Below are 72,089 nucleotides of genomic sequence, written 5' to 3'. Positions count from 1 at the left end.
AGTTTAGCTATAAGGAATAAAGTAGGATAAACTAGGCCTAAGATTGTTGTCAATGGATTTGCTAACAATCTTTTTGAGATCGTAAGGATAAATTTGGTTTGAAGATGGATGTTTTTGAGTGTACACAAAGGGATTTTTGACCAAAGGATGGTGTAACAATGTTTCCTGTGAAATGGGTTAAGTAAAAACTAACTAGGCTAAAGTTGTTGCAAATAGACTTACTAACAACTATTTTGAAACAACAAGAATCATTTATTTTTAAAAAAGGTAAAGTAAAACCAACTAGAATAAAGTTGTTGCGAATAGACTTGCTAACAACTACTTTGAAACAACAAGGATAAGACTCTTTTGGATACAACATATTGTGAGTAAACAGTCTCTCAAAGGGCAAAGCAACTTTGAGAGAGACAAACAAATGACCTCTTTAACAAAAGGATTTGATAGTAACCATAAGAATGTGTATGTTCAACAAATGTTTTACATGGGTCTGTTGCACAATAAGACAATTCAAACACACTTTTTTATCCCTAAGGTCATTTTGGTTTCAATGTATTACTCATTAGGCTTGTTAGGAGGTGCCCATTTGATATTTTTTGGATCTAGTGCGATATCTCCCTCTAATTGAAGAAGTGAGTTGATACAAGAGTCGATTGAAAAACTTACACGTCAGAGATCCTTCAAGGTATGAAAAATAGAAGCCCCCCTTCTAAGGGGACAATGACTCTTGGAAATGAAACCCCAGTAGCCTTATGCCTCTACCAAGGAAAACACATATGTTAGGTAACTTCAAAGAAGCCTTATTTTCTCTTGCACCATGAGTAATACACCAAGGATAAAAGGTTAGCTACTAAATTGTCTCGTAATTAGGTCTATGGAATCAACCACTTGGTTGTTATGTATGTGATCCACTCAAAAATCTATTTTGGATATGTTGCAATCGTGGGAAATTTTTCCCACCTCAGGCTATCCCCAGAAACACACCACCCGAACTTGCCTAATGGAGCGAGAAGGTTTACTCGTCCCCTCATTTATATATCGGTAAGATTATTTACCAGTTTGAGCTTCTCACCAAAGGGGGTGTGCTTCCTAGAGGTGGATGAACTCGCTAGAAGCACTTCTAGGTTGTTGCGAATGATCTTGCTAACAAATTTCGGTACATGGATCATGTATTTAATGGTCCTAATTTGCAAAAATAGAGAAGAAAAAGATGTGCTAAAAGACACAATCTCAAGACACAAAAGGCACTTGATTCATTCTAGTTTAGAAGCTTTAGTGTATCCTATTAATTACTTTGAAAATACGTGTGATTAACATAAAAGGTTCATTTCCAACTTATAATGATGGTCAACATAAGAAATCATGTCAACAAAAGGAAATCAAGCAAGTGAAAACATTGAAAAAGATGGGAATAAGAGAAAATTAGCTTTAATGCATTTGAGATTGAGTTTTGTTCGTTTTAAGCCCAAAAGTTGAAGTGTTCACACATAATGTTCATTTGCACTTAAATGTATATTGCATTTGTTCATTTTTAGTACTCGACATTCAAGATTTGGTTTTTTGATTACCTAGGCATTCATTCCAATAGAAAACATGTTTAACCATTCATTCCATTAAAAATATAAAAAATTTCATCCTCAAGCATTCAAGAGTTGATTTTTAACCACTATACTAAGTAAACTTGCAAAACAAAATTGTTAAAATTTCAGCAAGGTACCTACGAGCTACCCCCTGTAAAACAAATATCAAAATACTAAATTGGTTAAATAAACCAGTGAACTTGCGGGAATCAACTTGCAATCACATGATGCAGGATTACAATCAAACAGCATGAGATTGTGGTTCACAAACTGGTGGAAAAAAAAGAAGGAAAAATAGGCTACAGGAAAAATACTTACAGAGTGATCTCGCGATAGAATGATCCTGCGGGTTTATGGAAGGCATTCCCGTTGACAGCTGTATCCTCAAGTTTGAAGGTGAAAATTAAAACTTGATTTTTGGGCTTGATTGTTTTGGTCAAGCATTCTTGTAGGTTTTTCCAATGATCCTGCTAGTAAAAACGAGTGTTCTTGCATGAGGATTGGTTAGCAAAAATGATGGGGAGGATTTTGACTGCCATGTGGTAGTATGAGTTCATTTTGAATGTGTTTCCTCCTTCATAGGTTCACAATCCCGCAGGTTTGTCGCTCGTGAACTAGCAGCCGTAGGTTCGTAAAGATTTAGTGTTATGAGGTGTGTTTAGCAAAAAATTGGTCAGGTGGTTGGAAGCACAGTGCTTGGACTGAGAGTGATATACCTGCAAACAAAGTTAAAACCCTAACATGCACAACAAAAAGAACACCACATTAGTTTGGTTTGATTAGTAAATATAAGCATAAAAAATGATAAAAATGACCTGAATGTCAAGTCCCACTAGGCGTGCCAAAATGTATCACCTATTTTAGTAATTGCAAATATAATACTAAGATTAACAAAGCACTCACAATACCAAATAAACTAACACTTACGAGAGGAAAAAGGAACACTACAGATGAAAGCCGACTGAGAATGGTAAGCTCCTTGAGTGTAACCTTGATGACTTTGATGTGTTTGGATGTGGATGGATGTATGCTTAAGCATGCTTTAAGCTTCAAGTGGTGAGTTTTGGGATTCAAGCATGGAAATGGATGAATGATTCAACGATGGAGTTGTGTATGGATTTTGACAAGGTGATGATGTAAAATGGTTGTGTTGTATTGGTTAATGGGGGATTATAAGTTTGCATGAAAGTTGATATGAATTGTGAAGGAAGAGGGTTTCATTTATAGGCTAGGGGGTGGTGAGATGGAGGGTCAGGTTGCAAGGATGGAAGAATGGTGAGGGAGGGCTAAGATACAAGGAAGGGGGAGCACATGGATTGTGCTTCTTCAAAGCCCTAGCCTTATATCAAGTGTCACAAGGGGATTAAGTGGTCAAACTGGAGGGTCAAAGGTAATTATGAGGGAGAAAGAGTGTGAAAGAAGGATGTAAGAGGCATTTATGGGTAAGAGCCATTAATGCTCTTAGATAGGAATGGAAGAGGATAGGGGAGACTATTGACTTTGACTTGGGTTAGAAAGTTTTAACCCTTGCTTAAAGTTGTGCACATGTTTAGGAGGGGGATTAGTGTCATTCAACTTAGAAGGGGGGTTAGGAGGTAAGTTGCTTAGCTTTGATGGAAAGGGTGGGTTAATTGGCTAAGTGTGTTTAGTACGAGTGAATGGGTTGGATTAAGGTAATGACAGGGTTTAGAGATGGTTTAGGCTTGGGATGATTTATTACATGGTTTATTTGATAAAAGGGGGATACAAGATTAAATTAAATAGATTTATTTATTTAATTAATTTAATAGAGGAATGGGAGTTAATTGATAAATTGATTTTGGGTTATCATTTGATTTTATCAATTAGATTATAGTTAATTAAATAAATGAACTAGGGGATGCCGATTAATTAATTAAATAATAAATATTTAATCAATAATGTCCTAGGAGATGACTAAATAGGATTACCTAGTGATGTAATCAGATTTAGGTGTCTACACCACGTACATGTTGAAGCGTTGAATTTCACAATTGGAGCAACACTGACACAAACAGGTGATCATGGATTAGACCACTCAATGTACTTTACAAGTAGACTTATTAGAAGTAGAAAAGAACTACAACACGACTGAGAGGTAAGCTCTCAGAATGGTATATGTTGTGCAGAAGTTTAGACACTACCTACTAGGAACCCCGTTCATGTTTTATGTAGACCATTAGACTTTGCTATATTTGGTGAATAAACCAATCATTCAAGGAAAAATAACTAGATGGTTACTTCTTTTGTAGGAATTCACATTTAAGATTGTAGTATAGCTCGGGAAAATCCATGTGAGCACAAACCACCATCTCCAGAATCAAATATTGGGGAACCACTTAAGGGAGTCAATGATGACTTTCTAGATGCATAGTTGTTTCAAATCGTCATATTACCATTGTAGTACGAATGTATTGGAGAGTATCTTTCAACAGGTCAGTTCCCTAGGGAAATGCAACCAAATGAATGATGGAAACTCATTTTGAGAAGCCAAACGTTCCAATTGATCAACAGACTCCTATACAAGATGGGACCTAAGAAAATCCTTTGGCGATGTGTTCTTGAGAGGAAATACCGATAGTATTAAAAGAAGCACATGAAGGGCCCACATGCAAACATATGAGGCCGAACACAACTGCACACAAGATACTTCTTGCAAGATTATGGTGGCCTACCATGCACAACGCTAAGGAGTGGGTCATTGGATGCAACACATGTCAAAGAGCAGGAAAACCATTGAGAAGGGATTTTATGCCCCTAAACCCCTCACATGTGCAGGAACTATTCGAACGGTGGGGAGTGGACTTTGTTGGACCCCTAAAGGTAAGAGAAGTACATAGATGTTCATACATTGTCATAGCAAAAAACTAACTCACAAAGTGGGTAGACGCACATGCTCTACCAGACAACTCTGCACTGAGCATGGCAAGATTTATCTACTAGCAAATAATTACAAGGTACGATATTCCACTTCAGCTGACAAGCAAATGAGGAGGACATTTTGTTAATCATATCATCAGACTACTCACAACGAAATTTAAAATCTACCACTCCCTGTCAAGCCCATACTACCCGAGACTGAATGGGCAAGCAGAATCAACAAACAAAATCTTTGTTTCAGTGATTTACAAATCTTGTGGTGTTGAAGGCGAAGATTGGGAAGAGAAGTTGTCATCAACATTATGGGCTTATCGTACTTCCTACAAAGTCACTACTGGACACACTCCATTTTAGTTAATGTATGGTTAGGAAGCAGTAGTACCAACAGAGTTCATGGTACCTACTTTAAGAATAGCCATCGAAAATAAGTTGGGAGACATGTAGAGTCTCAGAGAGATGTTATATAACCCAAATAAGCTTGACAAATAGAGACTACAAGCACAATGGGCCACTGAGGTTTCACAATGTAGGTGCAAGTTTTCGCACGACAAGCACTTGAAACTGAAAAAATTCTAACCGGGCCAATTAGTATTGAAATATAACAGATGTAATGAGATCAAATTGGGTAAATTCAAAGTGAAGTGGGTCAGGCCATACAAGATCCACAAAGTTGGCAATAACGAAGCGATCAAGCTATGGACGAGAAGGAAGTGGCCGACCCAATAAATTGTTTGAAGTTAAAAATCTACCATGAGAGGAGTGAAGCTTGAGGAGTGTAATGAACTTGGATTAATATGTTCTCTTTTATCAAGAAATATTATGTATTAAAAGTGATATATTCAATATACTTATATGATGGCATTACTTTGAATTGTTTTAACCAAATAGCATATAAGTTGTCATAAATGTTATTAATATTAAAGTCCCACGTAAACATTCACAATTAAAATTATATTATTATTATTAACATTTCCAAGATATATTAAAATACCATCAACTTCCAAATATATTCATTTTTGCTATTCTAAAATCAATGCTCAATAAACCTAATTTGATTATCACAAACATTCGTTTAAAGAAAACCCCTAATCTACTAATTACTATCATTTTAATACTTACATATGATTATAAAGTAGTCACTACATAGATATAATAACTAAGTAAACATAATATAAGCATTTCATTATGCACATAAGAAAGTTAAAACTATAAGTCACGACTTTTCATTCATGATTACCGAATGATATATATATACCCTTATTAGGGTTAGGGAGGAAAAAAAGAAGTAAGTGGTAGAAAATAATATATCAATCCAGCCAAAAAGAAGAGGTGGCATACAACTAAGAAATTTAAGGAAAGAGAAGTGATAATCTACTGCTGCTCAGCTCTCGAATTATCTCTCACGACAACTGATCACGCAATGTGTCAAACAAAATTTGCGTTGTCCGTGGATTGATAGCCTATAAGCACTTCTTACTAGGTACGATGCCGAAATCAATCATAATAACACATTACAAGTTGCAAATACATATCACTAAATGCCATCAGGTACCTCTAATAGTGTCACGTTATTATGCGTTGATATAGTGAAGTTAAATAGAAAGCAAGCGTTGTTAATTTCTTGCATAAGATATCAACATTGAAGTACATATGGAATTCGATTGATAATGATCATTCCGTTATGATATACATATAATTCTTAAGTTGGTTCTATTCTATTCATTCATAGATTATATTTAAATTGATTATCGAAGTTATTATACATAGGTATATTTGATTATATTTAAATACGTTTTAATGGTAATTCTTGAGATTTGTTTTATTTGTAACGATATCTCAATATTGTTGTACACATTATTACAATTTGAAATATTTAACATTGTGTGTGTGTGTGTCTATATATTTATACATAGGTATATATGTATTCTGATGTGGGAAGAAAGGCCGTATCCAAAGAATGGAAGAGGATGATGAGGAAGAAAGGGTGGGCAAAAAGGCAAAATGTGATAAAGACAATGAAGAAGAAGCAGAGGGGGAAGAATACAGAGTAATAGCCACTATGACTCAACCCTCCAAAAATAGGGTCTTAAGAATTCGATGCACCCTTAATGGACAGGAAGTCATTGCACTGGTGGATAGTGGAGCATCACATAACTACATTAATGAAAGACTGGTTAATAGAATGAAATTAAAAACTGAGAAGTTCAAAGGCTTTACTGTTGTTCAAGCCACAGGATCATTGGTACGTTGCACAAAAGTGATTCCACAATAAGAAATCACTTTAGGAAGAAAGCACACCATCAGAGAAGACCTACATGTGGTTCCACTAGACTTAGATATAATTTTGGGCAGTCCATGGATATTTTCTCTAGGATGTTTTAGGTTCGACCTTCCAAACCTAAAAATCCAGTTTGAGCATAATGGGGAAGAAATAACATTGGAAGGAATACCTGATGATTCCGCGAAATTGGTTTCATGCAAAAGAATAGAAAGAATACTACGACATGATCAAGGAGAATGGATTGCACAATGCTTAATATTAAATAAATCAACTCCATAGGAATGCATCATCCATATTGACATTGAGCCTATCATTAAGAAACATCAAAGTGTTTGAAGAGATTCCCCCAGGATTACCCCCCAAAAGAGGATTTGAACATATTATAGAATTGGAAAAGGATGCTAAACTAGTGATCACCACCCCTTACCGACATCCTCAAAAGTATAAGGATGAAATTGAAAAGGCCATTAAAGAACTCTTAGCAATGGGACACATACAACCTAGCTCTAGTCCCTTTGCATCACCAGTAGTACTTGTGAAAAAGAAAGATGGGACAATGAGGATGTGTATAGATTATCGAGCCCTATATACGAAGACTATAAAAAATTGCTACCCCATTCCTAGGGTGGATGAACTCATAGATGAACTTCATGTAGCAGTATATTTTTCTAAAATTGATTTACGTTCAGGATACCATCCAATTAGAATGAGGAAGGAGGATGTTCCCAAGACGACATTTAGATGTCATTACGGGCATTTTGAGTTTCTAGTTCTACCCTTTGGCCTAAGTAATGCTCCAACCACCTTCCAATCATGTATGAATCATATATTCTGAAAACAACTCAAGAAATTCCTTATTTTCTTTGATGATATTCTTATCTATAGAAAATCATGGGCAGAACATCTCCAACACATTGACAAAGTCCTGAGTATATTGGAATCTGAATCCTTATTTGCAAAAGCATCAAAGTGTGAATTTGGATTAGAAGAAATTCTATATCTCGATCATAAGATCAATGCCAAAGGTGTAAGCGTGGATGAGGAAAAGATTAAAGCAATAAGGGAATGGCCAAAACCCAAAACTCTAACTCAACTCAGAGGATTCTTGGGCCTATGCAGCTACTATAGACGGTTTGTGAAGAATTTTTCAAAATTAGCATTTCCTTTGACAGACTTGACAAATAAAGGAAATTTCAGATGGAATGAAGCGGCACAAGAAGATTTTGAAGAATTAAAAGAAAGAATGAGTTCGTGCCCAGTCTTAGATGTCCCAGATTTTACACAACCTTGTCAATTATAATGTGATGCTTCTGGTGAAGGAATTGGGGCTGTGCTTATGCAAAACAAACACCCCATTGCTTTCAAAAGTCGAAAACTTTATAAGACAGAAAGACACTACTCAATTTATGATAAGGAAATGTTAGCTATCATGCATGCATTGGCAAAATTCAGGCAATACCTAGCGTGTGGAAGGTTCAATATTAAAATAGACCACAATAGCCTAAGATTCTTCATGAGTCAAAAAGATCTTAATGATCGCCAACAGAAATGGATAAGTAAAATCCAAGCTTATAACTTTGATATTGAGTATGTCAAAGGAACCCATAACATGGTAGCTGATGCTTTATCCAGGCAAGGACAATTGAATACTATTACTAGTAACTCAGATAATTGGAAAAATGAAATTGTTGCAAAATATGATAAAGATCCAAGAATCAATGAGATCATGGAAGCAAACATAACCAATGATGAAATCAAAATTGTGGAGGAGCTCATACTATACAGAGGAAGAATATTGCTAGCAACAAATTCCAAAGTTAAAAGAAAGATTATGACGGAGTATCATGACAACCCTCTATCTAGTCATACTAGATTTTACAAAACTTACAGAAAGATAAGAGAAAGATACTCTTGGAAATGTCTGAAGAAGGACATCATTAAGCATGTCCAGGAATGTATAACATGTCAGAAAAATAAATTTGAACAGAATTACCCGGCTGGTTTATTACAACCATTACCTATTCCAAATAAAAAATGGAAGAGCATTTCTATGGATTTCATTATAGGCTTACCTAAGGTGCAAGAAAAAGACTCCATCTTGGTAGTGGTGGATAGGCTAACAAAATATGCACATTTATTTCCCATGTCCATACATTATAAAGCACCACAGATAGCAGAATTATTCTTTAAAGAGATTTTCAGGCTTCACGGATTGCCAAGGAATATCATAAGTGATAGGGATAGCAAATTCCTCAACCTATTCTGGAAAGAACTCTTTAGGTTAGCAGGAACTGAATTAACCCCCATCACTAGTTATCATCCCCAAACAGATGGACAAACCGAATTTGTCAATAAGTGGATAGAAGGTTACCTCAGAAGTTATGTGACAGGACAACAAAATACATGGGTCAAATGGTTGTACTTGGGAGAATATTGTTATAATAATACCCATCACATGTCAATAGGGATGAGTCCATTTAAGGCATTATATGGATATGAAGCCACTACATTTGGGGATTTAATCATCTAAGAAAGCAGGATACCAGGAGCCAAGGACTTCATTCAACAAAGCACCAATATTATGGAAGTTCTCAAAGATAATCTTCGCCTTGCTCAAAACCAGCAAAAGATTTATGCTGATTAGAGACGAGTAGAAAGGTCATTCCAAGTTGGAGATCTAGTATTCCTAAGATTGCAACCCTACAAACAAACCTTACTCAAGATCGGTGGAGCAGAGAAATTAAAAACCCGTTTCTATGGGCCATACCAAATCCTAAGACGGATAGGAGAAGTGGCATATGAGATAGAGCTACCTGAAAATAGTAAAATCCACAACATATTCCATGTATCCAGGCTGAAAAGGGTCCTCGGAAAGAACCCCTTGTGGATCTACCACCACTAGACAATGAAGGAAAGCTCGTTCTCGAACCTGAGACTATTCTTGAAAGGCGGGATAGAAGATTAAGGAATAGAACTATTCCAAAATATTTAGTAAAATGGAAAAATCTTCCCAAGGAAGATGCTACCTGGGTTGGAGAGGAAGTCCTTTCTCATTCAACATTGCTTGGGGACAAGCAAAATCAGGAAGGGGGGACTGTAATGAACCTGGATTAATATGTTCTCTTTTATCAAGAAATATTATGTATTAAAAGTGATATATTCAATATCCTTATATGATGGCATTACTTTATATTATTTTAATCAAATAGCATATAAGTTGTCATAAATGTTATTAATATTAAAGTCCCACGTAAACATTCACAATTAAAATTATATTATTATTATTAACATTTCCAAGATATATTAATACCATCAACTTCCAAATATATTCATTTTTGCTATTCTAAAATCAATGCTCAATAAACCTAATTTGATTATCACAAAAATTCATTTAAAGAAAAACCCTAATCTACTAATTACTATCATTTTAATACTTACATATGATTATAAAGTAGTCACTACATAGATATAATAACTAAATAAACATAATATAAGCATTGAATTATGCACATAAGAAAGTTAAAACTATAAGTCACGACTTTTCATTCATGATTACCGAATGATATATATATATATATATATATACCCTTATTAGGGTTAGGGAGGAAAAAAAGAAGTAAGTGGTAGAAAACAATATATCAATCCAGCAAAAAAGAAAGAGGTGGAATACAGCTAAGCAATTTAAGGAAAGAGAAGTGATAATCTACTGTTGCTCAGCTCTTGAATTATCTCTCACAACAACTGATCACGCAACATGTCAAACAAAGTCTGCGCTGTCCATGGATTGACAGCCTGCAAGCACTTCTTACTAGGTACGATGCCGAAACCGATCATAATAACACATTACAAGTTGCAAATACATATCACTGAACGCTGTCAGGTACCTCTAACAACATCACGTTATTATGCATTGATATAATGAAGTTAAATAGAAAGCAAGTGTTGTTAATTTCTTGCATAAGATATCAACATTGAAGTACATATGGAATTCGATTGATAATGATCATTCCGTTATGATATACATATAATTCTTAAGTTGGTTCTATTCAATTCATTCATAGATTATATTTTAATTGATTATTGAAGTTCATAAAAGGAATTCACATGGGTAAGGAATATACATTCATTTGATTTTATATATATATATATATATATATATATATATATATATATATATATATATATATATATAGACACACACACAATATGTTAAATATTTCAAATTGTAATAATGTGTACAACAATATTGAGATATTGTTACAAATAAAACAAATCTCAAAAATTACCATTAAAACGTATTTTCAACTATAGTCTAGGAAGCTTGCTCTCACCTGAGCCATGGTATCTTCATATAGGGAGTGGGTGGAAGAAGAGGCAGCGTAAATTCGAGCACCTGACGGTATCCTCCAGAGAGCCGCTTGTAGCTTGTTTCACGCGCCCTTTGCACCGTCAATCTACCGTCTCCAAATAGTCATGACCAAGAGAGTAGTTCGCTTGGTGCTATAAAGTGAAACTTTATAAATCAATTAAACTAATTAAAACTATAATGCTCAATTCCTCAATTTGAATAATAATAAGGATCCAAGGCATGTTTAACTTGAATGACTTCCTAAACTTATACTGAATTTTGAATATCAGGTTGAAGAATTAAAAAGGGGTCATTACAAGGAGATAATGAGACCCAGACGAACAATTTAGATGGAATATGAGAATTTAATAATAAATAAGTATATAAATAATAATAATAAATATATAAAATAATAATAATTTAATTATTGCAGTTGAGGGATTTATTCAATGCTTCAACCAAGATTATGTAATGAATTGATTTGTTCGAAAGGAGGTCGTACGACATTTGCAAACATAAGTTGAATTAGAGTGAAGAGCATTGTATGACCATAGAGGGAGTAGGAGAGTGTCATACAACTATACAGTTGAAGAAGGACATCCAAACAAAGATATCGTACGAACCTAGCATAGCACGAGCTTGCCAGTAGCAAAAACATTGATTGTACTTACTATTAGAAGCAAAACCACTTCATTAGCTTATATCGTATGGTTTTGGGAGAACAAAGTGTTGCCAAAACAAAGCACCGTACGACCTCTAGAAACACATACCATACAACCATAATGACAATGTGTGAACAAGACTTCTAGCCACCATACAACACGACTGGCATTATAGGGAAAAATGAATAGATAGAGATGAGGAGATGAGCTACGACCAAAACTAGAGGGCGTCAAAAGGTAACACCACATGGGCAAAGGAATTAAGTTATTGTAAGGATAGAGGTACTTGAGAGGTGCAAAGACAACGTAGATTACGACCATTTATAACCGTGTATATCGTACATATCATAGGGATTGGGCAAGAAGAAATCCGAAGCTGCTACATGCCATTAAAAATACATAGTGCGGACTTGATGAAAATGAAGTAAGGAGTATAGAAGGCACACGAAAGAGTGTGGACCTAACTATTTCTTGCACACAAAAAGACAAGCGAGAAGACATTTATGGAGTCAGCCAAGAAGAAAGCCTAGAAGAAAAAGTTGGAAGAAGATTCGACTACCAATAAGAGGATGAATCGAAATGTGAAGCATTGTCTCCAGGCATTTGAGCTACAAGAGGCATAGGCACGAGAAAAAAGAAGGGCAAATAGCCAACACAGGCAACGTCTACAATAGTGCAACTCACACCACAAAACATCTCTTCTAAAGAGCTTAATGGAGTCGAGTGCAATAGATGGTGGTAGGATACTCTTGAGGACCATCTAGTGAAGAATAACATCATAAAGGCGTGAATAAAATGGGCAATCCGAATGTCAGTTTTTGCATTCATGATTATGAGGTCTTTTTGCGCACGTGGCAGACACCTATGACTGATTCTCCAAAACCAGTTCGTTTTCCTACCTAGGGCGAGACTTAATCTCCTTTAGAGCACCAAACTTCATTAGGGTATTTAGCATACTCGAGCATGCACCGAGAGGCATGAAAATTGATAGCAAATCAAAAAAATTAAGTCGACAGGTGAAGGCATGCCTAATAGAGCTTGTGTGCAGTGAACTGTCTCAAGTAGAAAAAGAAGTATTGATGGACATTTCTAAAGGCAAAGGACTGAAAAAGTCTAATATTCAGGAAGGACGATGGTGCTGCCTCATGGACTTAGTTAAGAGTAAGCTCATGGGATCGAGTCACGTGTCTAATATCTCCTTCTCGCAAGTCGCAATGATGAATGGGATCATGATCGGAAGGGTGTATGACTGGGCTGCATCACTGGCAGAACACATATGAGTTCATGATGCTACAACACAGGACATTCTATATGCCCCATTACCCTATTGGATTATTCCTTGATGCGACAACATAGATGATCCCCCTTGACAGGCTAGAGGTCAAGCCTAGCTCACTCGCTCCAAGCAAGCCACCCATCATGTAGTGGAAACATCTAGACACACCAGGTGAACAGAAGGGCACAGTCGGGTAGAAGTGACCCGAGTAGGAGTTGATCGCAAGTTTGGAACATGGGATTACAGATAGTGGCCGACATTAAACATCATCTAACGATAGTAGAACAGATGAAGAGGAAGAAGATATGGAGGATGACGAAGAGATTGAAGTCATTACCATGACACCACTGCTATACCCATGACGTGCCCTCATAGCGACATCTCATTTGGCCCCTGTAGGTACACATATTCCAGATTTTGGACAGTTCAGACAACTCGTAGTTATGACTCCTGTTATAGTAGCAGCTCCACTAGTATCAACAAGTATCCCAACCATTCCAAAGGCAGTACTACATTGCTGACAAAATCTCCCCCATCCCCACCTACAACCATACTAGAGGTGGAATTACTAGCAAAGGAGGTACTTGAGGGTTTGAGGGCACCTCAGGTTTGATTGGAGGTTGTTGGTTCAAATGCTGTGTTCACTAAAGATACTGTGTTATTGACTACCAACAAGGGTATGAGAACAACGCAATACTTGAGTGCGCAAGACTTGAGTGAGCAGGTACTTGAGTAAGAGGTTTAGCATTAGACCAATAGCGTCGACATCTAGTATTCTCTCGGCTATGAGAGAAGTATCCCAGGAGATGGATCCAATAGCCCCAGAGGAGGAAAGTCACCCTGCTGGTGCAGTTGAAGTTGAGCTACCACCTCCACCTCTGATGTGCAGTACTACTGAGAGGATGTTAGAGGCAGTAGAGATAACGATGTGCACACAGGAGCAACCCACATTAGACCCATTCGCAGCCATAGGCAAAATGTAGAGGCATACTTGGTTGACATGGTGACTTGAGGTCATCAAGTAGTGATTTTCGTACAGACACGCGCGTTGGAGACTGTGGTGCTAGAGTTGGAGCAAGTTCTATCTTTCATGTGAGTTGCTTTCTCAGCTACCTTTGTTGTATGCTTAGAGGTATGAGGGCAGCCTAGCATAGACTCTAGAGACGTGGCAAGAGTGGACAACTATAAAACCCGTGGTAGAGAGCTAAGTGGAGAACTTGATACGAGAGATAGTACAGGTATATCAGGATGCATACTATGCTCTATGAAAGAGTCAGATAGATCGGGTAGTAGTAGAGAGTGCTCGGAAGGAGGAAACTACCAGATTAGTGACAGTAGAAGCTAGTTTGGCTACAAAACAATCAACTTGGCAGGTAGAGTGGGCAACACTTATTGTCGAGAGGGAATCAAAGAAGGCAACATTTGTATCTCAATTGGAGGAAGCAAACCAAGCCAACAGTCGACTAAAAATGGAGTCAGATGCAAAAGAGGTGGAGCTCCGGAACATAGTTGAGATGAAGAGAGCCTCAGACATTCAGGTGCAAGCTAAGGTGGATCTGAACACCCGAACCCAACAAGTGCATGAGTTACGGGCATTGTTGAACGCGTTACGGGCACAGTCAAAGGCTACTACACTTGCACCACTAGGGACACACCCTTCTTCTTAGTCTTATTTTGACGTATTTAGTTGTCTCTATTTTGTTGTCCGAAGATGACTTTTCTTTTGGAGGGAATGATGCTGTCGACAAAAGTGTAAAAACAGTCGACGAGATTAGTTATTGTTTGAAAGATTGCATGACGATTGAGTCACCCCTTTAGGACATATATGCATATCGTCCAAATTGAACTATGAATCGTCATTATACTCGTGATTGTATACTATTTTATTCTATGTCATATTCTACTCTCTTAATGCAATAACTGTTCATTTATCCTATATGGTAAAGAGCATCTAGCTTGTAAAGATTGAAACATGTGCACTGTAAGCTCTATAAATACAAGCAAAGATAAGGAATTTATGTGTGTGTGTGTGTGAGAGAGAGAGAGAGAGAGAGAGAGAGAGAGGAATTCATGTAATAGTAGTGGTAAAAGTGGGTTGTGAATACAATCATTCAACTTTGCTTTCTGCACTTGTGGATGCCTAGAATTAGATATTTAATTACTTGAGGTAGAAGAGTGACCATTGGCTTCTTCAAGTGGAAGCATGGAAGACACAACAAGAATCTCTTGGTTTTCATCATTTATTGCATTTAATGAAACATATATCTTGCAAGAATGTGTATCCAAGTAGAAGGGAAAGTATTAAATGCAAAAATGGCGTCTTCTCAAATTTCATGGAGGCATCCAAGAGTTATGGTCATGAGGAATGAATAGGCTTATTTGGAATCTTGATCAATGGTTTCTGAGTTCTTGTCATTCTATAAATTCAGCCTTCTAGGTGTAGAAATATATAGAAACACTTAAATGTAGATTTCTTTGCAAAAAAAAAGGACATATGAGAGGCATAAGGAGAATGTTCACGTGTACATAGGTGATACTATGGTGGAGGCAAATAGGAGAGTGAAAGTGATTATGTTGTAACAACATTTTTTATTGGTCCTCCCTATTTGATGGAGTTTTTTTCTTTTCCAGCAACGTTTTCTCAACATAAATATTGTGTTATGTATTGATCTTATGTTTTTTATTTATGCCTTATTGCTGCCATCTTATACTGATGTTAATCATTTGTATTGTTATAAGTTCATATATAATGGGTCGATTAAGCATGATAAACAGCCTAATTTTTTGCATCATAAAGGAGGATCTAGTCTTGGTTTTCCTCATTGAAGCAACATAATTTTCATATTTGAATATAAGTTTCAGATTTTCATGTCGTAGTATTCAAGCATTGTATCTCATCCTTTGATTAGTTTATTGAATAGAGATTGATCCCTCACAGAGTTTGGTATTGAACCTGTTAATTTTTCAACAGTTAGTACAATCAGCATTTGAGGGGAGATGTTATCAAAAGAAGAAGAAAAATAGATTGTCTATATTTGAAAACTAAGATACTCATAATAGGTATGATGATAATATCATAATAGAGAATGTCAAAATTAAGTCTAATTGTGAAAAACTTTGAGAATTTGTGAGCAATACCATGATATATCAACTGTGGTAGGCCAGTTCAATGTTTTTTTCAGGTCTCCAAATTCAGGTTTGAATTTGTTAGCAATTATATGACACATCAACCATGTTAGGCCAGCTCATCGGCTGTTTCACATCTCCAAATTCAGGCCGTCTTCTAATAGTTTAAATTTGAGATAATCAAGGTGGTGCTATAACTATCATATATAGATGTTCCAGTCTATGGTCAAAATACCGAAGGAGGGCATTAAGCTGTAATAGTTAAGGTGATGATTATCAACATCTCTGTTCTTAGTCATGTTTCTTAAAAAGCAGGAAGCAGCTCTCACAGTCTTTCCTTATGCTCACATGCTGACTGCAGAAATGACCGAATTGGCCATGTACTATTTTGGCTAGGTTGGTTTGGTTTTAAAGCTAAAAGTCCTTCCAATTCAGTCACAAAAAATCTTTAATGAAGAACTGGCTGGATTTGAATACTAGCTGTGACCCCTCTGACCTGAATCCCCTTCCAATTATTTTGTATAATCAAAGGTTAATTTTATCGTCGCAATCAACAGATTCTAGATTGTTTGCATGGGACAAGAAGCCAGATCTTAGTGTGGATTTTAGGTTGAAAAAAAATTTGTTTATTCCCTCAATATTTGTGCCATGTCCAAGCTTTCCTTATTCGATTTGGAATGGCTTGCAATTAGAGTGTACTATGTATGTCCTGCAATATATTTCAGTAGTATGTTTTCCTATGCTTTTAGCTGATGATTACCTTTTCTCTTCAATTTTGTGGATGTAAGAAGAACAAATTTTCAATTCCAATTCCTATAATTTTAGCTGATGACTACCAATTCCAATTCGTAAAAAGATTAAGCAATCTACTCTCTGGTCCCCAGGCTTAACCTACTCCAAAAGAGCATATCGATAAATTATAACCTGTCCATTGCTTTGTGTTGAATGCCTGGTATTTGAATTATATAAAGCTAAGATTTACAGGGGGCAGAAAATCTTAAATTTCAATGATAGGATTCTCAAAAAATAAAGTGCTTTAATTCAACAGAAGAATGCATACAACAAGAAAGAAACTTAATAATGAACATTAGAATGTCCTCCCATCAACATGCAGACTTATCAATTATATACTTGCTCAAGTTGAAATAGACGAATACCAGAAATTGTTTCAATGAAGCTTCTTTCCTATATACAATATCTCCAAGGGAATGAAGATGTACTTGCAATTTCAACTTTTCTTTTTTAATGCTAAATTTACAAATGATCCCAATACTTTAGGCTTGTAGTTGTGGGCATGCTTATATCGGTGTATCATACATTAACCACCATATCTAAAATAGATTAATTGTGTTAAGTCTGCATGCCTTTAAATGGTACTTACAAAAGCCCCTGTATCTTCAATTGGTATTCATCAACAGCAAATGTTGGGAGTTTTATGGTCGCTTCTGATCTCAAGAGGCCAGTAACTGAAAAAGTAGTTTTACATGCAGCTTGCTTCCCAACCGAAATATATATCAAAACTTACAAAGTGGAACCTTGTCCATTCGAAAATAACTTTGAATCTTGGGGTTCAAGATTTACAAGGCTTGAACCTTTGTAAAACTCTATCCCAGGCCCTTGCATTGGACTAACTCAGTAATGTTAAGTGCAAAGAGAAGTTCAGGAACTATAAAATTGGGGCTACATTTATCAATGATAAAGAACTGTCCCAGTATAACATGATACTTACCTGAACCCACTCTCACTATCATTATTAATGTCATAGAACTCTATGTTCTTGTACTTCTGAGAAATTATTTCTGCCTGGACCTTCCTGGCTGTATCTGTGGCACAGCCAACAAGAATGAGAACTGATGTGCCAGCAAACCCTCGAAATGCAGTCAAATGTGTCAGTTGCTCAACAACAGCTGGACCTGCTGCCATTACTGCAAGAAAAGCAGATCCTAGGACAGATATGCGGGAAAGTACCTGTATGCAAATTTTAAAATGGAATTACGATTCCTTATACTGTGATGAAAATTTTAAAAGAAAGTTCACTAAGAAATTTGTTGCTGTCAGAGTTACAACTATATGTATCTAAAAATATTGATGTACTTAAAATTATTTTTCAAACAATAAGATAAGCATGGTCTGGTAAATCCAATCTTAAGCAGATTAGTAAAACGTGTACATTTATCTTAAATATTTTCTTTCTATAGAACAAAATGCATTATACCTAGCATACTACTAAAATAACCATTAATAAGATTCAGCTAGCACCATCAATATTCCTGCTGAAGCCTATTCCAGCAGCATTTGATGTTTCGATTGAACCAGTGGAGCTTTCTTTTCACCCGAGTATATACAGAGGTCTTGCATATGGAATCACAAGTAGCATTATAACTTAAGAAAACAGATGTTTATGTGGCTTTGTATACAGTGACTTGTAACCTTTCCACCCATCCTATATACCACTTATTTGGTATTGCTATTCACTATTTTAACTTTCAATCAACTATTTATAGTTGCACGAGTGGAATTTAGCACTCCTAAAGAGCTTTTGTACAATATTTAATATAATTACTTTCATCCTAATATTTTTCTGGAGTTATTTTTTTGTCAAAAGAAAATTGTGTTACTTACATTTTTTATGAACACTGCTGTCATTTTCCCTGGACGAACTGAAGCAATAGAAGCACCCTGGCGCTTCAACTGTTCACTAACATCGTCAGGATCTAGCTGAAGGAAAGTGTAATAGTAATTAAAGAATGCAATAAGAAGCACATTTGTTGGGATATACAAGGGACCTGCAAGAACATAAACAAAATGAGAGACATAAATGGAAAGAAGAATATATATGCTCAGCAGGTCTTCTTCCTGTTCTTAATACTACCCCTCCCAGGTTGACCAAGATCTTAGAGAAACTAAATTGCTTAAGATTCATCCTTCAATTCAATTTCAGCATACAATCTGGATTTGCTCTTCCTTTGTCAAAAAATGATGTGCAATCTGTTGTGTCATATCTGTAATCAGTCCATTTTGTTGTGGCATATCTTTGTTCAATCTCCAAAACAATCCAAGTCACTTTTATTGCAAAACATCAATATACAACATTACAGTACTTATAATATCATGTATCAAGAGGGTCTAAATAGGATAGAATATTGAATAGTTTCTCAACAAGCTCAGACACAAATGAACTTGAACAGGCAGTTACCAACACATGCAATTTTGCTGATTCTGGAAGCATATTTAGTAACAAGTCAAATACAACGATGAGAAAGGTCAGCAAAATAACTTAGGCGGAGTTTATAAGATATTTAAGTGATTACAAGGGCCATGTTTAAAAGCAAGAGAAAATATATCTTCTAAATAATTGAGCTAAACTTCCAGGAAACTATGACAAAACATAATTTTTAGATAACCGAGCATGTTCTATGGAAATTTCTACAATAAAGTTCAAATGTGTTTATTTGATTAATCTGGGATATCTTTTGCTCTTCAGAAAACATTTAAGAAGTTTGAAAATGTTCCTTCAACTACTACAAAATTATTCATAGCAAAAATTGCCATTTAACAACCATCCCTTTTTGGCTGTTCTGCCCCTGCTTCAGCACTATTAATTCTGAAAATGTAAACAATAAAAACATCAACATAAAAAAAAAATAATAAAATATCCTGCCTGGATATCATACTGATCAAAACATAGTTTATATGAATTTTTACTAATCGTCACAAAGCTTCAATGTTACAAGGTTAATAGAATTTTTTTTCTCCATATGGCACCTAAGTATTACTCATAAGTTATGTCATCCATGGAATGATTTTTTAACCTCAAAGAACAGTGTATTCTACCAAATAATTTCAAAATTAGTTTGCCAGATCTTAACGGGTAGATAAATCAAAGAAAATTGACATGGCTTGATTTTCAACTATACCTCCTGGGGCCAGAGAAACAGCAGCATTCTTCAAAACATTAAGACCAGTGAAGCGTGCTAAAGTTCCTGGAAGGGCCAATGACGAAGTTGAAAAGATTATCGGCATAACTCCTGCACTATTCACCTGTTAGAAAAAAGAAATATTTAAATATAAATTCTCCAGGAGTCTCTTTAAAGATGTTGCTTTAAATTCTGAACTCGGATTTTGGTGTAACCATTAAAGTTTGAAGTGTCATATCTGTAGCATTAGAGTCTAATATAGAGACACAATATTTTTTTCCAACTTCCATCTTTCTTCTCTGTAACAGATGTAAATATTATCATTTTTCTCTGTCATTATCATAGAAAATTAGAAACAAATGGAAGAAAATGGTAGAGTAACAAATGTTGTTATACAAAAGGAATCAATAATTTGTTCATTAACTTTAAGCGATAGTAGGGAAAACTTTGTTGTACCCATACCAAAAAAAATATATGGTTGCTTTTTGCGTAAAAAAAATCATTTTCTGTCAAGTGAGTCATTGTGGAATCCCTGTCTCCCATACTCTTGAATGTCATACTTTTGAGCTTTAATCAGTGACATTGTATAGCCAACAAAAAATACTTTTGAGGACATAAAACAAGGTGGAGATCAGACTTTAGATGCAAGAGATAAATACAAAAATCTCTAATGCACGGAAACTATAAACCCAATGTTGGAGTGCATACCCTTCCACCAGGCCACCAAATAAATGAATTTTCAAAGACAAGAGCACCTATCCAAAAGAAGTGCCAAAAACTGGAACACATGCTGTGTCTACCCAATTGTCAAAAGTTTCAAAGTCAAAACTGTCAAACACAACAAAAGTGCATGCTACAACAGGGTATCAAAAAGTTACAAATTGATGAAATGCGTAGATGGAGCCAAAGCAAAGGCCATTGCACGGATTCATCAAAAAAGTTTAAAAACATGACAAACAATGAGGCAAAAGCTACAAATTGATGAAATGAGTAGATGGAGCTAAAGCATAGGTCCTATTGGGAGTCAAAATCGCCTTCTTGATTTGAGTACCATTCCAAGCTTTTAAAGCCCTATAAATGCTTTTAATGCTTGTGTACTTAGCTGTTCTTTTGAGGCCTAAGAGGTGTTTAATATTTCTAAAACCTTGCATTCAGCATAACCACTCGTCCCATGAAGATAAATTGCCATTCCAAGTTATTTTGTGAAGTTTTGTTTTGAGCAATGTTCAAATCTGCATTTTTGCCAAAGTGTCGAACAGTGACAGGAAGCCTAATTTGCATTTGAATATCTTGCACCCGGTAATGTTTCATGACTCGCCACTTTGGGAATTTTAGGATGCCTATCGAAGAACCTATGTTTCAGATTTCAAGTCATTTCGACATGTTTTGACCAAGCTTTGAATCCCTCAAAGTCGGTTGCTTACTGTTGTCATGCTGATGTAAATTGCTCAGAATTCTGGGAGGCCCTATTTGACTTGTTATAACTTTGACTCAGTTGACCGAAATGAGATAATTCCTTTTGCATTGCATTCTAGAGGTCAGAGACTTGGTATGTTTCAATTTTGAGCTTATGAAGAATCCGTTTGATTAGTTTTCAAACGTGATTCCATATGCAATATGTAAAGTTTTACTGGTGTCAAGAAGTGCAGATTGGTCAGTACCCTTGTTTGGGATGTTATAACTCTAAATCCGTGATAGGTGAAATCAAATGGATTGTACCATTGCATTCTACTTTGAAAATACTTTAAGTGTGCCAATTTACAAGTCTTGACAAATCCGCTTGCACACTTTCCCAGGTCCATTCCATTTGCAAAAATCACTTTTTTGCTAGTGTTTCTAGTTCTGCAAATCTAAGTAGCCCACTTTGACTGCTTGCCAAATCGTCTTGTTATTCGTCATGAGCCCAAATCACAATTTTATACTCTCCTCGTGACAGTGAACCAATGCCCTAGTTTTCGTGCCCCCAAGTGTCAGTTTGACCTATTTTCAAAGCCTAAACCGAACACGTTTTATTGTTTCTTGACATGTTTGCTTGCAGGCAGTTCTGAGAAGACAACTTTGACCATCGATATCTTGTGATTGATAATTTATCATGAGACAAGATTCAACAGGGTAAGAGAATGTGGAGTAGAGAATTAGTGTGTCTGATTTCAGAGCTCAATCATGTGTTTTGGTCAAGTTTTAAAGCCAATAAGAGAACCTCTTGGCACGAAATTGATAGTTTGCAGAAAGTGATCAAATGAGTTTTAATTGGTATTTCACTGATGGATTTTGATGTTTGATCAGATATAGGTGTCTAGTAGATCAATCTAAGATATCACTTGTTCGAAAATGAAAAAAATTTAGCCGGACCCACTCTGGGGTTCGACTAGTTCCATCAAGCTGATAAAAGGTGTGAATTGAACATAATGGGGATTTTTAGGACCTATACTTCTTCAGTATAATGAAGCAAAATTAAAGGGAGTATTCACATCTTACCCTCATTATGTAATGAAATCAACGCATGATGGATGAATCTCAAGGTATCTGGGAGAAGAAGTGGCATGCAGCAAATAAAAATATGGATTTGCAGGCAAAGCTTAGGTCATGTCCATAAAACATTTTCACCAGGTCAACATAAAAGGGGTAATTCTTCTTATGACTAAATCAGAAACCTTTTTTCCTTCTCTTTTACTTAATGAACTCATCCATAACGAAGTACATTGAAGCTTTTGATTGATTTTCTAAAGTTCTAATTAAGTAGGATGGGGATTTCGTTTTAGCACAATCGGGATATCTATTGCCATGTCTCTCAATTGAAAGGGAATCAATAATGGCCAACTAGATTTCCATTGAAATTTGTGGGGCCTTTTCAACATAATAAGTATCTCTTAAGGGATGACCCCAACCTAGACTCCAATGACCAAGCAAGAAACTCATCAAATGATAATATTGTGCCCATGCTTTCCTAGTGCAAAGTTTCCACCGTCACTCGGCTAGAACAAGGGGCACGAGGCAGATCATGCAAGTCCTCTCCATTGCCTGTTGCAATCACAGAGCAACGAAGAATAACACATGGACACAAAGACAGAAAATGGAGAATCACCCTAGCTGTACGCAATTTTCTAGCTGAAGGGGGCATCCATTGCGGGTGAACTTAAGATGTAATGCAACCATAATGGCAGCAACTTTGACTTGATGATGCATCTGCTGTTTTAGGCCAAAGAAAGAAGGAGATGATCTCTATAACACCTTCGAAAACTTTTTCAAAATGGGCGCCATGTCGTGCCAGTAGCCTTTACCATCCTTGTATCCGCCTCACCCACTGCTTTTGAGAGCACTCACGTTGTAGAGAAGCATCCACGGCAGGAACTAATTTGGGTACCGCAGCTGTATTTGGAATGAGAAGCGCCACATTTAGAAGAGGCAAGATGTAGTATGGAGCAGAATCCTAGCTTTTAATAATCTCCAATGTGGCGTCAGAATGCATTTGGATCGGTGACAGCAATTGTCTTCCTCACAGCCAAGGGTGTCATAGGGGTTGGAGGAGTTGTGTCCACCCTTCACACTTTCTAATTTCGTAGTAGACCAGAGGAAGAGAAATAAGCAATGGAAGGATCTTTGATGTTTAATCCCACATTGGGCAGCCGATAGTATTTTCAAATGTTTAAATCTTAGTTACTGATTTGGGATACGAATCCGATTCGGGCACGTGAATCGGATCCGTGGATTCGTGATTTTTTTTTTCCTCGATTAGGATTCGTGGGGGATTCGTGAATATATATATATATATATATATATATTTTACTGATCTTGCCCAAGCCCCAACTATATATATATATATATATATATATATATATATTTGTTTCTCTCATTTATTAGTATATATAATGCATAAAAAGGTCATTTTAGCACTAGAAAGCAAAAAAATATAGTTAAAAAAGTCATATTAAATAACTTAGACTCACTTAAACCTGTCGATCCTTGAGGATTCACGCTGGATCCTTGAGGATTCGTGCCTGGATTCATGCAAATCCGGGCAGGATCCTTGTTTTACACAGTGGATTCGTCAGGATTCGTGGGCCATGAATCCGGACGAATCCACTGTGTAAAACAAGGATCCTGCCCGGATCTGCACGAATCCAGGCACGAATCTGGATCCGGATCGGACCCGAATCCGGATCCGGCCTCTAGGGCACGAATCCGGTAACTAAGGTTTAAATATAACAATGCTCACTTTGTATGTTGTCTATTAAGACACACTGCTTTTGGGAAACCAAAGAATGCTTGTGGAGGGCCCACATTAGCGACATGGAGGAAATTTTGACCAAGTAGGTAAGCAAATTTGGATGTTGATGTGGCAACCGAAAACCAACCAAAAAGTGATAAGTGGCAACCCAAGAACCAATTGCAGAATGACACATGGCAGACGACCCCATATGTGGCACGAAAAATCAAGGCAGTGACATGGCAAACACTGACGCGTGTCACAACATCGCTATGTCACGATGATGTGGCACTGTGCTGACGAGGATAGTGACATAGCGACCAGCCGCCATGTGGTGGGGCCGGTGACATGACAAGATGACGAGGTTGATGACATGGTGCTGCTGACTGGGCGATGATGTGGATTGAGGTGCCACGTGTCATGACATTGCTATGTCACGATGACATGGCGTCATGCTGAGTAGGATGGCGACATGGCGACCAAATCAGAGGCTGCCACGTGGCAGAACATGGACCAATAGTAGTGTAACACGTGGCACTTGGGTGGCGGGTGTTAGGTGACATGGCAAACCGGCAACGAATCAAAATGTGACACGTGTCCAAATGGTCAAACCTAATTTGACCTGAAATGCACAGATGGAGGAAAAATCAAAATTCACAAAATAATAAATTTTTATTGTTTCCCTATTTATGAACGTGCAAGTCTTTTTAAATTTATAAAGGATATAGTCTAAAGTTTTGACTTTAGAACTTTAAAAAAAAATTGCATAAAATTTAAAGGCAAACGCAAACCAGAAAGCCATGACAGGAGCTTGATTTTCAAAATGAGATTTTGGGCATTTCCGATGCACCAATATAGCAATATTATATATCGCTGGAACTGGGAGAGAACGAATTTTCCATTTTTGAAGTTTGTTTTCACATAGGAAGCCACTGATTCAAGTTATTCAAGGTTTTGTCTCAGTTATCCATTTTTCAGTTTCATTCAGTTAGGGCAGTTCAGATTTGATTTTCAGTGAAATGGTGAACTGGATGAACATAAGAGGCAGTATGAATGTAGTTAGGGGCGGATTTTGTCATCTCCAAGTTAGTTCAGTGGATGGATTATCAACATTTCAGATATTTTGGTTTCACATTGTTTTCATCATTGAAGAAGAGATATTTTAAGTTTGTTACATAACAATGATGAGAATCATATCAAATTTCAGTTATAGAAAGATGAGAGACGTTTTACAACAAGGAATGAAGATTCAAATGGACACATGTCCCTTCCAGATCAGATCCTGGATTTCATTCTTTTCTTATATCTCTCTCTTTCTGATTCATTGCAAGGGTTCCAATCTTGAGTTTTCTCAGTATTGTGAGACCAAGGTTCCAGTTTTTGATGTGTTTTCGTGACTGTGATACCTTTCTTCAGCATATTTCTCTTGTATGAACAGCAGTAGTTAAGATAATATAGATAGTTTTGATCTATTTAGTGGTTTCATGAGTTGTTTGCATGCATTTTGAATGTATAATTTCAAAAAAATGAATACAATGAGCAAGAATCTTAATAGTTTCATTCTGATTCTCGTCTCCTATCTCTATAATCTGCAATGTTTTGAGCTTTACGGACAAAGAACTTAGATCCTTTTGCATCCCTTTAAGGTTGTACGTCTAATATGTTTTGCTATTGGAACAAAGGGCCAAGTAAATGCTTGATGTATTTGACAAGGTTGCTGGTTATTTTAGAAGGATATTTCATGAGAATGAGGTCTTTATGAACACAAATATTTGATTCACAAAGTGATAAGATAGATTTGATATCTTGATGTATGGATATGTCAGTGATATCATAGATGTACGTGTGTAATTCGTGGAATTGCCCAATAGATAAAGCATTGATCAACTACAGGATCAACTTGTTCCTACTGCTGCATATTTTGGGGATTTGCTGAAATCAAAATTATAATCATCCATTTCCCTTTCCGATTAAGAGCTGAAAGGATGCCCTCACTTAGCTTATCAATTTCTTAGGTCGTGTCATTAGCTATTTCATGTCTATGATCTTTGCATAAGTACAAAAGATATAAGGGTTTAATCTGCTTTGTTTAGATTCAGTCTATGCTTTGAATACTGGTACCATATGAAGAATCTAATAGGTCCACCCGCCTTGGTTCAGCAGAGGCTGAGGTAGAAGAAGGGTCTAGCCTTATAGTTGGCCCGGTGTCTGAAAGGATATGTTGCAGATGGGAAGTAGTTGCCCCTAGATGTATTCTATTCTCATCGAGGTAATTTGAACCGTAATGTTTCAAAACACCAACAGGTCCCTTCGTAGACATGCCAGAAAAAGTTAAAAAATATGAAACTGACAATTAGCCATAAGGCAGACCTCCATAGTTTGCTAAAAGTTATGAAAACACCAAAAAAGTTGTGTTATCAGTTTTGGTCCTAGCCCCTACTGATTCAAGTCTGATCCAGCTCAAATACAAGCCTAAATCCAATCCACACCGGGGACTGTCCAAGGTCTCCTCCCAATAGTATGGTCTGCCCAAGAAACAATGATTTCGCTATTTTTCACACCCACTTAAAAATGTTGTCATTGATGGCAAGAGGGTACGAAGACAATGTTATAGACAAGTTTGATATTTATGTCAATGATTGAAAGTTGTTATTGATGTCAATGTACATAAGCAAGATTGTTGGCATCGATTCTTGTTGAGGAAAATGTTATTTGAAAGATTGCAAAAAGAGAAGACATTATTTCATGCTAGCCAATCAATGTCATGTGCCCACAAATGAAAGCAGCAGCAATATATCGTAAGCAGCAATTAAGGAAATCAAAGAAGAAAATTCATATCGTCCAGCTTTAAAATAAAGTGCTAAAGTTTGTTCAAGATAAAATGGAATTAAAGTTTACTGATTCAGGCCGACCTTTTTCATAACTGTGATCTATAATCATTGCAGACAGCGATTATATAATTCCAAATAGCAGTGGTCACGTAAGGAGTAATGATTAAAAAGATAAAGGTTGCGGCAATTAAACATAGTGGAAGATAATAACAAAAGGACGTGTTCATTCAAAAAGTCATCTTCATTCTAAAGGATGTCTCCCTTCAAGAAAAAGAATAAAGATATAAATTCATAATGAAGTAGTGTGGAGAAGTGTGCAGGATAAAAAGGAAGACTTTTGAAAAGAACTATATGATAAAAAAGATAAAAATTAGAAGTGGAATAAAGTGTGATCTTAGAAGATATATCATACAAACACACAAGATTTAGCACAGATTGTTAGCCCTGTGATGTTATTATTCTGGAATTATCAGTACCGGTAAGGCTCTGTCAATATATCATGCAAATACAACAAGATTTTGTGCAGACTGTTAGCCCATTGATGTCATTATTCTGGAATTATCAGTATCAGTAAGGGTCTGTCAGTATCTGTCATATTGTTACTTCCTTTGGTATTGGTACTTGTGATCACCATTGGTACTCACCGATGATTATCACTGACAGTTATGTTTTGCAGGTTTTTGGCAGGATTCATGGAGAAATTTGGCAAACGGCATGATTAGTTCAAATCCTTTTGTACAGCCGACAGTGAATCTGAAATGAAGATATATCTACACGCTTGATATTTGGCTGATAAGTGGAGTATGTGATTGAGAGATATGTGATTTTTGTAATATTATGATGCTATATGTATGTGAACTGTTGTAAGAAAACTGTGTATGCAATACTGTATCAGTGAAAAGAAGTATATTACACTGTGAACTGTATCCTGTGCATATGTTGAGGCAAGTCTACCAGCTCACTTTTTGGATATCTAGCCATCAGTGCTAATTTGGTATTTGGACATTAAGTCCACAACAACAGTGAGCCACACCAACAATTAGTCACCCTATCCTTTGTATAACCCATTACATAACAGTAGAGTTAACCCTCTCTGTGGTTTTTCCCATCTTGGGTATCCATGATAAAAATCTGGTGTAATGTGTTGCAGCATTTACATTTTGTTATTTCCTTTCCAATGGTACTAAAATATGTTGTATGGTAAATTAGTTAAGTGCTTTAAATTTTTCAAGGGCATACCGATTCACCCCTCCCCTCTTAGTATACCAGGAGTTCAACAATTGGTATTAGAGCTAGTTCCTTTGGAAGTGTCTAACCACTCGAAGGAGATCCAAGAGGTTGAACCTTTGACACCATCAATCACCTTAGATGGAAGTGCATTTCTTATTGGTATACAAAGATCTAGAATCGGTTGATGATGGAAACAAAGCCATAACTAAAGATCTTCAAGTGGCAAATGATTGCATTAAAAAACTGAAGGAGCTGATCCGAAAGTTTAAATCCAGCCATAAGGAAGTTAGGAAGGAGCTCAAAACGGGAAATGAGACTATCACCGATCCGAGATCTAAATTTGAAGAATGTGATCAGGCCAAGAAGCTTCTGAAGAATATAATCAATAGCAAATCTGATGAAAATAAAAAAATTGAACAATTCTCTTTCAATTCAAATCAGGTTAAGATTGAGAAGTGAGAAGAAAGGGAGAAATTCAGTACCAAAAAACTAGATGAAGTCTTGAGTGTTCAAAGACCACAGAAAGGACTTGGATGTAATACCCATGAATGCTCACATAGCCCAATCCTTGAAGAGGACAAATCAGTTCCAGTAAGTCAGACTGAACCTTCTCGTGATCAGCTAGATAAAGGTAAGGCTGCGTCCAATAAGACCCCAGGTAAGTATGAATTTTCATTCCTTCAACAGTCAAAGCTTCAAATGTAATAGATCTGGTCATAAAGCTACAAATTGTAGAACCAGGACTAACCCTAATAATAGGTCTTTCACCGATACATGTTTCAATTGTAATATCTTTGGTCATAAAGCGAGTCAGTGTAGGAAACCAAGAAATGATAGCAAGAAATTTACAGGATATTGTTATACATGTTTCTATATGGTCATAGATCTAACCAGTGCATGTCAAGACAGAAGAAACGGGATAACTGATTCTATAATTTCAATAAGATTGGACATATTGTGAAGTATTATATATCAATGAATGCTGAAAGGACGAAACTGACAAAGGTCATTGATAAAGAAGTCAGAGAAGAGATGGAGAAGATTTGGGTTAAAAAAGATGTCGGTAGTTACTAGCATTGACACACAAGTTCTCATGAAAAATTGATGAGCCTCATGATTGTTGGTTAAGGGGAGAAAAATGTCTGCATCTATCTCCTGTTCTGTAAAGTGAAAAATTATATCATATCAACTCCTTTTTGGGAGGTATCAGTTAGTGGAGTAAGAAGCAAACATACCTTTTGATATATGGGGCATTTAATGCATTTAATGTTGCATTATCTCGAGATTATATGACAAATCGGTAGATTACAAGTCATTTCCTACATTATGAAAAACAAAATTGAAGAGCTGAAGTGTGAAGACAAGTCAAGCTAAGAACAGAAGGATTTGGTGAATTGCATTCTGTAAATTTGAAGGTAGCATTCCTGTTTTCACTGTGTTCACTAATGGCAAGGCCTGGAGAGTTTACCCTTGTGTTGTTGACGAATCACAAGAGCCTCATCCCATATACAAGTTGTGCCCTAGCATTTCAATTGAGAATGATATGACGGGATGTCTATCACTGAGACCTCATGGTGTCATTCCTACAAAAGATGTTCAAATTCGCCTGAAATGCAAGCTGGATGAATTCAATCATGATTCATTACAGAATTGTTGATACATGGCTGAAAGAGTTATGTCTTGATAATGGTAATGTGGAACCTAAATATAAGGTTTTGGTTAAAAAGAAGTTGCACATGTTCAATACCTTCACAAATTCTGTGGAGATGATTTATGGGTAAAAATGGACATCAGCCATTTTCATGACAACTTTTGTTGGCTTCAAGACAATTGATGCTTGATTACAAAGGATGTGATGAATAAAGTCATTAGTCTGTGCAACATTGGCGAAGTAACTTTTGTTGGCTTCAAGATAATTGATGCTTGATTACAAAGGATGTGACGAAGAAAGACATTAGTCTGTGCGACATTGGCGAAGTACCAAAAATCAAAAGTTTTAAGACTGATGAAGCCAAAAACTTACTGGGAGCTACACCTGATGGAAGGTAATTTAAAGTCAGTACTATCAAGGACCCTACAGTCAGATGTGTGGTGGAGGTTATTGGCTACAAAATCTTCTACAACTGCCACGAAAATCTGTATTGCATATCAAATGATAAAGAGTACAAATTATGACCTTTGTAACCTAATTAAAGATCAATCTCTTGAAAAACTAAAAGCAATTAAGACCAATAAGAAAAATGTGAGTTTTTATTTCAATTCATTGGCTATTTGCTTGATTATATATTTCTCAAATTACACTCTAGGTAAGGGAAGAGTACTATGGTGACAAGATACACCAATTGCACATCAGATTGAGAAAAGGAAGACTTGCAGACATGGAAGATAGGTTTACGGAATTCTTTTCGGTTATGCAAAGAAGGTGAATCAAAGAGACCACACTCTTTGAGATGAAGTATACAATTAAATGATAAAAATTAGAAGTGGAAAGAAGTATGAGCTTAAAAGATATATCATACAAACACAACAAGATTTCAGCGCAGACTTTTGAGGCAAGAAAAATTATGAAGTAATGCAATGTAATATTATACACGTGAGTGGAAATAAATAAAAGTCAACACCAAAGATAAAAGGTACAATTTGTTTTGTTTGAAGAGTTATGTTTATGAAAAGAGATGTCCCTAAGAAACCTGCTCCTACTGAGAAGATATAAGATCTTTTTGGAGAGTTGCGTAATTGTCATGAGCCATCATCAGCCCTAATTGATGTACGTCTAATATGAATATATTCTTGAATGCACACACCCTATTTAAATACTATAATAATAAATACATAAATCCCTCATTTTAATGGTTGATCAATAATTAATTCCGAATTTTGGTTATATCATATTAATCAATATAGTCTTCATTAATATTATAAATTAATAAATATAATCATTAATATTATAAATTAATAAATATAATAATTAATATTGATCTAAAATATAATATTAATCCTTATATTCCTAATCGATGGCCACATCAGACTCAGGGAAGTCACGGCGGTCAACAAGTATGAAGGGTGACGACCATCCTTGAAAGGCATCTCCATGACAAGAGTCACATCAGCAAAACATGACCACAGGAGGATATAACAGTATAACAATAGGAAGGAGATAGTTCAGTTAATCAGTGGTAAAATAATACAGTATTCTTATTCATTCAACGGCTGAAGACTGGGAGGTACGTAGTGCAGATTTCCTCCACCTGCAAACTGAATCTATGAATACAGGATACCACATTTAGGGATGTCACTTGGAGTCAATCTGGAATTTGTAGTGTATTAGATAAATTTGTACAGGAATGTAATTATGTCTGAACTTAGATGTTACGAGAAACTAACTGTAAAAGTTATAGAATCTATAATTTATTTCCTGGAAATTATTGATAAGACTGTAATCACTGTTTATTCTTAATGCTCATAGTGGGTAAGGAGTTTGTGAAGCGAGCATAATCCAGTCACTTGAGGAATAAGTCCCAAAACAGGTGAGAACCACAAGGGAACCTCTTGGAGACTTACCATATCCAAGCACAGTAATGCTACCATCCACTATGGGAATTAGACAAAAAATAGGGAAGGCAACCTTATCAAGAATTCAGTAATAATATTATGTGTTGGTTTTTATTCTTAGCATGGCATTAGGATAGCAATAGGATCTGGATATTTAGATTTTGGACTTAAAGATATGCATAGTTAAAGAATTTTAAACTAGTTGTTCTTTTTCCTAAAATCCAATCTGAATTTCCACCACATTCTTGTCTCTGGTTTATTGCAAAGACAGTTTAGAAAGGGGTCATTACACATTTTTATCATTTATATACTTCCTTTCTTTGTTTCTTTCTCCACCAGCTTTTTATTTACACGCTATGCTAACTATGGATTTTTAAGATTTACCTCTGTGAATATCCTTTTATAACTATGGAAGATGACCATAGTATTTTTAGGATTGATATTTTTTTTCCAGGCATTTGAGAGGGTTCTTAAAACCAAGAATTGGCCATGCAATTTGTAGTGTCCCCGGTCTCCGATTAGGTTCAAAAACTGTAACCTGCAATCATTTGTCAGTACAATATCAAAAATTGTATGTAAAACATATTAGCAACATTAGATTTAAATATATACTAATCTAAATACTACCTAGGCTACCCTTCCTAATCCTTCGGGAGAGATCCTTTCTCTAATCACCTAACCCTCTGGTGAGAACTACGTCTCGATTAGGTAATTGTCATAGAAAGAGTTCCTCCCTTCGGCCTCTTTGGGATCTCTGGTAACACTAATTGGTAGAGATCCCACCTCTACCAAGTCTCTTATCTCTGACATATGCATATGTTTGACCACTACAATATATATTGCCTCTAAGAGATTCTCTACTAATCTCTCTCTAGAGTCTCATAAAGAATCTTGACATTCATATCGAATGCCCTCTAATCCTTGGAGTTCTCTATTAAAGAGACCCAACATCCATGATGGATTTCCTCTACCATGTTTGACTTGGTCCCTACGATATAACTCTAATCTCATATATGATTATCGGTTCTTTACTTCATCTCTGGAACAGATTGGAAAATCATGCATATATGTATATCTCTAATACTTTCTTCTTAACTTTAAGAAGTGACCTGTATCTTCGAGATCTGTTATCACTGTTAATTATGGACCTTCTTCTATAATTCTTATTGCTGACAGATAGTCTCTACAAGCTCAGGTATTTATTACTTGGTTAGTCTGATCCCCTTCCCTATTTGTTGTCACTTATCGGTTTTCTTATTTACAAGTTCTGATGGTTCTTTTTTTGTGCTTGGTTACCTCTTTTTTCCCAATCACCTTCTTAACTTGGTATCAGTTTATCTTCTTAGTGGTCAGTGTCACGATCTCTATTCTCTTATATGCCTGTCGTGTAATTGCAAGTCTTCTTACCAATTTGGTCTTTATGTTTGTCTGCTGCATATCCTATTGTCATGTCTGAACACCAGTATGGGAATTTTGGTTTCCATCATACTGACTCTTTGCCTCACTGTCGATCCCTTGATTCTATTTCCTTTATTCCATGTCTTATCTTTGTCTGTAATTACTTAGTATTGTTGATTACTTCAGTGTCGTATTTCTATCTTGTTTGCCTTGTCTTTGTCTCACTGAATCCCGTTACCAGGTGCAGCGATTGGTCCAAACACAATTATATGCATTGTATTTCATCTTCAATTTTTTGGTGGTCTTACAGTATTGTTCGATGATCCAAATATAAGCTATCTTTGGCTTTCTCATCTCCTGTGTGATCTTCTGTGTATGAACGTCAATGTCCTCCTCCAATAAGGGCCGTCCATTCTATATTTCCCATGTTCAATAATCTCTTCATTGGATTTAAATCTCCTCTTACAAAGGTCATGACTTTTCACAGCGGGCAACATAACTAATGATTATAATATGAATTAAATTTATTTTATAAATTTTATTGTTCTTTCCTAGATATATTATAAGCCAATATCATGAACCTATTATTAATTTATTCTAATATTACTACTCCTTTAATATCTTATAACTTCTTTCATTATTATAATGACTTAGATAATTATATATTGATTTAATTATATGTTTAATTTGATCAATATAATTATAATAATCATAATTCTATTTTATTTATTTATTTTTTTCCCTCTCCTTTGTATAACTCTATTATATATTATTTGATGTCTCTCTAATGGTCATATCAGTTCAGGTTGATCGCTAACAAAATATTATATTTTTATATAATATAATAGTTTTTTTTAGTTATAGAATTTTATTAATGTTACATGAGATTATAATAATATTGACTCATTCATAAATTGTTAATGTTTCATTCTTTATTATATATATAATATATTTAATAACAATTTATATTATTATGATTTGTTGGTATTTAATTAATCAATCAATTTATTTATATATTTAAATTAAATTTTGATATATAATTATCTTGGGAGACAGGATATTGCTCATTTCTATATAAGCTACTTGTAATATTACATTTTCCTGAACAAACAAGAAACCAACATGTAAGTAAATTTATCCTTATCCTATCTCTATGCATTTATTTCCAGGTTTGAAAGAAATTGTGACTCAAAAGAAACTGAGATAAAAACAGGGGAAGAATTGGAGCACTAATTTTTTATTACCTCGTGATCTAAGTTGTTACCAACTATGAAGTAATCAAAAGCAAGTCAAGAAAGTGAGAGTAGTCTACAAGTTGTCATTTAGCCACTGACCTTGAAAGGAAGATATGCCGTATTTTGAAGCCCTCCACTTCTAAGATTATACCTTGACGCATAATTGATTGGAAGTTTTCTTTCAGCTTCCTGAAAACCAGTATTATGTTTCCATTTTACTACAACTAGGAAATCCAAAATATTCAATGAACAAGGTTGCAGTATGGGAACTTGCCTGAACATAAACAATACCCAGAACCAGCAAGAAGAAGGAGATAATAATAGCAATTAAACCAAGATAGTTCCCATCCTGTAGGGCTTGCGCCACTGTTCTTCCAATTGATGCTGGAAAATATGACAAAATGCTCGTAAAAATCAGGAGAGATGTTCCATTTCCAAGCTTCAGCTCAGTTATCTTCTCCCCTATATATGTTGTAATGATTGCACCCAGAGTCAACAATGTAACTGATGAAAGTACCCATTCTGTGCTGAAATCATTAACATAAGGGCGAATGTATAGTATCTGTCCTACTGCCTGCCAAATGGAAAATATATCAAGGAATGACAACATTATATTGAGTTTCTATCTACAAAAGTATGGCTGAAAATGTTAAAACATCTAGAATATTCAATTCGAAAATTTATTTACAAAAAACAAAATCATGGAGAGTAACACTTATATAAATTATAACTTATTAATATTTAATAGCAAGAAGTTTTCTGACCTGGATGGTTAATACAAGGATCCAGACATGGGAGAGCACAAATTAGTTACTAACAAAGAGTAGAATGCCATGCCATAAACCCCAGCTTAGTAGTCAGCAATAGCTGACACCATATTGAGAAATGGTCACACACAACAAAATATGATGTGTTCTACGAAGTCTAGTAAGGTCCTTCAATTCATAGAGTTTATATTAATCATAAGAACTTTTTATGTGTTGAATTTTATGATTTATTTCATCTTAGATCTTGTAACAGCAACTTGAAGAAATGAACATGCACATGCATGGATGCACACAGATGCACATGCCAACACATGCTAAAGGTTTCAAATGGAATGTATGTGACTTAAAAAAAAATTCTGTATAAATGATCAAGGAAATACTCTCATTTATAGTGACCATCTTTGATTCCTTAGCTCACGCCACAGATATCTTACAGACATGCCTAGAGACACTTTGCTATTGCAAGTTGTTCCAAACAAGGTATTATGCTGCTTACTTGAACAACTGCAAAACCAACAGATGCATAGCGAGTCCACTGAAGGACCTTCTTCCTTCCGGCTTCCCCCTCCTTTTTTTGAAGTTCCTGCAATTTAGGAATAATCTGACCAAGAAGCTGAAATACTATCTGTGCATTGATGAATGGAACAATACCAAGGGAACATATACCCAGCCGCCCAATGCTACCCCCCGAAAATGAATCCAGAGTGCTCAAGAAACTGTTCTGGTCCAAGTTACCTGCAAAAGCTGCCCTGTTAACTCCACCTAAAGGAATGTATGTACCAACTCGGGACAGGGCAAGATACCCAAGAAGCTTCAGGAACTTTCCAGGAAGTGGACCCTTAAAAAAGTCACTCACATCAATCGAACTGTCTTCAATGGCCGCTGTAAGAAGTCAAACCCTATCTCTCAGTAAATACATATGCATAATAAGTATCGACATTCATTTTTAGTTTCATTTAAAATGACAGACACCCGAAGAAAAACTTTATCAGAAAGAATGGCTTTTTCCTTCCGAAAGCCACAAATCATAAAATTCACATTTCAAATTTAAATATTCATTGAGCAGTGGACTTACAAAGAAACGATATCTTCCCTGTGTTCAACAAAATATGGTGAATTGTGGAAGTGATTGCAAAATATACTTCTAATACGTCCCATTAAATTTCTGAAAGTCCCTCTTCAAATTACCATGATCAAATTTTCATGACTAGGAGAAAATAGCACTAATTTATCAGTCATAAACAAAGTAGATAATAAATTTGTACATAAGTATGCAATCAACTAAACAAAGTTCTAACCAATAATCATCTTGTATTAACTGTTTTTTAATTATATGATGGAGGACCACAAAGGAGATCATCTGCTGACTTACTGTAATTGAAATTTTAAAGTCAAAAATTACAACAATGGACTGACATGGACCTGAAGATTTTTTAAAGAAGACTTGCAATGTTACAATTTACGATCCAATTTATTGGGCAGTGAGAGTCTACTAGCATACAAGGAAGACAACATCATGGAGGAAGAGGTAACATTTACTACAGCACATGGCATAAAATTAATAAAAAATGATTGATGTTCATATAATATAGGTGAACTGGCAAGGTGCAAGTTCAAACATGGTAATGCGGTTGAAAGGGTTACAAATTTTGAAAATGTAGGGGGTAAATACAACTACAAGCAAAATCTAATATGCCAGATTTGCATCTTGCTTAGATGTGACCTAAAGACCCGTCAGGCTTGAAAGATTAAGATGTCATACAAAAAAGATCTAAACCAAAGTTTAGGCTTACAATTTCTAACATTTGCATCATTTAAGGAGCAGAAGCAATCAGATCTTGAGTGCAGTTTAATAACACATCCTTGAACCCCTGTACGTAGAAGGATTTTAGTGTTCGTAAGGCTCTGGTGCAATCAGATATAACCCACTCTTTTACTACAGCCTTCCATCTTCCAACTCAAGACATCTGCTATCATTATCAAACATTATTTCCAGCAGTATGATGTACAAAAGGTTTCTGGACTCCAAAAACAGACAGAATACAAGTAGCGGAGGAGAATCATTCAGCAGAATTTAGTAGTAAATCTGACCAACAATTGACATGGTATTTTGTAAAAATATATTAAATAAAAATTAACAACCTCAATCTTTAATTACTAGTTACAACTACTAGGCGGTTGTGGTAATAAAATTCAACTCCACCTAGCAAGGCATCTGCATCTCCTAATATCTAGTGCCTCCCCTTATTTTCCTGGTCCTTTTCTATTGTACCCGGTGTATGTTCCTGTGCCATTCTATTTTTGGTCATTTATGGACATCACATATATAATATTTTATTTCTTTCTTTCTACCTTCTTTTGTTTCTTTCATGATAACTGTTTTAAATGCCAATTAATACTTGACAAGTTTATGTATCTAAAACATGGAAGTCTAACCACATAATATAAAGAATAAATATGTCACAGATCCTCAAAATAAAGTCAAATAAAAACATGTAAGCCATTTTCAATCAAAAGGAAATTAAAAATTGACATGGTCATGTAATAACTTAAGAAACGCACAATAAACCTGCTGCTCCCCTGGCCGATGAGGTTTTCTCTTGCTTGAGACTTAGAGTGTATTGTCTTGATGGACTAAGAACCGTAACAAAATCTTCCCAAAAACTTTGTAAACTGCTATTTTCCTCCTCATTTATACCAAGTGGATCGAATTCTGTGCCTTCTAGCTGCTGGCAGTTTCTGCAAACAATGACAGCAAGCTCCTCTTTACAAGAAAGCAAACAATACAATATTGATAATAACTTATAATATTCTTGCTAAATCAGAAATGCATAACTCTTCAACTAACACTTCAAGCTATATTTTTGTACTCCAAGACCCATGGATTTCACAAAAAAAAAATCATGCTTCTATATAACACATGTTTTATAAAATTTAAGGTAGTTTAGGTTTTTTTTTCAAATTGCATGACCAGCAGATAAAACAAACAATGCATGCTCCAGCTAAGACACCAGAAGCAATATTCCAGGTAGATACCAGTTACTAGACTCATGCATAAATTGTATCCTACATCAAAAGACTTCGGACGCTGGTACCTGCAGAACCTGGCACAGGCGTGCTCCTAAGAAATGCACTGAATCAAGAAGAGAAAATATTAAATTTGGAAAACAGATAGAAAATGTAGATCTCATATTTTTACTAAAAATTTGATTCTATTCTCAGATTTCAGGTGATTTTTATTTTGTGGTTCTTTCCATTTCCTTATCCTCCCTATCTAGCATATCCTTGTTCTCAAGCATCAGTATATCTCAATAGAAACTATATGCATGGCACATATACTTCCTGTATTCATAAACAGACTAATTTTTCTGTGCTTTCTGCATAGACAACATGATAGCCTCTAGTTGAATAAAAATGAACCTTTGATTTCTTATTTACTTCTAGTGCAACATTCTTTGCAATAGGTTTCATTGTTTCTTCCCTTTCAACAGTAAAAATAAGGAAAAATTTACCCCTAGTTTCCAATGTTTGTGGGACATGGAAAGCCTACAAAGTACAACCTAGCATCCTCAAAATTAGAATGGTAAGTCACAGCCCCTGTTTTCTGTGGATAGGCCTCATCCACGGAACATTAAGGCTGTGTCCTCATGTAAAAGAAAACCAAGATAAACTTCTTCCCAGGGCACACGTGGATGAACACAATGGTTTAGGTAAAATAAAATAACATAAAAAAAATTCTATCTTCAACTTTCTAACCCAAAAAACCTAAGATACCGATGCGTCACGTTTTCTAGGGGATGCGGGTGCGGATGCACACGGACACGCGGATGTTTTTGGTTTCTACACGGAGGTGGGCAGGAAGCGTAACCCCTACCCGTAGATGCGTGTGGGATGCTTGGGAAAACATCCACAAAGCATCGGTCACGCATCCGGGTGAATCCACAGAGCATCCGGCTGTTTTGAGCACCAAGTCACTTAAGTGACTCAATAAAGCATGTGTTAAATTATTAATTTTTATTATATTTTGTCTCCTTTTTGCCCCAAAACCCTAATATAGGCCATTCATTGCTCATTCTTCTCATTTTGATTGCAGCTGGGCTCTCTTCTCATTTGGTCTCCATCGTGGCATTTTGAAAGTAAGGCCATTATTTTTGAAGAGGATCATTCATAGGGTGTCTATTGAGCTTCCACAAAGGACAATTAAGCATCTAAGGTAAGCATTTGATCCATTTCATGAGCCTTTTTAGTGATTTTTTTCAGATATTCATGAATTTTTCAAGTTTTGGAAGAATTTATTCAAGTTTTTTCCTTTTTTTAAATAAGAAATGAAGGAACAAGTTTAGCTGTCATTTTTTAGTATTTTTTTATCATATATTTGCACTTCAATGTTTCATGTTTGTAGTTTATTTGAACATTTCTAAGTTAATTTTTTTATTTTTTTATTAGATTAATAGTTTTTATTGTGCAAGAATCATCGCTATTGGTAGTCAAAGTTCAGCAGTAGGGCAAGGTGAATGAAGTGATAACTTCAATATTGATGTGGCATCTACATTATGGAGACACACCACAAGATTATTACAACTTTCAGGAGGTGGGTCGTACAACAACTCATATTCTCGGGTGAAAGCTCATTTTATGGGTCCTACTGCAAAGATGGAAAAAGGATGAGCGATGCACAATAAGCCGGATTTATAAAAGAGCAAAAAGTTGCTGATTGTATAGTGAGCGAATAAAAAACAAGCTTATATAAACCTTCATCCACAAAGAGCAAAGTGAATGTGCCCACCAATCATGTTGCATCCTTCAAACATGCATTCTTGGAAGTGGGAGAGGAAGATGAAGAAGTAGAAGTTATTACCCGCAAAAGAGGTCCATTGGATCAAGCATTCAAAATGGAGGCAAGAAAGCTTGTTGATGAAGCAATTGCACGTTGCCTTTATACCAATGGTCTATCTTTCAATTTGGTAAGATCGCCATATTGGAAGGAAATGGTTGCAACCATCCTTAAAGCGCTAGCTGATTACATTAGTTATGGGTTTGAAAAGGTGCATACTACTCTTTTGCAAAAACAAAAGATTTCTATAGACAAAGCTCTTCAATCAATTAGGGGAGCCCAAAGAGATGTGGAGTTTACGGGCAAGGTATGGAGGATGCACCATGACCCCTTCTTGTATATCCATATAGTGCTCTACATAGAAGGCCATCCTCAAACAGAGCCCCTTGAGGGATTAATCCATGTCAAGAGAATATATTGTTTGTAGATGTCCATCCTAACATGCTCATTCAACTCCTACTATGGAGGTAGGAGATGAGCGGGGGCATCCAAAGAGAACTGAAAGGTGTAAGACACTCAATCTCAATCCCCACCAAGCTCAATAGAACAAAGGCCTGAGCATACCAACAACGGGATTGACTAATGGAGTTGGAACCCGCAATTGCCTTTGAGGAGCGATAGGCCATGTAAGAGTATCCCTGACGAACCAAATCTATGAATCCTCAAAGCTGATGGAGGAACCAAACTAAATAAATGATGGCCCTGAGATTGAAAGGATGTGCTCCAAACTCAGCCAAAATGTTGTTGGGAGGAGTGGATTGGTGACACTTGATGATGGGTCAAAGAAGGGTCTGGACTCTCTCCACTGAAGCCTGGTCCAATTCTAGGAGAGAGAACCCCTAAACCATAGAGTCTTAAAGTATGATTGGCTTGATCAAAAAACCCATGAGAGACATCTTGGACATGGTGTCCTGAAAGTGATGCCGAAAACATTGTCTCTCTAGCAAAGCAAGGGAACCAAAACCCTTGTTGACACAAGACTGCATGGCAAATCTCACACTGAAATGGGGTCCAAAGAACTTGACCCTTAGGTACATGTACAAAGAAGAAATCTCAACCTCCTCGCCCTGAAAAAAGAAGAGGAGATGAGAGGTCTTCAAGCAATTGAAGACCACCCAAGTCTTGCCCAAGTTAACCACCAATTGTCGTGAATCACCAAAAGAGGCCAAACCATCCAAAAGTCGTCAAAGACCCTCCAAGGAGAATGCAACACCTTGAAGTTCCTTTGGAAATCCAAAGATCCTAATCAGGAATGAACGAGGATGAATTTCAATTCCAGACATTTAAGTTTCTGAGATCCTTTTTGTTGCTTCTCTATGCATCTCCATCCAATACTTAGCCAATGTTTGCTCATTTCTTATCTTTCCTAGCTTGGCTTACTTGCATTGCTTTTCCAACTCAACTCACTTGCATTGCTTTTCAGACTAGGCTCATTTGCATTACTTTGCCAACTTGGCTTGCTTGCATTGCTTTTCCAACTTGGCTTATTTGCATTGCTTTCTAGCTCAACTCACTTGCTTTTCTTTCCAACTCGACTTGCTTGCATTCACTTGCATTGCTTTCCCGACTCAGCTCGCTTGCATCCACTTGCATTATTTTCCAACATTCGAGCGTACCCAACGACAACAAGTCCCCTATATAAGTGATTTGCTTTATTCTCATACCTCCATAGAAATGATCAACACATTGCACACTAATCCCATTTCAGTGCTTTTCCACTTTTTAAACTACTTTTTCACTTTTTCGATGCTTTTACAAAGTCTTTTCAAGAGTTCTTTTTTTAGGGATGCTTTTTCTAGATATCCATTTTTGACCTATTGCCAAACTTGCTCAACTTTTCTCTTCTTCGGTTAGTGCTTATCTAACCTACCAAAAGTAGACATATTACGAAAGTAATTGGTAAAATACTTGCTTATCATTAATAGAGACCGAAAGGTCATTATATACAAAAGAATAAAACAATGTTTCCTTAGGAAACAATCGTAAAGAATAGAAACATTCTATTCTAATAGAGAAAGCTAAAAAACAAAAGCAAACTAAAGCTTACTAGATATTTACAATAGATAACCATTAACTAATAATAGACTACAATCTATTATCGCAATACCCTCCCTTAATGGTTAATCTATCTAGAACACCAAGCTGTCCTCTGAATTTGACAAACTTATCAGGACCAAGAGGCTTGGTGAGAATGTTTGCAGTCTACTCTATAGTAGGAACATACTGCAAATCTATAGTCTCGTCTTCAACTAGTTGTCATATGTAATGACAGTGAACATCCACATGCTTAGTTCGTTTATGGAAGACTGGATTTTATGCTAACTTGATACCACCTTCGTCATCAACAAATAGAGTAGTCGGTCCTACTAGTGACATTTGCATATCCCCAAGCATCTGACGAAGCCAAATAGCTTCACATCTTGCCTTAACAATCCCTTTGTATTTGGTTTTTGTAGAGGAGAGAGAAATTGTTTGCTGCTTCTTATTGGTCCATGTGACTACACTGGATCCCAAACTGAACACATATCCAAAAGTTGACTTCTTATCATCAATAGAGCCTGCTCAATCTGAATCTGTGAACCCACTGAGTTTAGGATTAGAACTTCGAGAATACAAAAGTCCATAATCTGAAGTGCCCTTTACATAACGAAGCACACGCTTTGCTGGCATCTAATGATCAGCCTTAGGAGCTGTCGTAAAGCATAAATTATAGCTAACTGCAAAGCTGATATCAGGCCTACTAGCAGAGAGGTAGATGAGGTTGCCTACTAGTTGCATGTATGTAGTTTTATCAATGGAAGGAGAATCAAACTTTGCAAATAACTTGAGACCTTTCTCCATAGGTGTAGATGCAGGCTTGAAATCTTGCATACGAAATTTGTCTAACAGGGCCCTAGCATATTTGCACTGGGAGATGAATATACCAGAAGATTGTTGCCAAACTTCAACACTTAAGCAATAATGCATGAGCCTAAGGTCAGTCATATCAGAATTTATACTGGCATAAATTCTGTTTGATTCCCTAAATCAAAGATGCCAAACAGCGAGTGATGATCATATCATCCACATAAATACCCAGAAGGATGATGTCATTGTTAGTAGTCTTGATGTACAAATTTGAGTTTGTAGAACTCCTCTTAAAGCCTTGATCACTTAGGTATTTGTCAATTTTTACGTACCATGCCCGAGGGGCCTGCTTCAAGTCATAGAGAGCTTTTACCAATCTGAGAACCTGACGGTCTTTACCAACAACCTTGAAACTAGGAGGCTGCATCATGTGGACCTCTTCATGGAGATCACCATTTAGGAAAGCACTCTTGACGTCCATTCAATGGACCTTCTAGCCAAATTGTGTTGCCATGGCTAGGACTAATCTGATGGTGCTCATCTTTGCAGTAGGAGCAAAGGTCTCCTCGTAATCAATGCCCTGACATTGAGAAAAGCCCTTCGCCACTAAATGAGGTTTGTACTTGTCCAAAGTACCATCCGATTTGTATTTGATTTTGTAGACCCATTTGTAGTCAATGGGTTTCTTACTTGGTGGAAGATCAGAAAGGACCCAAGTGTTGTTCTTCAGCGGGCTCTGGTGATCAGATGTCATGGCCTATTTTTACTCTGGAATTCCTTTAGCCTCGAAATATGTTTGAGGTTTAAACATACTGTGAATATTGGCCATGAGAGCAAAGTTAACAGAATTTGAGGTTTTGCTCTTTTTCTAAGTAGTTCTCCTATCAATGAGCTCATCATCACGAAGATGAGCAAGTGTCTTAGCCCACCACTTGGACCAGATAGAAGAATGACCAACATTAGTATCAGGAGATGCTTGGTGATTAGGGTCCTCATCAGAAGAATCGGGATCAAACTTAGGTGAAGCATTTATAAATCGAGGTGATCTTGTTGGAGAAGCCAAAGGTATCTGTACAGGTATCACTAGTATAACTGGAGCTGCAGGAAATACTGGAGCCCTCCCATCAGGTGGACCTAATGGAAGCCGAACTCCCAAATCATGAGCCTTCATAGGCTAGTCTGCTAGATTAAGAATAGGAGAAACAAGCATGAATAGTTCTCACTGCTCATCAAAGACTACATCACGACTATAGATGAGACGAGATGTCTCAACATTGATCAGACGGTAGGCTTTGTGAAGACTGTTGTATCCAGCAAGCATGAGTTTCTGACTCTTGGCATCCAACTTGGTGCGTGACGCATCAAGGATCCAAACAAAAGCAAGGGAGCCAAAAACCTCAGGTGACTGATTATGGGCTTGCAACCTGACCAGGCCTCTTCTAGAGCTTTACCTGTGACCGCCACTATGGGTGACCAGTTTAATAGATAAATTGCAGTGTTAACTGCTTCTGCCCAAAACTTCTTCGGAACATGTCTGTGTTTGAGCATGGATCGAGCCATCTTGGTGATTGTCCTGTTCTGACGTTCAACTACACCGTTTTGTTGTGGTGTGTGGGGTGTGGTTAATTGGCATTTGATGCCATGTGTATCCAAGAAGTTGGAGAAAACATTAGAACAAAATTCCCCCCCATTGTCTGATCTAAAAGTAATAATAGATTTCCCAAACTCTTTTTCAACTAAAGGTTTAAACTTCTAAAATAAAGGAAATGTATCTGATTTCTTTTTAAGGAAATAAACCCACATTTTTCTAGTGAAATCATCAACAAACAATAGAAAATACTTGGACCCAAGAACAGAAGGAGTGGCCATAGGGCTACAGATATCAGCATGAACATGCTGAAGTACCTGAGAAGCTCGCCATGAATCGCCACTAGTGAAAGGTGTGTGATGTTGCTTCTCATCCTGGCATTCATCACAAACTCCAAGCTGTTGACTCTAGATCTCTAGCAATCCAAGAACAAGCTCATCTCGAGCAAGCTGTGAGGTAATGCACATTTAAGTGCTCATATCGTTGATGCCAAAGTGTGCTGACAGAGGACTGTCGAGAAGCCATAGCTAAGTCCTGAGAATCACCAGAATCAGTAAGTCTGAAAAGACTATGATCCTCAAGAACCACTGCAACAATAGACTTAGTCGCTCGATCAATGATGGTGCACTGATGTGAATTGAAGGTGAATGCCAAGTGTGGAGAATGTCGCAACAACTCATTGACTAAGAGTAGATTTAGTTCCATCCCTAGAACGTAGTACACAAAGGAATATGAGATTCCTCTCATCAAACTGAATTTGAATGTTGCCTATGCCGATGACCGTGTACTCTTCTCCGCCACCAAAAATAACAGAGTTTGAATAAGGCTGGTAGTCAGTAAATCAGTCTCTGCAGTGAGTGAAATGACGAGAGGTAGATGACTTGACATGATCTATAGGTCTTTTAGTCATGAAGGTGTAAAAGGCAAATTCCACCTACTCAATGTGCTCTGCATTGTTCCTTTGGGTTGCGAACTTGATTGCTTAGATTGTGCAACTAAGCGTTTCCGACATTCAACCTTCATGTGTCAAACTTGTGGTAATAGTTGCATTAAATGTTCTTCTTTTGGGAACTATCTGATACTGGAGCAGAAAACTTCTGCTGAGATGGCTGTTGAAACTTGCCTTTATCCTTCTAAAAGGATTTTGTAGCAAAGACTTGCTCTGTGGAGGTGGAGCTAGAGCCGCCACCGAACTATTGTTTCCATTGATCTTGCTGAAGCAAAAGTGTATAGAGATCAATGAACTTCAGATCAACACCAGAAGACGTGATGTTGAGAGTCTTGATAAAGTGCTCATAGGGCTTTGGTAAACTCCGAAGAGTGATAACCACAATATCCTCTTCCTCCATCTTGCAACCAATGGCAACTGATCACGGATTTCCTGAATCCGATTCAGGTGTGCCTAGAGCGAAGTGCGCTCATCCGTGACAATAGAAAATAGAGTGTTTTTCAAAAAGAAGGCTCTATTTTTGTCAGAAGTCTTATGAAGACCTTTGAGATGTGTCCAGATCTTGGCAACTGTCTTGCCGAATGGAATTTGAGAAAGTTGATCATTAGTCACGAATAATTTGAGAAGCATCACTGTCTCTCGATTATTCAGATCCCATGTATCTTGATTAGGACCAGGAAAAGTTGGATGTTTCGTAACACGTAGAACAAGTTGATCGATGTTCCGATATTCAAAAATTGTGATGATTCGCTGCTTCCAAGTGCCATAATTTCGACCATTGAATTTGGAGTTGTGCTCAAGCAAAATGTTTGTCAGAGATGCCATGACACGTTTTTCAATGAGAAAGTGTGAAAATCTGTAAAGGCGCGTTCTTCAAGGCAAAAAAAGGGAACACCCAAAAAATTCAAAGTGACCCAAAAGAGCTCAAAAATTGAGGCACCCAGAAAAAATCAGACGACAACCTAGTTGAGCTCTCGAAAAACCCACCAAGAATCTGAAATCAAAATAATTTTTTGAGCCCAAAAATTAGGGTTTCAAAATAAACCCTAGTTGGCAACAATGGAGGCAAAAAAATGGCAGAAAAAAACGTTTGCAGGCAGAAAAATCAATGTAACGTGACTCGCCGTGAGTCAGGTGAGTCACACGAGTCACCATTTGGCAATCGAGTCATAATGACCTGTGACCCATGAGTGGCGGGTTAGGTGACGTGACTCGCTTGACTCGCAGGTCACGTCGTGACTCACGAGTCACGAGCAGGCTGACCCGACCGCAATAGCAAGAAATCAGGTGGGTAAAAAAAATAAAACCTCATATTTTTTTTATTTTTTTTCCTTCTTTCTTATTTTTATAACCCTAAAAGGGCTTTCATAACACTCTATTGTGAGAAGAAGAAAGAGAGAGAGAGGTAGAAGAGAAATAGAGTGTCCTTGTTTTGCAACCAGCTAAAAGGAAGAAGAGAAAAGCTTGCATTTGTGACATTGGAGCTTGCATTTAGATCATCAAGGAGTTTATAGGAGCTCTTCTCAACACTTCCCAAAGCATTTGAAAGAGGTAAGAGTTGATTTTTTAGATTTTGATGATTTTTTTCTCTATGCTTATTGGTTTTTTGGATGAATTTTTTTTGTTTGCTTATGGATTTTTTTTCACTTTAGATCTTCATAAAATACAATGCTTAAATGGTAATATTTGGTCTAAAATGTCTTATTGCAGCAACCTTTACATTTTTACTTACTCATAATGGCTCCTGGAGGTAAAAAAAACGCAAGCTCTCTAAAAGCAATAAAAAAGATGTGTTGGACGTACACCATAGACTTTTTGGGTAGAGCTAGAACTCAAACAAAATGCCTATTTTGTAAAACTGTTAATAGTGGAGGGATAAATAGATTGAAATACCATATTGCTGGCATTCGTGGTCATTATACTGAGCCTTGTAGAGCTGCAACTGTTGAGGCTCAGTGTTTTTGTTATGTTGCCTTTGAAAAATATGAGCAAGAAAAGGAATTAAAAGAAAACAATTAGCAGAGTTAGCTCAGATTGGTTCCAATTCCCTTCCACGCTCATTTGGAAATGTTTTTGAGTCAGCAGATTGTGTTGGAGAAGGTTCTTCCCACCCCCCCTATCGTCCTAGTGCTTCTGCTAGTCGTACTTCTTCTACATCTATTCCTTGCACTGCTAGTGGTGTTGCAGCTACTGCCCCTTCTAGTAGTACTGGTTTTACCTTTCGTGCTAGAGTCAGAAAATTTAAGTTGGACAATTTTTTTGTACAGTGTTCCACTCCTAGTGCACAACCCTCACTTGAGAGCTTGGGCTGGAATAAGGAGATACATGAAGCTAGAATAAGAGCAATTTGCAAGTTTTGGTTTTTCTGCAACATTCCATTTATAGCAGCCAAGTACTTCAACTTCATTTATATTTGATTGTTTTACGTTTTAAACTTTTAAGTTTTAAAATTTAAATTCAATTTTATACTTTTAACTTGATGTTGAAAATTTGAAATATGCTAATTAAAATGTTTTTCTAAATGTAACAGAACTCTTTATTGGCAAGGGATGATTGACGCAGTTTCCATTTGTGATGCGGGGTTTAAAGTCCCCACTGAAGATGAGTTGAGTGGCCCCCTCTTACTAGATATGATTGAGGAGATGAAACTCGAGTTGGAGGACCATAGAAAGATTTGGAGCCAAAAGGGGTGTACCATTATGATGGATGGATGGACAGATAGGAGGAATAGGACCCTCCTAAATTTTCTTGTTTCTAGCGGAGGTAATTCATCATCCTCTACTTCTTGAAGTCTAAAATTTAATGTATTATTAAATAATGAAAATTTTGTTTTATTGACTATTGATTCTTAAATGATAATTATTTTGTTTAATTTTCACTTTCAGGATTCACCATGTTTTTGAGGTCTACAGATGCTTCCTCACATGTGAAAAATGCAAAATTCTTATGTGAGGCTATTGAGGAGGTCATAAGGGAGGTGGGGGAAGAGAATGTTGTCCAAGTGGTGACTGATAATGCAGCTAATTATGTTGCTCCAGGTAAAATTTTAACTTCTAACTTTCTAAGTTCTAAAAAAATTATTTAAATTTTTCATTAAATTTTGAAAATTAAAAGTTTTCTAATACATCAAAAATTTTCATTGTTTCCTCACTAATTTAAAATTGTTGCAAGAAAATTTTTGATAGAGAGACCCAAAAATCTTTTAGACTCCATGTGCGGCCCATTGCATCGACCTCATGTTAGAGGATATTGGCAAGCTTGTATGGGTGAAATCATGTGTTGCTAAGGCCAAAAATCTTTGTATGTTCATCTATAATCATGCCTTGGTCCTCAGCACTATGACGCAATACATGAAGGGAAAGGAGTTGGCTTGTCCCGGTATCACAAGATTTGCCTCTAATTTTATCACACTAAAATCCTCGTTGAGTTCAAGGTTAGCTTTGAGGCGCATGTTTGTTGGTCCAGAATGGAGTTCCTCCTCCTTTGCCACCAGCCCTGCAGGGATAGATGCAACAAAATGCATTTATGATGATGAAGGTTTTTGGGAGCCATGTTCGAAGATTGTGGAGGTAATTTAAATTTTAAAAGCTTAAGTCTTAAAATTTTATAAATTAATTTATCTCATACATATTTTTGTTTTATTTTCATTGTGCAACTTTGCAAAGTTTCATCATTCACTAAATTGTTTTTTTGTTTAATTGTTTTGTAGATCGTTGAGCCCCTTGTAGCTCTCCTACGAGTTGTTGATGGGGAGAAGCCCTCTGTAGGCTACATATATGAGGGCATGGATAGGGCCAAGGAGGCTATTAAGGCCAATTATGTAGGAGTTGAGGAAAACTATGGCCCTATTTGGGACATCATTGATAGGAGATGGCAAAATCAGCTTCATAAGCCCATCCACGCAGCAGCCTATTACCTCAATCCGGCATACTGTTTCTGTGAAGATTTCAAGGCAGATGAGGAGGTTCTTAGTGGCCTATACACTGTGATATCGAAGATGGCCACTAATGCCACAGATATAGTGCTTGAGATGGATGCCTATAATAATGCATCAGGGCCCATTTTTTCAAGTCAAATTTGCAAAGGTCATACAAAATTGCAGCCAGGTAAAAATTGCAACTTAAGCCTTATACAATCTGATTTCTAAATTTCTAGCATTAAACTTTAAAGTTCAAATTTTTAAATGAGACTAATATTTTTTTCTTTTCCTTTTTTCAAAATTCAGATAGATGGTGGCAAATGTTTGGGCCTTCAACCAAAAACCTTTAGCAAATCGCCATCCGCATCATGAGTCAGCCAAGAAGCGCTTCTAGATGTGAGCACAATTGGAGCATGTTTGCGCACATCCACTCAAAGAGGCGTAACAAGTTGTCTATGGAGAAAATGAATAGGCTAGTCTTTGTGCATTACAACCTGCACATTAGGACCAAGGAGATTTTGGATAGTGACACCTCTCCAATTACTCTAAAGGAGGCTGATCCAGAGTCTGAGTGGATCACTGAGGCTACTGATCCTGTCTTTGATGATGAAGACCTATAGTGGGTTGACTAGGCAGATAGAGAGGGCTAGGCTGAGGCTGTGGCTATGGTAGCAGAAGACCAGAGAGCTCTAGTTGTTCCTAGTGGCACCTCATAGGCATTGGTAGAGCCAAAGACTACAGTTGATCCTAGTGGCACCTCATAGGCATTGGCAGAGCTAGAGACTACAGTTGATCCTAGAGGCACCTCACAAGTTGATGCTATGGCTAATCAGTCATCCAGGACCTACCTTAGACGCCTTACTAAGAGGCATTTTATAGATTATACTAAGCCTGAGGTTGAGATTGAGGTTGGGGATGAGGATGAGGATGACAATGACGATGACGATGACGATGACGATGAGGATAAGGATGAGGATGAGGATGATGATGAGGACTCCGACTAGGAGCCATAGCTATAGTCTTGTTTTAACTTTTTGTTTAACTTAACATATGATCAGAATTTGGAACATTTGATGATGACTATTGAATCTTGATGTGTTGGATTTCATATACATATACATTTTGATGGGTTGCATGGATTTATCATTTTATATATGATTCTATGTTTTACTTTTATAATATTTCCTTCAGCTACTGTTTAAACTTTAATTACTATAATATGGTATTTAGCAATTTACCTTTGTAGTATTGTACTTATGTAATCAATGTATGTTTGACTTTTAAGTTTTTAACTTTAAGTATGTGCATTATGATCAAATTATCTTCTATTTGATGATGTTATTGTGTCTTTAAGCTTTATTCAATAATGGGTGCATGGAATGTTCTTTAAATCCTAAAAAATCTCAAAATTTCGAAGTTTTTTCACTTTGCCGAGTCACCATTGAGTCACTTCCGAGTCTGAGCCGGGTCACGAGTCAAGTTACCCTTGCCGAGTCTGAGCTGGGTCCGAGTCACGTTACTTTGAGAAAAATGGTTGATTTCTTCTATTAAGATTGGTTTCCTGCCAAAACGTCACAGATTATGAAGAAATAAACAACAAAAATGGTATTTCAAGCACTTTTTTTGAAAAAACGACTGAAAAATGTGACTGTTAAAAACATCTTAAAAATCACAGGAGTTTGCTTCAAATCACGACCATGGAAAAATGGTAGCCTTTGCTGTGTATAGGTGTGATTTGTTCTTCGAAAACAAAACTAGACAAACCCTAGTTCAAAGCAAACATTCCAAACAAATAATTTTGAAAATAGTTTCTGATAATTTCAGAAAGGAAATTATTATTTTCGAAAAAATTTAAAACCCTTCTCTGATGCCATATTACAGAAGTAATTGATAAGATGCTTATTATTAATAGAGACCGAAAGGTCATTATATACAAAAGAATAAAATGATGTTTCCTTAGGAAACGATTGTAAAGAATAGAAACATTCTATTCTAACAGAGAAAGCTAAAAAGCGAAAGCAAACTAAAGCTAACTAGATATTTACAATAGATAACCATTAACTAATAATAGACTACTATCTATTATCATAATAGACATAACATAAACAATTTGTTAAAATGCAAAATCAAGGCAAATCAGGACATAGGGAAACTTGCTAAAAGTAGACACCACTACAAATAGAAAGTACATCCAAACTCAAAATAATGCCATTTTCGGGTGTAGTGGAACTTACTAAAAATAGACACAATAAAATAGACATTTCTAAAAATAGTGTCAAAATGCTCAAAATTTCATGGGTATTCTTTCTTGAAGTTCAATTCTTTCTCATACTTGACCTAATTCACTAATACAGTTTCCATTCTATGAGCCAAAGGTGAATGACACTTCTCTTCTAGACTTAGCCAATTTCACCAATTCTCATTTGAACCATAGGGAACCTTAGGGGACTTGGCCAAAGACTACCAAGAATGAAGCCAAAAATGCAATGCTTACAACTAAAAAAGGGGGTCCATATTATGAAATTTGGTGTTCATGTTTGCTCTCTTTATTCTACTTCAAATTTTATGTGATTCATGTTTTTTAAAGTTTAAAATAATACTTCACCACATACATACCCCTCCCCCTCTCAATATTTGTTAGTGTGCTATCAGTATGGAGTTCCTTTGAAATAAGAGCTTAAACTCTTGAAGGTTGATCTTGATTGTACACACAGATTCTCATGAAGGTCTTGCCACAAATAGAGCACCCTTATTTGATGGCTCCAACTATGCATTCTCGAGTGTTCAAATGCATACCTATCTAATGTCTCTCGGTGTTGATGTCTAGAATAGTGTGAGGAATGGCTACACAATTCTTTCAGCTCTTCCAACGAATACTGATGGGAAGAAAGCTTTTGAAAATAATGCAAAATCCATGAATGCAATCTTATGTGGTTTGTTAGAGACAACTTGTGAAAGTAATGCATTGTGATACAGCTAGCAAGATTTGAGAGAAATTTCAAAAACCATATGGAAATGACAAGGTTAAGGCAAAGCTTCAGACTCAAAAAAGAAAAATTGAAGTGTCTCAATGTAGGAAGAGGAAAACATTGCTACTTATTTTCTACTGATGAATGCATTTGTTAGCTCGATTAATAGTTGAGGGAAAGAGGTCAAGGAGTCCATTGCAGTTTAAAAAAATTTATGCTCTTTTCTGTTGCATTTTGATTCAAAGATTTCCGTGATTGAAGAGATGAAGGAACTCGATAAGGTGATTGTTGATGAGCTTCACAGCATTCTGACAGCCTATGAGATGAGGACAAATTCTGATTCTTTATCCAAAAAGGAGGCAGTCTTCAAAGTTCTGATGAGAGGAAAAAACAAGGAGTGTGCATCTACTGAAAGTTCTCATGGAAAGTCTAATTCTGAAGAGACAAATTTCATGAGCAATTTGCAAAAAAGTCCAGGTAAATATAAAGGCAAGTTTTCTTTCAATTGCTTTGACTGTGGTAAGGTAGGACATTCACATATAATGTCCATATGCAAAAAGTGAGGAAAACAACTATTGAAAGAAGCCTAAGTCCAACAAGAAGAAATATAAGGGCAAAGAGAAGAAATTTCAGAAATGAAGATCATAGTGATGAACAAGAAGGAGAAATAGATCTTGAAGAGTCGATAAGTACTTTAAATGTAATCAAGAGACTTAAAAAGAAAAGGCAGAGCTTGAAGTTGCGACTACAAGAAGAGAACAAGGTGAAAAATCAAGACATCTCAAGCTCTCGGAGAAGCTGAAAAGTTAATAGTTGATTTGAAGGTTTAAATTGAAGAACTAACAAAAATAAAAGAAGAAATCAAAAATCAGCTAAGCTCAAGGAAGAAAATTGTGAAAGAGTCAAGCTAAAATTGTTTCACTTAGAAAGATAAATCCTTGACACAATGGGAACATGAAAAGGTAAGTAAAAAAATCATGTCCTTAGACAAGGTACATTGAGTCAAAAAGATCATCTACCAATAAAGGTACATTTGCATTTATTGATCAGGTCATGTTCATGTATATCTGTTGAAAAATTATACCTTTACTTGATGACTGTTACCTCAACTCCATAATTTATCATTGATAAGAAAATTACAACTTAATATCTTCTTATTCCTGTCCTTCATCCACCTGTTACAACTTTCACCTATTGGACACAATAGGTTATGAAGTGACCAACATTTGGCACACCTAACCTTACCTGTTCATTGATAGATTTAATTATTAGTTGAGCATAAGTAGGATTAAGGAGTTGACATAGCCTCATTATGCAACAAACAGAAGGTAGTAATTTAGCATCGTATCTACATATTTTGATCTCATTGTTGAATTGAGGAGGTTGCCACCTCAAAGTGCTTAGTTTTATATTCAGCATTCTGTCATTCATTTCATTTCTATTGCATTCACTTTCTCTAGTTTGTTCTTACCTATAGAGTGTTGCAGCAATCATGTTTGTGCATTATATTGATTTGTGACATATCATTGTAATTTTGTTCATGAAATATAGTAATTTCATTGTAAGAGGCATCAGAATTTCAGTTTAGGCTACGATTCATTGCTGCAATATGGATGCAATTGTAAGCAAAAAGTCCATACTTCTGATAAATCCATCCTCTCAACCTATTTGTAATTCAGTTAGGAATTCACTTTGGTTTACCAAAAAATTGTTCAAAGTTTGCAAGATAATTATCCAAAGAGAATTTGAAGTTTTCTTCTACACCAAGCAAACTATGGTATATTAGAAAAGATCTGGCTGTGAGTTTTTGCACCCTTGCGCCATATGACAGTCAATGGTTTCAACCAAATGAGATAATTGCAATGGTATAGGTTGCTAACAGCCTTAATTTTCATGCTACTCTTTGGGTTTGGGTTTTTGTGACTTCACACAAGATAGCAACGGTTTGATTTGTCTTGTCAAGGCAACCATGAGGCTCTAGGTTGCTAATACTCAATTATTGCAAAACGAGCAGTTGCATAGTTCACAAGATTGAGCTGTAGAATACTTGTGAATTGTTTTTACAAAAACAAGTGACTAAAAACTTGACAAGTAGATTTTGCTGCAAGTTTTATGGTCTAACTTGTCATAAGTACTTAGCAAGTCCAAGCCCGAAGCTCACCACACAGGGCTCAGACATGTCAACATGGGAATAAAATCCATTCAATGTAGAAAAACAAGTATTTGACCTTTGTAAATGTCGCATGCCCATAGTTGAAGACCACACAACAGTTGGGCATCCTTAAGCAATTTGGAAGGACTTTGTAATGTATGTTGTCAGGAAACTTGGGTAGTTAGGCAGTTTGGCATAACTGAGGGAGTTACATGGGTGCTACGGTTTGCCTCGCAACCCCTCGGACACTTATGTATGAACCTTCTTCATAAGAAAAGGCATGTTGTGTATTGCGAATGTTACCTTGTGTTTGGTGGTTAATGAATATATGAATTTCTTTTGAGTTCATCAAGGGACTCAGAAGATCCCTCTAGAAGAAGATGAAAATAGTACCTCCTACTTCGTATGATAATGCATATAACCGTGCCATGGATTTGGAAAGCAAGTACAAGACCTCCAAGAAAGCCGACAAGTCGTCATCAGATGATGAGTCCTCTGAAGGAAGCAATGATGAGGATTCAAGTAAAAAAGTACATGCCCTGCAAAAGGACCTTCGGCAAATGATGAAAGAACTAAAGGCAACAAAAGGAGGATCTAGCAAAAATGAGGGTGAAGTATGGTGTACCGACTGCAAAGAAGTTAGACACATAAAGGGTTCTTGTCTTAGTTATCGGTTCAAGTTCAATTCGAAATATAGGTTCAAAGAACCAGCTTGCTAGTTTGGCAAAATTTTGGAAAGGGTTTTGGGTTTGTTTGGGTTCATTCGTACAAAAACATGTAAAAATTATTTTTAAAAATATATACATACATATTTATGAAGCCTAGAAGCATAGAGTATCACAAAATCATATGATTTAATCTTAATCATTTAAACAACAAAAACATCATAGGCATAAACTTTAAACATGTAAGTTGTGATCATAGCATTATGAATCACGATCATACCACCATATATTTCAATTAAAAAAATTCACGGCCATCATCAAAGATTCAAAACATTAAAAGTAAATCATGATCCATGAATAATAACATCAAGTTCAAGTATCATTATTTCAAGTTCAAGCTTCAACTAATCATAATGTATAAAATTTTAATATTCATCTTCTTTTTCATCATCATCATCTTCTTCTTCTTCTCATAGTCCTTTCGCATTAGTTGACTCAGCAATAGAGCTAAGGCCAACGGGATCAACACCAACAACAATAGTATGGGCATCAAAATCTTCAAAGTCCTCAATTGTAAGTCGAGAAGCAGAGGCATCCAAGTCTGCCAACTCTACATCTACATCCCACCTCTTAGTCTCCCCCTCTTTGTATTTCTTAAGTCTTGTGCGAGAGGAGACACAAATTGTAATGCACAAACACCAAGTTCTCCACTCTTTTCTATTACAACCTATTGCACTTCACTAAATGGATGAAAGAATATGTACTCTAATTTCTCTCTAAAGCGGATGAACTAGCAATCTATGAAGACATGACATGTAAACAATTAAAATAAAATTTAAATTATTTATCTTAAATCTTAGAATTTCTAGCAATTTATGAAGACAAATGAAACTAATAACAATTTATTTAGACAAAGGAAACTAACAACAATTTTTAAAAAATTAAACTTACTTGTGATATCACTTTGATTGCAAGGGGCTACAATGTTTGCAATCTTTGACCATGGAGGTACCACCAACTATGAGCATCCTTCCTAAATCGATGACGAAGAGTATCATTACTTAAATTTTTTGCATCCACAAACTATATGAACTCATTTGTAATCAAATCTTGCCTTTCATCATCAGGAAAGAGTCTTTCAAGTGCTGCCTTGTATCCATCAGACACCTCTATATCTCTATAGGGTGGTAGCCTTCCTGGTAGATCAGTATACTGGGTGCTATAGTATTTGGGCATCAATGTATTGGCAAGCAAATGTAGAGAAGTGGTCATTTTATTCCATCTTTCTATAACTATTGCTCACAATTGTTTGAAGAAGGTCTCTTGAGGATCTTGTTCCTTTTCATTTACAATTTTCTTGATCTTCTTAAGCATTAAGTCTATGCCATCATAGATCTCTACAAGGGAAGGCATATCCATGTCTGCGTACTTAAGCATGATCATTATGAGTGCGGTGAGATTTATGAGATATTCCACATGCTCCCACCAACTTTCATCCAATATCCTCTTCCTTATTTTGGTTGCCCTCTCAGTGTTGCTTTGCCTCCATACAGCCCAATTGTTGCTGATTACCATATTGGTAAGTATTTCTTTTACTTGCATAAGTCGTCTCAAGACAATTACAATTGATACAAAACATGTCTCAGCAACCTGTAACATAAAATAGAGATTGTTAGATACATACTTGATAAAAGAATACACATCATTACATAATCAAAAAATCAGAAATTGTAAGATACTCTTTTTTTAAATTAACTAACTTGAGTTCAAGTTTACTTACCTTCAGCAACTCCAAACATAAGAACATTCTGAATATCCCTTGAGTCATGTGATGGTTTGTGATGAACATCTAGATTTCCTCATCTTCTACATACACCTCCTTGATCCACTGAATACTCTTCCCAATCTTTTGTAGCATAAGATTGAATGAATGAACTGCACAAGGTGTCAAAAAAATATGTTGGTATCTCTCTTCAACCCAAAAAACAGCAGCTCTACAATTCTTTGCGTTGTCTGTTATGACTTGGACAATGCTTCTTGCACCCACTTGTTCAATGGCCTCAATTAGGGTATTAGAAATAAATGGCCCATCTTTTACTTGCCCCTCACAATCCACTGCTTTCAAAAACATTTCGCCTTTATGGGACACTGCCAAAACATTGATCAATGGATGATTTCTACAATCTTTCCACCCGTCTGAAACAATTGTTACCCTTGTCTCAATCCATGAATCCTTGATGGGCTTCAATTGCTCATCAATCAACTTGACCTCATCATCCAACAGGGTGGTTTGTACTCTCTCATAACTGGGACCTAAATACTCTAGATGCTTTATTAGCACTTCTCAACAACTGCTTGAAATATGGAGAGCGAACAAGATTAAAAGACAGCCCATTTGCATACAAGCATTTTGCCACATCAATGTCAAAAATTTCCCTACTTTGATTTTGAATTGTAGTTTCAAGTGGTTCCTTTCTTTTGTGTCCAATGGGTACTTCATTTTGAGAATCAGAGGCAGTTGAGCTAGTATAGAAGGAGTGATTTTCTATCACAACATCTGGGGTGGATTTCATTCCTTTTGCTCTTTTTTTATTTTTATTGCCATCAATTGTAATGTCCCCATTTTAGCAGTTGACCAAGTGTGTGTGTGTGTTAGCCTTGTTCTACATGGTCCCGAGGGCTAACGAAGGGTTTAATGGGATCCTGGAGTGTTTTAGCCTAGTCATTTCCAGTTTGGGCCAAAACGAAGTTGATTTACTCAGTTTCAGGCATACTTACTATTTTTAGTAAGTCGGCAGGACACAGTGCAGGTCAATTTTGGTGATTGGATTCGATACTCCTCGATGAGAGCTTTTCGATGAGCTATCACTCGCATTATTCGGAGTCCGATTACTAATACATTTTAATGCCTGAAGTTTTATTAAAGTAACGTCTAATTTAATTGTAAAATATTAAAGTGTTACTTTAATATTTATTTTATGGTGATGTGTACCCAAGGGAGACATAAGGGGTATTTTAATATATGTTTTATATATTACACATCTTTTATCCCACATTGCCCATATGAGTTGAGCAGACCCTTGGAAATAGAATAAAAGGAAGCATGTGTGGCTTCATTAGGCAGGGTTGAATATGAGAAGAAATTGGTGTGTGAGTTGCAGCTCCGTTCTTGGCATTTGAGGACGTCTATCCTCTCTTGTAACATTCTAGACGTCATTCCCTTGGGGTTTGGCCTTTGGAATTCTTTGTTATTGGCTTCATTATCAAGCAGTTTAGTTGCATTTCCGGCTATAGGCAGATTTGGTATTTTGCTCATATCTTCTTCACTACTTGTCCGACGCTTATGCCGCTTTGAGGGAATGGTATTACGAAGGTAGTGGGCTGATTGAAGGACAAAGTATTGTAGCAACAAGTTCGAAAGCATGGGCTGGAATATTATGTCAATACTGCTGAAGTAATTAGTGAGTTGTTAAATTTGCCATGTATTTGGTTTTATGAATTCTGAAAATAACAATTTATTAGCAGCAGTTCATTTCCACTTTGCATATTATTGTAGTTTCTTTCTTGTTTATGTTGTATGATACCAATTCCATGCACAAAACACAACAAACAAATAAACGTTTGATTTTCGGAGTTATAAGGGGTTTAAAACATTAAACGAAGAAATAAGAGGTTGCATGCAAACTGTTTGACAAAATTCCTTTCAGCAAATTGGTTTAGTTTTTTGGGACATCCAGGGGTGCCCATTACAGTGGTATCAGAGCTATAAGTCCTGCCATCTTGTGGAGGTTTTATAGGGAATTTGGAATAGCCGGATAGAGGGAAAAAGTGTTTGATGAAATGTCAAAACACTAAAATCAGAAATAAGTAAAAAAACAGGCTAAGCATTTATCTTTGAGCATGCGACAGGGGTCTTATAATTTCCGCGATACCAGAACAAGACAAAATAGGATTTCAGACTTGCAAAGCAAACAGTCTAGTACGTCCGTGCAGGTGGACATTGAATCCAACCATACAGACACAGAGGAGATATTCTTTGATCAGGACAATAATATGGGTGATTGAGATAACAGGAATACAGGATTAGGCGGAGGTGGAAATGCTAGTCCAGATCAGGGGGAGGTACTGTTCAGACAGCTACTGGATACATTAGAGCAGGGGCAACGTATGCAGCAGGAGCAGAATAGGCGAATGGACATGATGTTGCAGCTCATGGCTAGACAGATGGGTGTCAATATTAATCCAGGTGATGCCAACAACAGAAAGAATAACAGCGAGGGAAACAATAACAACGGAGGAAACAATAACCATGGAGGCCAAGGCAACAACAATGGTCCTGAGAATAACATTAATGGTAATAATGGACACGGCAACAATGGGAATGAGGCTGATAACTTTAGACACGTTGCACGCCCAGCACGGACTGCGAGCTCGAGACCTCTTCTACCCACTTTCCCACCCAGAGATCCGGTTCAACCAGTAAACGAACCGCATATTACCGAGTTACAGGATCAGTTCAGGAGGGACTGGGAGGCTAGTGGACCGGAGTTTCAGGCGGATATTTCTCTTAGAGATTATATGGACTTGAGGATGAGACACATGCCTAAAGCAGGAGGGAGGCATCAAAACTTTGAGCTGAGGAAGAAAGTTGGAAAACTTTCTTTACCTTATTATGATGCTTCAGGGAAGATGACTGCACGAGCTTGGGTGCAGAAGGTAGATACATACTTGCAACTAAATCCTATGCCTGAGGAGGAGGCTATCAAGTATGCGGCTATGCACTTGGATGGCGTTGCACATGAATGGTGGCATCATGGCATGGTGACTTTGGGGCATAATCAGATTACAGCCTATGAGGAATTCACCGAAACATTGATTGAGAGATTTGACACTAAGGATCCTGAGTTACATTTGAAGGAGCTAGCACAGTTAAAATGAAATAACCCCAATAGGTTATAACTTCTTCCAACACCAAAAATCTCAATACTTCAGGGGTTTGACGTTTCGTCCAACAATTTGCAAACAAGCGTTGATACCACTGAAATGATCCTGTCTTAAAGAGCTACTAAATTAGACCAAAACTGAGCTACGACAATTTGTCAAACACTTTAATGCCAACTTTATGTGCTAATAGAAACTCGCAAATATTTACAATTGCAAATGTAATATGCTATAATCTTATTAATAAAAGGAACCTAGCAAAGGGAAGAATCAACATTGGGTCTTCAATTGCTAAAGAAGGATTAAGAACTTGTCTCCGAGCACAAGCTTGTAGTCTTGAGGGTTCACATGGAATGTCTGGATTGAAAGATAATTTGCAGCTTGTTCGAAATTCCTCACCAATACCCTATAGCAGATCGCAACCAATATTCAGAATGTATTGCTGCTATCAAACCCCATGCAGCTCCAATAACAGTGAATGCAGCTCTAGTATAGTGAATGTAGGTCCTTAATATGGTATGATAAATCATCCAATGCTGGTAGGAATTGCAAAACTATAAGTTCCAACTGAAACCAACCCTTCTTTAACCCATTTGCAAACAATTTATGAAATAATTCTCAGCACAAACCCTTCCAGTCGTGGTTCGAATTGCAGACCAGAAATCGAATTGGTGCCTTGTGAAAACTCCTCAGAATGGCATCCAAATCTGTGATTCGAGCTGCCCAAACTAATGGAAGTGTTATCGCTGAGACAGTGGTGCGATTACTGATGGACTCCCCAATACTAGAGCGGTAGCTTGGGGTCACATGAGACTTTAGAGCCGATGCTGAAGGTTAATATACTCCCGTCTCCTGCAATGGCAATCTCGGCATACACAATTAATGTGAAAAAGCCGTTTTCCAACCTCCAAATACCTACGGCCTGTCTTAAGGAATGAGGCGCCTCGATTCTCAAGGAAATGTGCCGCTAATATGAGCTCCAGCCCAGGTTCGAAATTCACACCAAAATCTTTGCCGCAAATTTAAGAATAACACCTGCGATTTTTTGTAAATTCAAGTGACGAAAAAAATACACTATGAAGAAGCACCTAAATCCAGAGACGGCAGCACACAAGTTGTGAGGAAGAATTACTGCCCAATAATAAATTTCGACTTTGGAGTCTTGCTTGTCTCTTCGACAATCCAAATTAAATGCTGCAGACCCTGCTTGGATAAAAAGCTGAACTCCAAACCTTTGCGAATAGCTTAAATCCTCAAAAATCAATTCTCAGAATGATCCTCCAAAATTTGGCCTTAGGCCACAGATTTTGCCCCGATGAAATGACTGTAATGTCACCTCCAATCTGCAATAATTCAGGTGATATTTCACACCCTCAAAATTGCGAACCAATTGAGAGTTTTCGTTCTCAATGGCCAGTTGTGTCAATTGCAGAAACCCTAGGCTCCACAATGCACATGTGGTTGAATCACAATCTGATATCAAGAGGGAAATAAACAACTGCTTTTAGAATGAAGCCCCGAGGTGCCTATTTATTCTTTTCTCTCCATTTTCTCCAGAAGCTTCCAGAACATTATTTTATTTTATCTATTAAGTGACTTTATAAAATATTTTTATAATTCAAGTCACTTTATTAAATTAATTAACTATAAAGTTACCTTTTAATATTTATTTATTTGATAACTTTATAAATAATTAACTTAATATCACTTATTAAAATAATTAATTAGTCGTCCTCATAAAATATTCATTATTTTGGACAACCTAATTAATTAAATTAATTAAATCGAACTGCCTCCAAAAAATGGGGACATGACATAAAACAGTCAAGTTCTGTGGATGCTTACATTGCCGAGTTTCAGCACTTATCTGTGCTTGTTACTGATATCTCTCCTAGGAGATTGGTGGTGTTATTTTGTGATGGTCTTGCTGATCCATTACGAGGTTGGGTGAAGGGACATGATCCACTCACCTTAGCTGAAGCAACTAAAAAGGCATGAGATTTAGCCCCTTCGGTATACAAAGGAAAAAACCATTCAACAGATTCTTCCTACTACAAGGACAAAGACAAAAAACCGTTTCAGAAAGGGTATAGCAAACCCAAAGAAGGATCAAAAGGACTAGACAATGAAACCTTGAATGAACTTCGAAAGAAGAAGCTGTGCTTCCATTGTAGAGAGCCTTGGGACTTATCTCATAAATGTTCTCTCAAGGCTAAGGCAAATCAAATGGAGTATTTTTCAGCAGAAGAGTCAGAGTCAGAAGGGGAGGATCAGCACTCCGATTCAAATGAGGGTAACACTATAGAGGAGAGCAACATTCCTAAGGATGATAGATCGTTGGCACGCTTGACAGGGGCCCAAAAAGCAATCACATTTAAGGTCAGGGGTACTATCCAGGGGCAGAAAGTGATATCTCTTATTGACACTGGGGCTACACATAACTTCATAGATGCACAGTTGGTAGCCAGGAGAGGGTTACAGACAGAGGAGCTTGATGGGTTTAGAGTCATGGTGGCTAACGATGATAAGTTATTATGCACTCGGAAGATATCTAATCTTCGCATCAGGTTTGGAGATGGCTACGAGTTGGAGGATGAGTTCTATGTTGTGGACATGGGAGATTATGATGTCATCCTCGGCATGACATGGATGGCTTCACTAGTTGAGTTCACACTCAATCTAGCGAAATTGGAGATGAGATTCCAGCATGAGGGCAGAACTGTGGTACTTAGAGGACTTTCAGATGGAGGTTGCAAAGTAGTGTCCTTGAGGAGAATGCAGAGACTTTTTCGACATGATGACATAGAGTGGGCGGCAGAGTGCTACATTATGCCAACTTCACCAGAGCCACAAGAAAAGAGTCATCCACCAGATATCCAAAAGATACTTGATAGACACGCTAAAGTATTTAGCGATATTCCTCATGGGGTTCCTCCTGAAAGAGGGATGGAACATGTTATTGAGCTCGAGGAGGGAGCCAAACTAGTTATGATTACTCCCTATCATCATCTTAAGAAACACAAGGATGAGATAGAGAAGGCGATTAAGGATTTTTTGGAGATGGGGCATATCAGGCCCAATAAGAGCCCCTTTGCTTTAGCAGTAGTATTGGTAAAGAAGAAGGATGGGACGATGCGCATGTGCATCGATTACAGGGCACTGAATAAGAAAACAATTAAAAACAGGTATCCCATTCCTAGGATTGATGAGTTGATTGATGAGTTGCATGGGGCATGCTTCTTCACCAAAATTGATTTGCGATCCGGATATCATCAGATCAAGATGAGAGCAAAGGACATTGAGAAAACAACCTTTCGATGCCACTATGGCCACTTTGAGTTCATGGTTATGCCATTTGGTCTAACCAATGCACCTGCTACATTTCAAAGTTGTATGAACCAGGTATTCAGGAAGCAGCTGAGGAGATTTGTCTTGATCTTCTTTGATGACATCTTGGTCTTCAGTAAGATCTGGGAGGAGCACTTACATCATCTGGAGGAGGTGTTATCCATTCTGGAGAGAGAGTCATTGTATGCCAAGGAATCTAAATGTGAGTTTGGCATGACTGAGCTCCTTTACCTTGGGCATATCATTAGTGCAGATGGCGTTCGGGTTGATCCCGAAAAGATTAGAGCTATTGTAGAGTGGCCTACTCCCACAAACCTTACACAGCTTAAGGGATTCTTTGGTTTATGTGGTTTTTATAGGAGGTTTGTTAAGGGATTCTCACAGATTGCTACACCCTTGACAGATCTTACTAGGAAAGGAGCCTTCGTGTGAACAAGGGCAGCACAGAGGTGTTTTGAGCATTTCAAGCAGGTAATGTCTTCATGTCCAATTCTAGCTCTACCGGATTTCACGAAGCCTTTTGAGATTCATTGTGATGCATCAGGTGATGGGATTGGAGCAGTATTGATGCAGGAGAAGCATCCCATTGCATTCGAGAGTAGGAAGCTCCGGGGAGTTGAGAAAAGTTATTCTATCTATGACCGGGAGATGTTGGCCATAATGCATGCATTGGCCAAATTTCGATCATATTTGGTAGGTGGACGTTTTGTGATCAAGACTGATCACAACAGTATTAAATACTTCATGAGCCAGCGTGATCTTAATGACCGGCAACAAAAATGAGTGACTAAATTGCAGGCTTATGACTTTGACATAGAGTTTGTCAAAGGTAAGAAAAATGTGGTGGCTCATGCCTTATCTCGGAGACCTTAATTATGTGCTCTGGCAGAGATTTCAGGAGATTGGAGAGATCGGATTATAGCAGAGTATGTCGGAGATGCTTGGGCTTCTGGATTGATTTCAGGTACCATACAGGATGATCGCTATGAGGTGATAGATGAATTGATCAGAGTTCAGGATAGGGTTTATTTGATTCCGTCATCACATTTGAGAGAGGTGATACTGAAGGCATTTCATGATGCACCCACAACTGGACATCTGGGGGTCTTCAAGACCTACAGGCAGATCCGAGAGCGGTTTTCATGGAAAGGGCTCAAGGATGATGTTCAGAGGTGTGTCAGGGAGTGTGTGGTTTGTCAACAGAATAAGGGAGAGCATACATTTCCTGTAGGTTTATTACAGCCCTTGCCCATTCTTGATAGGAAATGGGAAAGTATTTCGATGGACTTCATCATTGGTTTACCATGAGTGCAGGGAAGGGATTGCATCTATGTGGTGGTGGACCGCTTGACGAAGTTTGCTCACTTCTTTGCTATTCCGTCCACTTACACAGCAACACAGGTGGTAGATCTTTTCTTTAGAGAGATATTCAGGTTACATGGGCTGCCCAGATTCATTGTCAGCGACCGGGATAGTAAGTTTATGAGCGTTTTTTGGCAAGAGTTGTTTAGGTTGTGTGGTACAGATCTTACACCTAGCACTAGTTATCATCCGCAAATAGATGGGCAAATAGAGATTGTGAATAAATGGGCGGAAGGATATTTGAGAAACTATGTAACTACACAACAAAAGGCTTGGATCAGATGGTTGCATATGGGAGAGTATTGTTATAACACCACTTATCATATGTCCATCAAGATGACTCCTTTCATGGCACTCTATGGTTATGAAGCACCTAGCTTCATGGATTTAGTTTTGGGGGACAGTAGAGTGCCCAAAGCCAAAAACTTATTGCAGGATAGTCAAGACATCCTGAAAGTGCTCAAAGAGAATATACAATAGGCCCAGAATCAACAAAAATTGTATGTTGATTAGCACCGAATAGAGCGTAGCTTCGAGGTAGGAGATATGGTTTACTTGAGGCTACAACCATATAGACAGTCATCGCTCAAGAAGAGCGGAGCTGAAAAGTTGAAACCTAGATTTTATGGTCCCTACAGGGTGATTCGCAAAGTGGGCAAAGTCGCCTATGAGCTTGAGCTTCTAGAGGGCAATCGAGTGCACAATGTGTTTCATGTGTCTAGGCTTAAGAAAGCCATTGGTCAGAGTGTAGTGCCTTCTGCAGATTTACCCCTTTTGGATGAGGAGGGGAAGCTTGTGTTAGTACCCGAGGCTATTTTGGACACCAGAGAGAGGAAGCTTAGAAACAGTATAGTGAAGGAGTATTTGGTCAGATGGAAAGACCTGCCGGAGGAAGATTCTACATGGGAGAGTGAGCAAGTTATTCAGTAGGCTGGACTGAGATTGCTTGAGGACAAGCAATTTCAAGGGGGGCGGACTGTAATGTCCCCATTTTAGCAATTGACCAAGTGTGTGTGCGTTAGCCTTGTTCTACATGGTCTCGAGGGCTAACGAAGGGTTTAATGGGATCCTGGAGTGTTTTGGCCTAGTCATTTCCAATTTGGGCCAAAACGAAGTTGATTTACTCAGTTTTAGGCATACTTACTATTTTTAGTAAGTCGGCAAGACACAGTGCAGGTCAATTTTGGTGATTGGATTCGATACTCCTCGGTGAGAGCTTTTCGATGAGCTATCACTCGCATTATTCGGAGTCCGATTACTAATACATTTTAATGCCTGAAGTTTTATTAAAGTAACGTCTAATTTAATTGTAAAATATTAAAGTGTTACTTTAATATTTATTTTATGGTGATGTGTACCCAAGGGAGACATAAGGGGTATTTTAATATATGTTTTATTTATTACACATCTTTTATCCCACATTGCCCATATGAGTTGAGCGGACCCTTGGAAATAGAATAAAAGGAAGCATGTGTGGCTTCATTAGGCAGGGTTGAATATGAGAAGAAATTGGTGTGTGAGTTGCAGCTCCGTTCTTGGCATTTGAGGACGTCTATCCTCTCTTGTAACATTCTAGACGTCATTCCCTTGGGGTTTGGCATTTGGAATTCTTTGTTATTGGCTTCATTATCAAGCAGTTTAGTTGCATTTCCTGCTACAGGCAGATTTGGTATTTTGCTCATATCTTCTTCACTACTTGTCCGACGCTTATGCCGCTTTGAGGGAATGGTATTACGAAGGTAGTGGGCTGATTAAAGGACAAAGTATTGTGGCAACAAGTTCGAAAGCATGGGCTGGAATATTATGTCACTACTGCTGAAGTAATTAGTGAGTTGTTAAATCTACCATGTATTTGGTTTTATGAATTCTGAAAATAACAATTTATTAGCAGCAGTTCATTTCCACTTTGCATATTATTGTAGTTTCTTTCTTGTTTATGTTGTATGATACCAATTCCACGCACAAAACACAACAAACAAATAAGCGTTTGATTTCCGGAGTTATAAGGGGTTTAAAACATTAAACGGAGAAATAAGAGGTTGCATGCAAACTGTTTGACAAAATTCCTTGCAGCAAATTGGTTTAGTTTTTTGGGACATCCAAGGGTGCCCATTACATAAATGGCATCGTGTCTAAGCTCATCTCTCTTTTCATCTCGCTCATACTCTTCAATATATTTTAATACTAATGAGTTTGGCATAGGTGCATTTTTTTTCCAGGACATTTATTCACTCCTCTACCAAGGTATCCACACAAATGACCCACCACACGATAATATGAATTGTTTTTTTCTACATCACAACCCCGACATCTCCAACAAAAGCCACCACCTCCTGGAAGAGGTTGTATAATATCCACGTACTTCCACAAAGGAGAATCAAATGGGGGTTCTATTCTTTGTGGAACATTGGCATTGCCTATTGAGGAATATGGAGATCCCTTTGAAGCTCATTTTCCTATGATAAGAAATTGTGTACATATTGACATATTTTTATTGAGAATAAAATTTTAGCCTTTAGGGAATATAATAGCTAGATCTTATTGGCAATGAAAGATATTTGAAAAAGTAAAAAGAAAAAAGCTTAAACAAAACATTGAAACAAAAGCAAAATAGAACAAGAACTTACCTCTTCCTGTCATTGTAAGCTTACAAAGATGTAGCAATGAGACAAAAACACTTCAATCTAGCTAACAATCCAATCTTCCAACTCCACTTTGCACAAACTTACTTTTGCTTAATCACCTATTTGCTCACAAAATCACCTATTTGCACACAAAAAATGATGTTAGAAGCCAAAATAACCTACTTACATTCACTTTTTAGGGAAACCGGGACTCAAAAAATATTAAATTTGTTATAAAAAAATCACTTGCAAATCGTCCGTCGACGCAAATTGCTCGAGTTCGCACTAAATTTGACATGGGCAACTGAGATTCGCTCGGGTTCGAATTCTTGGTTTGGGGGTTCGAATGTAATATCCCCATCTTTTTAGCATCTCAGTGGAGTTCTTAGCCTTTACATTCTCCGCATGCTAAGTGAAGAAATAAGGAGAAATTGATTAAATTAATTTTTGATAAAGTCATTAAAAAAATTAAAATTAAAAGGTGACTTTATATTTAATCAATTTAATTTTCTAGAAGCACAATTAATTATTGTATTGCAAGGGAGAAGCTTCTAGAGAGTGCGTTTTCTAGAAATACAATTAATTATTGTATTGGAAAAGGGGAAGCTTCTAGAGAATACAATTAAATAATATTTTATTTCCTTCTAGAATGGTGAAGGAAAAGAATAAATATAGGGGAGAGGTTCATTGTTAATCATCCGAATATTGTGAATTGCATTTGATAAGAACTTGAGAGAAGAAACTAAGGTTTCTGATTCAATCAGCCATTGGAGAACATCGACTTTTTAGTGTTGCAACCATTTGAGGTGGTGAAATATCCACTGAATTCGGTATTCAGGAGAGCTTCAATTTAGGAGTTCTATTTGTGCTTAAATTGGAGAATACATTTTTGGCTGCTACAGTACGCATGCACAATGCCGCACTATAGTATTTATGTTTGATTCATTTCCATCCTTGGGCATCACTATTATCAGGTTCCTCTTGCAACTATTAGTAGTTAGCATCGTAATTTTTAGGCATATGATTTTGCTATGATAATTCAGAATCAGATTTTGGCATTACTGTAGTCATTATTGTAAGCCCATTTGTCTTGGTAAACTCATAGCAATATTGTACATGAGAATGAATTCAATAAAGGAGATACATGTTGCATACCATTTGTTTGATGAAATGTCCATCAAATAGCATATATGATCAGCATAATAGTTGTATGTCAATTGTTTGTCAAAATGTCAATTGGTTGTAGGTATGCATTCCATATCTAGTTTCCATGTCTATGCATTGAAAGTACCAAAAGAATTGCACTTGCATATGAGTTCATTGTAATATTATTTGCGAACATTCCAAATTTCTTAGCATTAAAAGACAGCATACAAGTGTTTGACAATATTCCTTGAGCTAAAATCAGTTAGTTTGGGCAAGGGATATTACATCGAACCAGCTCAAGGAAAATCAAACCTTGTTCAAACTTGGGCCGAACTAGACCAGTATTTTGAGCCGGTTTGAACCTAGGCAAGGTTCTTGGGCCAAACTAACGAACCTAGGTAACTAAGTGTGTGTGTGTGTGTACACACATACATACATACATCTATCTATCTATCTATCTATCTATCTATCTATCTATATATATATTATATGTGTATATATATATATATACATACACATACACATACACATACACATACACATACACATACATACACATATATATATGTATGTATGTATGTATGTATTTATAAATAATATATGCAAAGAAATGCATGAAATATACAGACACAAATTAGTTGATATTATGACTATTATACTTCACCCCTTATCAAAATTCATATGATATATCAATATTTGCTTGTTCAACATTAGTCTTAGACAATAAGTTCCAATAGGTCATGTTCAAGATTCCAACAAATTAAAAACTTAGTTCATGATTGAATTCAATCAGCTAAAATGCATCAGACTGAATCATAAGGATTTGCAAGAAAATCCACATTCTCATCATCATCTCCAATTGCTGAAAGATCATTAGAGCACATCCAAATAAAAATATATTAAGTTTGGGCATTTTTTATTAGTTTTCTGGGCGTTGGGCCCATGGATTCCTCTGGATGCATCTAGAAGCCAGATCCATCTGAATGCATCCGGAGACCTGTGGCTAGCTTCCGGCCATAATCCACAGGGAATCTGGATGCATCTGAAATCCAAACATATCTGCCTCTGAATCCACCTGATCTGGGGGCAAATCAGTATCTTAACTTATTCTTGTACACTTCATCCATTTATTCAAATTTTCAAGTAATCAACTGCATTTGACTCAAAATATAATTCTTGCAATCTCGAGCACCATAGCCTAATGCAAGGTAGTACGATATTGTGATGGTGATGACATATGTTCAAGCTCTGCTGGAACTCCTCTAATTAAAGGAAGTCATATTGAAACAAGGTTGGGTGGAAGGGGTTAAATTGGTGAAATACAAAGTCCTTGCATGCAACCTGAGCTGTTCCAAGCATGATAGTAGAGTCCCCAGCATCACATACCAAGATGAGAAGGATAAGCATTATAATTTAACTCTGATGTATACAATGTATCTCTTGCCTTTTAGTCATTAACTGCCTTCATTCCAATATTCATATTTTGACCCCAAAACATGGTTTAAATTGTTAAAATTGTAGCTTCAGTTGGATTGAATTGATCTAGAGTTAATCTATAATGGTTATTGGTTAAACATTATTGCATTTGATTAATCATTAATTATATATATATATATATATATATATATCAGCCCCTGCATAAACATATTATTCGACCCAACTGCCATAAAATAGTAGGGACCCTAATGAACCCATCTGCACCTCCATTGATCATTTTGATCGCTACACCCCCAGATTAGTTGATTAGTTCTGGCCCCTACTATTCTACAGGGGACCCACCCTGGGCATGTTGCAGACGTATAGAATCTGCCCTTAGCCCCCAGGGGCGGATAGGCCTAAACTAGAGTCCCACCCCCGGCTAGTTTCCCTATATATATATATATATATATATTGCTGTTAATTATGTCTAATGATTATTAACTCACCATAGCGAATACTGATTAACATAGAGACATGTCTCTTCATGAGATGTGTCTTTTCTACTCCTATATAGATGCATTTGGATCTCCACTTGGAACATACAGAGTGCTTAGTACATTTGCAGTGATCCCTTAACATAAATCACACGAGGAAATCACTTATGCATAATGTTAAACCTCTGTTCCATATGAAAACAGCCAAAACTCTAAAAATAGCAAAATATACAGTTTATATTGTCCGCTGAACAATGGCTTAGTGGAAACGTTGGGGACCTGTTACAATGATAACTCAAATTCAAACTCTGCAAGATATGCCATGTGTTAATGCGGACTACATCCGAACAATGCAAGGTCGGTTCAATTATCAGGCAGATTTTGGCATTAAAAAAATTCCTCCAGAATTAGATGCATTAGAAACTTGATGGAGCATTTCCCTGGTTGGAGAGTTATAATTTCCCTCTAAAAACATAATAACAAAATGAAATTAAACTACAACCTAATGTTGGAATGGCTGTTAATGCAGCCAAAAGCTCATATACAACTAAGCAATATAAAAAGATTCTGTGAGAGTGAATTTATAAAGAACAGATTAATCAAATTATGAACATGAGCGCTACGCGTGATGATAAAATGAAAGTGGGTTTACCTGATGAAGGGCAAATTGAGTCCCCACTTAATAGTGCTACTCTTGTTCACACTAAGAGCTGCTTCACAGATAAGATTCTTCCTTTGGCAAGTATACAGATTCTTCAGACATGGATGTCTCTGACATTGAGAAACTGAAACCCCGGGAAACCAAGACGGTGAACCTACTAGGTGTGAACAGTAAATTTGTATAGATGAAGCCATCGATATTTTGCTGAACGTTTTCTTTCAGGCAGGCGGGATGGGAAGTCCTGTCCTCACAATTCAACGGTTATCCTTTCATTATGTGTGAGGTAAGCACACAGACTGTCCTCTGCTTTTGGACTGGCAATTTATGTTTGCAGGTATTAATTCAGAGGATTGTTTTATTATTTAAAAAAAAAAATTAGGTCCAATTTATTCTAGTTTTTTTCTTAAATGCGAAGTCAAGACATCAAGGAAACCTCTACAAAACATGTATACGGTCATGGTTAGTGATAAGAGTGTTTATAACAACAATTAACGTATAGAATAAATATACAATATAAATATATATTTATTAAATATTGAGAGATATTAATTAAACTATTTAATTTTGTAATCAGTAAAGATTAAGGGGTTTGTGTCTATTTTATTAAAATTTCATTTTATTGAAATTTAGATTTTAAGTTTAGTCTGAATCAAAATTCGTTACAAATAAGGAGTTGTTCTTCTAAATGAACAAAGCACTCTAGTGCTAAGATTTATTAACAATTTATTGCATTAAGTATTTCTATTTGCACCACCTTCAATCTACAGACTATACGAGTGTATGAAAGGTTCAATCTACCTTCTTATCACTCTTCCGTTTCAAGAGTTTACAACCTTCCTCTAACTTTGCAGCCTCCTTCAATGTCA

General features: G+C 36.7%; 2 protein-coding genes across 3 annotated transcripts; both read right to left on the bottom strand.

The window, feature by feature from the left end:
• Positions 1–17,314: 17,314 nt before the first annotated feature.
• SCY1 (SECY homolog 1) lies at positions 17,315–71,557 on the bottom strand. 2 transcript variants are annotated; one of them, XM_089832915.1, is made up of 8 exons: positions 71,215–71,557; positions 37,875–38,044; positions 35,802–36,187; positions 34,809–35,112; positions 34,638–34,723; positions 20,086–20,209; positions 18,791–18,954; positions 17,315–18,136 (listed from the first exon to the last, which is right to left on the bottom strand). In XM_089832915.1, exons 1-8 carry the CDS (start codon positions 71,415–71,417, stop codon positions 17,894–17,896), a joined length of 1,680 nt encoding a protein of 559 aa, XP_089689041.1. In that variant the 5' UTR covers positions 71,418–71,557; the 3' UTR covers positions 17,315–17,893. The 2 variants fall into 2 exon arrangements, with proteins under 2 accessions (XP_089689041.1, XP_089689042.1); XM_089832916.1 differs by having other exon boundaries at positions 34,638–34,727; positions 34,813–35,112.
• Positions 56,186–57,158, bottom strand: LOC149558893 (uncharacterized). The gene is made up of 2 exons (XM_089786196.1): positions 57,009–57,158; positions 56,186–56,878 (listed from the first exon to the last, which is right to left on the bottom strand). Exons 1-2 carry the CDS (start codon positions 57,075–57,077, stop codon positions 56,528–56,530), a joined length of 420 nt encoding a protein of 139 aa, XP_089642322.1. The 5' UTR covers positions 57,078–57,158; the 3' UTR covers positions 56,186–56,527.
• Positions 71,558–72,089: the final 532 nt, after the last annotated feature.

The sequence above is a fragment of the Cupressus sempervirens genome, chromosome 5 (assembly GCF_028749045.1).
Source record: "Cupressus sempervirens isolate cs-2001-9-10 chromosome 5, ASM2874904v1, whole genome shotgun sequence".
NCBI classification, from domain to species: Eukaryota; Viridiplantae; Streptophyta; class Pinopsida; order Cupressales; family Cupressaceae; genus Cupressus; species Cupressus sempervirens.
This window is presented reverse-complemented; position numbering and strand designations above follow the sequence as displayed.

What these genes read in the sequence shown, in the direction of transcription:
- LOC149558893 (XM_089786196.1), bottom strand. Translation starts at nt 57,077, where the DNA reads ATGTTCATCACAAACCATCACATGACTCAAGGGATATTCAGAATGTTC. An exon ending in TATGTTTGGAGTTGCTGAAG is followed by an intron (nt 56,879 to 57,008) that starts GTAAGTAAACTT and finishes TTTATGTTACAG; the next exon opens with GTTGCTGAGACATGTTTTGT.
- SCY1 (XM_089832915.1), bottom strand. Translation starts at nt 71,417, where the DNA reads ATGGCTTCATCTATACAAATTTACTGTTCACACCTAGTAGGTTCACCG. An exon ending in ATCGGCCAGGGGAGCAGCAG is followed by an intron (nt 36,188 to 37,874) that starts GTTTATTGTGCG and finishes GACTTCTTACAG; the next exon opens with CGGCCATTGAAGACAGTTCG. An exon ending in TTGGTTTTGCAGTTGTTCAA is followed by an intron (nt 35,113 to 35,801) that starts GTAAGCAGCATA and finishes TCCATTTGGCAG; the next exon opens with GCAGTAGGACAGATACTATA.